The 72,089-nt window shown below is 37.3% G+C and overlaps 3 protein-coding genes and 2 long non-coding RNA genes across 6 annotated transcripts; 3 read left to right on the forward strand and 2 right to left on the reverse strand.

The window, feature by feature from the left end:
• The first annotated feature begins 13,362 nt into the window (after positions 1–13,362).
• On the forward strand, positions 13,363–15,597 carry LOC113274173. Its single transcript, XR_003322844.1, has 5 exons — positions 13,363–13,507; positions 14,269–14,342; positions 14,731–14,848; positions 15,114–15,254; positions 15,546–15,597. It is a non-coding gene; the product is annotated as an uncharacterized LOC113274173 (long non-coding RNA).
• A 2-nt stretch (positions 15,598–15,599) lies between these two features.
• On the forward strand, positions 15,600–16,810 carry LOC113274175. Of its 2 annotated transcripts, none has more exons than XR_003322846.1 (3): positions 15,600–15,624; positions 16,102–16,276; positions 16,749–16,810. It is a non-coding gene; the product is annotated as an uncharacterized LOC113274175 (long non-coding RNA). The 2 variants fall into 2 exon arrangements; XR_003322845.1 differs by lacking the exon at positions 15,600–15,624 and adding an exon at positions 15,753–15,778.
• A 1,915-nt stretch (positions 16,811–18,725) lies between these two features.
• LOC113272979 lies at positions 18,726–19,993 on the forward strand. The gene is made up of 3 exons (XM_026522757.1): positions 18,726–18,922; positions 19,030–19,085; positions 19,347–19,993. The coding sequence occupies exons 1-3, from the start codon at positions 18,726–18,728 to the stop codon at positions 19,991–19,993; spliced, it is 900 nt and encodes a 299-aa protein (XP_026378542.1).
• A 3,195-nt stretch (positions 19,994–23,188) lies between these two features.
• On the reverse strand, positions 23,189–25,213 carry LOC113272980 (high mobility group nucleosome-binding domain-containing protein 5-like). Its single transcript, XM_026522758.1, has 7 exons — positions 25,148–25,213; positions 24,629–24,726; positions 24,472–24,541; positions 24,198–24,384; positions 23,807–24,155; positions 23,610–23,696; positions 23,189–23,528 (listed from the first exon to the last, which is right to left on the reverse strand). Exons 1-7 carry the CDS (start codon positions 25,211–25,213, stop codon positions 23,189–23,191), a joined length of 1,197 nt encoding a protein of 398 aa, XP_026378543.1.
• Positions 25,214–34,286: 9,073 nt separating this feature from the next.
• Positions 34,287–36,252, reverse strand: LOC113274176. Its single transcript, XM_026523645.1, has 4 exons — positions 36,163–36,252; positions 35,410–35,527; positions 35,238–35,321; positions 34,287–35,116 (listed from the first exon to the last, which is right to left on the reverse strand). The coding sequence occupies exons 2-4, from the start codon at positions 35,516–35,518 to the stop codon at positions 34,386–34,388; spliced, it is 924 nt and encodes a 307-aa protein (XP_026379430.1). The 5' UTR covers positions 35,519–35,527; positions 36,163–36,252; the 3' UTR covers positions 34,287–34,385.
• Between the last annotated feature and the right edge of the window lie 35,837 nt (positions 36,253–72,089).

The raw sequence follows: 72,089 nt of genomic DNA on the forward strand, positions 1-72,089 counted from the left end.
AGTAAGGGTTCTGAGCAACAACAGTTTTATGGACTACTTTCTAAAAGTATTATTTGTTGTCCTTGTTGATAAGCTTCTCGCAAAGAATTTTTTCTCTATATTTTTCTTCCTGTACTCTTGCCCCTACCTAAACTATCGCTCCAGCTCCTGAACTAGCAGCAGTAGCCCCAATTCTCTTGGGAAACTTCCTAACAACACTATTAACACATCAATGCCATAGAGAAGAGACATAAATACCTAATATACATGGGAAATTGGAATGCATATTCGAATAGGCAGACAAAAGAATCAAAATTAACAGCAAACCCATAAGAAACACAAAGGAAATTAAATTAAACATAAATCATTATCTAAGATTAAGTTGATAATTAGCCTAATCCAAGACAAACACTCCAATATTAGAAGACGTCTTTGGACATGCTAGAAGCTTGGAACAAAATTTCTTTAGGCTTTTACTATATCCGTCGTAGGGATCATAGGCTTTATAAAGAACCACTTCTTTCAAGTTTGAAGCATTACTCAACAGAAACTCCACCAAATAGAATTCACTGTCAGATCCCCCAAGAACCTATAATCTTCACAGACTTGAGTTGAGATAACATGCATGGGAACAAAAAAGTAACCTCCCAATCTTCGGTGGGATCATGATACCACCGCCAATAGTCCTATACAAGAGAAACAAAACGATAGTTAATAGATCTTTAAAAATGATATCGGAAGCATTTGAGCTCGAGAATAGGACATAGGACTGTAGAGTAACAAAGCAAACACTAAAATTTTGACTGCATAATTATTACCGGTGTCCTGAGCCGATTCAGTATTTCCACCGTAAGAGATTCTATGCTCGGTAAAATCTTCATCAGGTATGATATTGCTTGAAAACAGGTTCTCACATAACAACTTACCAGCTTCAAACATCTTACACTACCAAATTGATACGCGGGGCGTCCGTCTAATAAGTTAGGAATTCCTGATACAATCTTGACAGAAAAAGAGATTTGATGAGTTACATAACGTTATGAACAATTATACATAGTGTGATACCGTAATGCACATGTATACTTGAAGGAGAAATGGATGCATGAATTTAGGTTGCCGAAACAAAAAGAGGATGCAAAAATACCTCGAGGATCCCAGGTGATAACTGAAGTTCATTGACAGTATCAAGTGCTTTTAGAAAATCCATCGCCCGTGTGGCACTCAATTCTTTCTCATGCTCAGGAAGTTTTAAATAATGTTCCCCGTCTCCCTGACTACTGAAATCCAGCATTTCAATGCGAGCACAGACTAGAGAAGAAATGTTCTCCACAGAATATTCATGCCATGTATAATCTTCGCAAACGAGAGTTTGGAGACTCGGAACATTTAACTTGATTTTCTTAGGCATAATACAATTATTAAGTTCTAAATACTTCAAAGTAACAGACTCGATATTGAACCACCCCATATCACCATAGTTATCAATTGATAGTTTACAATCTTTTATGCTCAAGTATTCAACAACTGGCGGACAGTTGCTTCCTAAGAAGAGATTATTTGCATTATCTATATCAAGTGATTCCAAATTCAGAACTCTAAGACAAGGTAAACCCATTGATTTAGGAAAAGTTATCTTTGAGTAATAGTCCTTACAAAAAACCACAGCATCTTCCGTTTCCTTACGGATTTCTATATCTACCTTCAACTTTAACTTTGTCAGGTTCCCACGATTGAATAATAGATTACAAGGAAAGTGATGTCTAACAATATCCTCCTCAGCAGACTCTTGAGAATTAAACCTTCCATTAATAACAACCGATAGTTCTATAATATTAGGGTTTAGACCAGCAGTAATCCATGTATTAAGATGATTGACTATTGTATCTGTATCAAAGTAACTAAGGTTCCAGTAAAGATGAAACTCTTCTATATGAGATTTTTGGTCGCGAAGAATCAATGCACTATCTACAAACTCTTCGAACAGCTGTGTTCTGCTAATTTTTTTGGATATCCATGAGAAACGTGTTCTTGAAATTCATAAGATTTTAAATGGAGGGTAGGGAGAGAAGTCCAGATGTGTCTCCATCTTTTTGACAAAATACTGGTTTGAACTGCAAGTTTCATGCTACAGAAAGAAAAGATGTGATGAATGAGTTTATCTGATAACTTACTGAGTTTATCTTCCTTCTCCTTCTCATCTTTATCAGATGAATTCGGGCGCATGTTTTGTAGACCTATCAGAGAGTGAGAGATGGAAAGAGATGGGGAAGGAATAAGCGAATTTTTATATCTAACTCCTTTAAAATCTTAAGCTCGTAAGGCCCCATGTTGAACGGTGACCCTCATCCACTCATAGAATTGCTTCGTTTCACTTTTCCTCAAATAAGAGAAAAAAAAAAAGGCGTTTTATAGATAAAAAAATATTTTATATTTTTTATAGTTATCAATCCCGGAAACCAAAAGAGAAAAAAATACGCTAGGAGTAGAAGGCTTTATTTTTTCCTCGAACTGATGTTCATCGACCAACCATCTCTCGCTTCTTTCCTTTTCTGCTCCTCTTTGGTCTCAATCTATCTCACAATTTGTTTGATCTTATTTTGCTCATTTTTTTTCTCCCTCCGATTGTTATATATTTACAGGAACTGATGTTGTAGAGGGACGTGATCTTCTACCCATCCTATCTCATTTTGGTAACCTAACGGAGCACATAACCAACTTTCATCAGGTAAATTAGGGTTTACTCATGCGTTAATTGAAGGTCTCTTGATCTTTTCAGCTCATTCCGGTGTTCATTCACTTCTCTAATTCTATCTTATGATTTCGATTCTTTTATTTGATCAATGATCTGTTTGTTTGTGTTTGATTTATCATTAGAAAAATTCTCCACTAAATGAAGCTAATTCTCCTAACCCTAATTGCATCTCTTAAAACCAAAACTAACTCCGCCTGCTCCTGATATTTTTACATGCTGGTAATAGCGGTTTTGTATTCCTCTAATCCCACGGTTTAAACGATGCAGATGGAGATTGGTGTTTGTTCATACCATCATGCACAATAAATGGTATTAGCTTGGTATCAATGTTCCAAATATGATCAGGCAACAATCTAGATTTTACTCACAAAGTCAGTGAGTGTTCCAAATAGACCATTTACCTATGTATTTAGAGTGTGCGAAAGGGGTACGTAAGACGCTTGATAAAACATCTATTATATGTCAAGAGTTGTTTTATTTTTTGGAAAACAGGGCCATCTTTGTTTATCTGTAATTGTTCATCTGTTCATCTAACAAATGTGATTTAACAAGTTTTGGTATTAAATGCTTTTCAATGGCTAGGGTTTTAGTATAAAATCTATTTTACAACTCTAACTGTAGACTGATGTTCATCTTAAGAGAACTTTTGTCAAAGCATCATTTGTGCTCGATGATTGTTTATCGTTGTCTATGAGTTTTTACCTTTATCTATATTTATCTATCTATACTTGAATCTCTGCCCCTAATCTTTGCTGCATAACCTGTGGATGTCATAGTGCACTATGTAAGCATTCCTATTCGTGCCAAAACAGAACAAAGCCTTTACTTATTTGATGTGGCTTATTTGTGATTTATTGTGTTAACTTTACAATGGGGTTTTATTTTCATGATTACAGGAAAGGGCAGATAAGGCTCAACCCCCAAACCTACGAATATGTTAGCCTTACTAGGTTAACTGCGTAGAAATTTGCCAATGATTTTCTCCCAAACGATGCAGGAGCGTAAGAGTGAAAGTTACCCTTTGAGAGACGTCTTACTGCGTGCAGACTATAGTTAAAGAGTATGTGAATATCCCTTGGGCCGACGTAGTAGCAGTTGACTTGGCCTTTGGGATATAGACATTATGTTTAAGTGTTTAACCTTGCCCATATCTTATATTTTGACTACTCTGAGGCATTTCAAGTCTTTCTTAATAGAATCCTTTTGAGTATTTATGAATAATTTACCTTGAAACAGGTTGATCGAGTGTATTTGAGCACGCCTACAAAGATTGCCATCATAGACCATGAGAAGAGAAGAACCTTTGTACTGAGAAAAGAAAGCATGCCTGATGCAGGTTCATTTAATCTGATTGGTTGGCACCATTATATCTTTTCTGAGTTTAGGGTCTAAATGGTGATTGGTCCATTCTCCGCTTTTTTAAATCTTTGGCATTGCAGTTTCTGTAACTAAGACGCCCTGTCAATGGGTTTGGACAACGATTTATTTTTTGATTTTTTCTGCTACTTTATTCTTATACTTTTGGTTTTCATGAACTTGGTACCATTGGTTCACTAGAAGAGAAAACAAGGTTTGCTGTTGATGTTGGTTTGATTTGGTGGTTGTGAAATTTGAGCTGTAGTGGCGACTGAAGCTGATTATGGTTGTCCCAGGAAGTGGTGCAGATGGTTTGGTGATGTGTCTGCTGCTACGGTGAAGGTTACCGAGGCTGACAATGAAAATAGAAGAATGCTTTGGATTACTTCAATCGAAGAATGAAGTTGCTACCGTGATTAGGATGGTTTGATTGATGTTTGGTTATTTCTTTGGATTTCTACAGTGGTTATAGGATGGTTTGATTAATGTTTTGGATTTTCGAACACCAAAATATTGTTTTTCCTCTAAAAATTTTGCTGTCTTTGATTACTTCACTGATGTATTTCCCTTTGATGATTGCAAATAGTTCTTCTCTTTGTATTACTAATTTTGTGAGTGCTTTTTGGTATGAAGCCATGTGTATCAATATATATAAATGTATGGCAAGGAAACAGATGTACAGCGTGGACTGTAAGATGACTTCGACAAGAATAGGTATTTTCCTACTTGGAGCTACAAAAATGATGTTTATTCTTCTCTGGTGTCGAATTTTCTGGGACACCAGGTTAGTAAAATCTAATGGCGCTGTAAAATCTCTCACAATTTTGATTCCAGATATAAATTTCTTAGCGGTTAGCACTGTGTTCATTTTTGGATTTATTTGGATTTTCTTAGCAGTTTGCACTGTGTTCATTTTTGTTTTTAGGAGTCAACTTATCGAGCTTTAATTGTTTCTGGAAATGCCAAGCATCAAATCATCACAAATTGTCACTTTGTGCTACCATCGATTACTGAGGTTAAGATTCAGGTAACTAATCATCTTTTTTTATTTTATTTTTTTCTTTTCCTTTTAGTTTTTAGTTTTGAATTTGTGATTTTCGGTTGCAGGGGTTGACTTTGTCATTTTATTTTCTATGATGGTAAGTCTTAGGTTATCTACTACAAGTCTGCGACCTAAAATAGACGACAGGTGACCTGGAGCATGCTCCACAACCTACTTAACAATGCTTCAGCTCATTACCCAGGTCACCAGCTGATGTTTTCTTTTCAGGATACAAATGCATGCAGAGTAATTTAGTTTACAGCCTTAGTTATTGATGATCTTATTTTTGTTCGCTCTGTTCCTTCTTAAAAACCAATCTTAAGCAACTTTCATAAGTTTGAAGTCTTATGCTAAATGGTCTTTTTCCGTTACTTTGTTTTGCGACAAATCTCTTACAGCGATGATATACCAAAAATTTTAGATTACGCCAAAGGTGTTTATTCTCAGTAATTTTGCAGCTTTTTTGGTTCCCATTCATGGTGTTTATTCTTATCTCTCATTCGGAATTGTGGATATTGTTATTATAGTGATGTGATATAGCATCAGATTGGCGTGGTCTTTATCTAATTTGTATTTTGTTGTGCAGGCTGTAGGACTTACATGCATCTTTCATCCTGATATTTAAATGGAATCTCTTCTCGCCGATTTGAAGTGGTTTTGACTCTCCTATACGGAACGCTTTGACATCCTAAAAGTACTCGCAACTAGGAGTTGGAGAAAAAACCTCTGGATGATGTGAAAGTTCATAGATCTGATCTAGATTTTGTCGACCTATATGTTTGCTTGACATATTTTGTCGATCCAGATTTGATATATCAGCTACGGCCTTAAAGGTTCCAGGTATACCGGCTGTTAGAACCCCTTTGACACCCATAGTAATTATTAGATAGCAATTGGTACATTAAGTTTTTTTTTTTTTTTAGTTTTACAAAAATATTAAAAGATTACTATATAACTCATCATACAAAGATTATGTGAGAACAGTTCAATGCACAGTCTTTGTTTTTGTATGCTAGTATCGTACATTTGGCTTCTCCTCTTAATTCGTTAACGAAGACTTGACATTCTTGCGAGGAAAACACCGATTCTTCAAGAGTTTGACACATTAATTTGATTCACCATAGTGAAGGGGTTATACAGTTTCATGTTTTACTCAAGTAATGATGTCTCTAGCTTCCGCAGCCTAATTAACCATAACTATTGATGCAGTTATTTTAATGTCCATTTTCTTAGTTAATATGTAAAAGATCAGGTGAAGTTGAACAAGATCTGAGTTGGTACTGGTGTTTGAAGTGCGACTTACCTCACTTCTTGGTTGCTGGTGTTTGCCGATCCTTAAGATTTCAACCATTTGCAGTGTTTATAAAAGCAATAGCTTTGCAAAGTATGGTGACGCAGGATGGATTTCCTGCAAATTGTGGAAAACTTATGTGCGTAAAAGTTTTTTACCACGTTTTTTTTGCCGTCACATTTGAATTTGGTTAGCGGAGAGAATGCTTCTTTTTTTAAATATCATGAGCTTTATGAGATTATCTGTTAGATGATTGAAAGATGTAAACTTTTTTGAAATGGGATCCTCGGTACTTTGAACGGTGAAACTTTCCTTCTTCCTGGACATGTAGAATGAATCTTCCTAAAGACGCTCATCATTCTACACCCTTCATTGAGAAGGGGGCCATTCAAAAATTCCAACTTCATGTCTTTGGTACAGTTTCTGATTTTCTTGGGTATTTTGATGCATTTTTAGGTATGTAAAGATTCAAAGCATGCATCGCAGCAAGGCGAAACCGAGTCACACCAACGACGGGGCGAGGAGAAGCGAAATCACAATAAATCAAAAATATGGTTAAAATAAAAAAAATGATGACGAATGGTTTTCCGGTTCGACCAGTAGGGCACAAAATCTAGCCTGCTACTAAACTTCCTCATTTATGTTTCACCGTTTATCTTTACTCCACCAGTTTAAAAAAGTCATGGCTTTACCTGATTCTTATGTTAGTACTCTACCCATTTTTAAGTATTAAGATGCACAAAGGCTATGAGTATTAACTTGCATATACGGAGGCACACCCAGTGACTGGCTGAATTCACAAAAAATCTTTACCAAATCATATCGGGACTGGGGAAAGGCGAAGCCGAGCTTTACCAAATCATATCGGGACTGGAACGAGGCGAAGCCGAGCTTTACTAAATCATATCGGGACTGGGGCGAGGCGAAGCCGAGCTTTACCAAATACAAAATATGGTTCAAAGAAAGAGGCATTTATGCATTGTATTTGTAGTTGTAGATTGAATTGGTGAACCAAGTTTGAGAAGCTGCTCGGGCGTAGCACGGGCACAAAATCTGGTTACCGTAAAGGAGGAATCAATTTACAAAGATCTTAGCAGAGAAGAAGAGATATCTGGTGTATCTTTCTAGGTTCTCTCATGGGAAATTTATATATATCTATCCAGGTTGGACACAGGCTCTTTGCTATACTTTCGAAACAAGTAAGAGCTTTCCTAAACTCACCAAGTTTCCTAACTTAACCTAACTAATCACAAATAATTTATTAGCACTAATACAGTAGTTCTTTGCAAATACCCGTGTTGGACGGACATGATCAGGTATACCCTAAATATGATAGTATCCATAAATCCTTAGTAGTGGTTGTACTTTTTAATAATAATAAGAGCCACAGACCAAAGGTCGTTGTGTTTTTCTTTTTTGCATATGAACAATGGGCATTTGTAAATGTACAGGCAATTCTACCAGGGGTAGATGAAACAAAGAAGAAAAAAAAGAAAAACTAACAAAGAATTACAGAAAAATTGCCTGCCAATTGGACATTACAGTATTGGAGAAGTTTAGGTGAACTCTGTGACCTGCAGCCGCTGCCCAAGTAAGAACCGAAGACTTGGCTTCAAAGATGAGATCATCATCTGTTTTGAATAGATAGTTTTCTTCAAATCTCTAACAAGTTGCTGTCCTTGCTGATAAGAAAAGAAAAGGTTAAAATGAAATTAAACGTAATTTATCATCTTAACATTATCATTAAAGCATTGATAAGAGAAACACAGAAGAAAACTTTGGACATGCCAGTAGCTTTGAACAAAGTTTCTTGGCTCTATTATAATGTTCATATTTGTTACCAGAAATTTTGTAAAGAACCACTTCTTTAAAGTTGGAAGCATTTTCCAACAGAAATTCCACCAAATTGAAACACCTCCGAGACCAACAATTTCTTAAGCCCGTGTTTCACTATATATCAAAACCTCCAAGACCTTTCACAACCTTAAGGCTTGAGCTGAGATAAGATGCATGGAAACAACTCCGAATCATTGGTTGGATCTTGCGGAGAGCCCTATATAAGAAGAGAAACAAATCGATAGTTCCCCCAAAAACGATTAACAAAGAATGACACTGGAAACAATTGAGCTTCCGAGTGGAACATAGCACTATAGTTTATAGAGTAACAAAGAAAATACAAAGTTTTGGCTGCTTAATAATTCACTACCCGTTCCAAGTGGAAAATAATTGCAAGTACGCCCTGGTGTGTCAATGACAGTAACAACCTGACCATTATCGAGCATAGTTGTCTTCATTTTGCATTCAGTTGTTACTCCAGAAGCACAAGGCGTTTAATCAAATTCCTTATTTCCAAAGAAGCTATTACCAAGAGCACTTTTCCCATCTCCAACTCTTCCAAACAGAACTAAGGTTTTTACTTTTCTAGGTGAGGCAACGGGAACTTTCCAATCTTGTTGATAAGCTTATCGCAAAGATATTCTTTTTCTCTATACTTTTCTTCCTGTACTCTTGCCCCTATCTATACTATAGGTCCAGCTTCTGAACTTGTAGCAGCAGTCATAATTCTCCGAGGAAATTTTATAACAATACCTTAACCCATGATCAATACCATAGAGAAAACCAAAGAAAATCAAAGCCTTGCTGCTTCTATAATGAACTTCGACAGTTCAACCTCAGTTGCTTTCAGAGCCTTGATTCCAAGTCTCCGAGTAAGCAGACAAAACAATAAAAAAGAATCCAAATTAATAGGAAACCCAAAAGAAACTAAATAAAATTAAACATAAACCATCCTCTAATGTTAAATTCATCATTAGCTTAATCCAAGACAAATATTGCAATATTAGAAGAAGACCTGTGACATGCCAGTAGCTTGGAACAAAATTTATTTACTCTCTTATTATATTCCCAGTTGGTATCATGAGGTTTATGAGAACCACTTCTTTCAAGTTTGAAGCATTACTCAACAGAAACTCCACCAAATTAAATTCACTATCAAATCCTCCAACACCATTAATCTTCACAGACTTGAGTAGCGACAGCATGCATGGTACCGAAAAAGTAACCTCCCAATCTTCGTTGGGATCATGATAGGCAAGCCAATACATCTATACAAGAGAAACAAAACAATAGTTAATAGATCTTAAAATACGATTAAGAAATTCAATAAACGACACCGGAAGCATTTGAGCCCGAGAATGGAACATAGGAATGTAGAGTAACAAAGCAAATACAAATATTTTGGCTGCTTAGTTATTACCGGTGTCATGTACACACTTGGTATTTCCACTGTAAGAGATTCTATGCTTGGTAAGATCTTCATCAGGTATAGTATTCCTTGAAAACAGGTTCTCACAGGATAAGCCACCAGCTTCAAACATCGTACACTACGAAATTGAAATGCGGGGCGACTGTCTAATAAGTCGGGAATTCCTGAGAAAATCTTGACATAAAGAGATATTTGATAAGATTAATAACTTTATGCACGTTTATGCTAAAAGGAGAATTGCATGCATGAATTTAGATTGCTAAAACGAAGAGCGGATGCAGAATACCTCGAGGATCCCAGGTGATAACTGAAGTTCATTAACAATCTCAAGTGCTTTTAGAAAATCCATCCCTCGTGTGGCACACAGTTCTTTCTCATGCTCAGGTAGCTTAATATACTGTTCACTGTCCCCTTGACTAGTGAAATCTAACATTTCAATATGAGCACAAACTAGAGAAGAAATGTTCACCATGGAATATTCATGCCATGTATAATCCTGGCAAACGAAATTTTGAGATTCGGAACAGTTAACTTGATTTTCTTGGGCATAATACAATTATTCTTCAGTTTTAAATACTTCAAAGTAAGAGACTCGATATTGAACCAATCCATACCACTGCAGTTATCTATTTGATATTTTACAACCTTTTATGCTCAAATATCCAAGAACCGGCGGACAGTTGCTTCCTAAGAAGAGACTATTCGCGTTATCTATAACAAGTGATTTCAATTTCAAAACTCTTAGACAGGTCAAATCCATTGATTTAGGAAAAGTAATCTTTGAGATATAGTCCTTGCTATATTCTTCAAATTCTCCAATTTCCCTGTTACTGAGTTTTACATTCACTTTCAACTCTAACTCTGTCAAAGTCGGGCAATTGAATAGCTTAGAAGGAAACTGATGTCTAACAATCTCCGACTTGGAATCAAACATTCCACTTTGTTGGGTTATGGTAATTTGTAATCTAGAGTAACTTTTACTGTTTAGTAAATCCTGTAATGGAATTAATGTGAACAAGAGAAAATCTGTTGTAATATGCTGTTTACAAAAGAAATATCCAGAAAGATTTAGAGTGTCCTAGGGTCGGTTGTTCTAGTGTGAACTAGACAACTTAGTCAGATCTAAAGAAAAGAAAACTCTAGAGAAAACTAGAGTGATTGTAGTCGTCAGTTTAAGCCTATAAAATAAGCAGTTCATGTATCCTTGTAAACCTGAGCAAGAATATCAATATAAACGAGAGTTTCAGAGTCTAAAGCTTTGCTCCAAATACTAATATACTAGGAGCTCTGTGTGGGCAGTTCTAACTATGCGCTCATACATCTCCATGATCATCAAACATCCAAGAAACCATCATGGTATCAGAGCTCGTTCGATCTTTGTTGGGATGTTCATAAAAACCCTACAGAAGAGAAACAAAACAATATTTAATATATCTTCAAAAAAGATTAACAAATTCAACAAAGTAACACTAGAAGCATTTGAGCTCGAGAGTGAAATATAAGACTACAGAGTAACAAAGCAAATACAAATATTTTGGGTGCTAAACTATTACCCATTCCGCGATATCAATATTCTCGTCATTCAGTATCTCCACCGAAAGAGAATCTATGTTTGGTAAGATCGTCAATAAGTATGGTATTGCTTGAAAACAGGTTCTCACATTAGGGCCTGTTTGGTACGGTTTTGAAAAACAGTTTTCAAAAATAGTTTTCCACTGTTTTAAAAACATACCCTTTTTTCCTTGTTTTCATTTTCTAAAAATTATTTGGTAAACTGTTTTTGAAAACAAGGAAAACCAACTAAATTGGATCAAATGTAAAGATTCGTCTAAGAGATAGTGACATTAGCCATGACTCACTTGCAGTCATTCCCCCATCTCTTACTTTGTTCTGAAAAGAAGAAAAGAAAAAAGAAAAGAAAAAAAGAGAAAACACAGAAAACAATAATTTGTTGTTTTCATTTTTTTGTTTTTAAAAACAGAAAACAGATAGAAAACATTTTCTGAAAATGTCCCTACCAAACGCGTTTTCTCCTGTTTTTTGTTTTCTCTGTTTTTAAAAACAGAAAACTGTTTTTGAAATCTATACCAAACATGACCTAAGTTTCCAGCTTCAAACTTCTTACATTACCAAATTGTAATGTGGAGCGTGTGCCTAATAAGTCTGGAATTCCTGAGACAATCTTGACACAAAACAGAAATTCGATCAGATACATAACGCTATGCACATCTAGATAATTATACATAATTTTATGCACATGTATACTTTTAGGAGAATTGGATGGATGAATGTAGATTGCCGGAACAAAGAGAGAATGCAAAAATACCTCGAGGATCCCAGGGGATGGCTGAAGTTGACTTTTAAAATCTAGCATTTCAACATGAGCACAGACTAGGAAGAAATGTTCACCATGGAAAATTTACGCCATTGATAATCTTCGCAAACGAAATTTTGGAGATTCGGAACATTTAACTTGATTTTCTTGGGCATATAACAATTCTTCAGTTCTAAATACTTCAAAGTAAGAGACTCGATGCCGAACCAATCCATATCACTGCAGTTATCCACTGATATTCTACAGTCTTTTATGCTCAAGTATTCGAGAAGCGGCGGACAGTTACTTCTTAAGAAGAGACTATTGGCATTATCTATATCAAGTGATTCCAATTCCAAAACTTTGAGACAATGTAAATTGATTGATCTGGGAAAAGTAATCTTGGAGAAATAGTCCTTACAAGAGTATTCAGCTTCATTATACCAGATGTTTATATCCTCCTTCAACTTTAACTTTCTCAACGTTCCGCAATTGAATAGATTAGAAAGAAACTGATGTCTTATAATCTCCGAGTCAGACTGGTTATAAAACATTGCACGTATATAGACAGATAGTTCAATAACATTGCGATCTAGAGCAGCAGTAATCCATGTATTAAGATGATTATTTATTATATTTGTTTCTCCGTAATCATTATCCTCTTCTAAATACCACTCAAGACCAAACTTGTTTATATCAAATTTGTGGTTGCGAAGAATGAGTGCATTGTTTACGAAATCTTCAAACATAACCGGTTGTATCCACTTATTTAATTCCAGAGAGTAGAACGGACAGTCTTTGAATCCAGAAGAGTTAAAAGATAGCGTGGGGAGAGAAGTCCAGATATATCTCCATCTTTAGACAAAATACTGGTTTGAACTGCAAATCTCATGTTACAGAAAGAAAGGATGTGATGAATGAGTTCATCTGGTAACTTACTGATTTTATCCTCTTTCTCTCCCTCATCTTTATCTTTTTCACTCACCCAAGAATCCTCCCAATCCCAAGATCGTGAATACGGCCTTGGGCGCATGGTTTGTAGATCGATCAGAGACACGGAGAGCTAGAGACGAATAGAGATCTGAAATAGGCGAAAGCGCCGAAAGCTAATACCCTTATGGAAAATGATAGAATCCGACGCCCAACTTCTAATGCTAGAAATTAATAAATGTGAAAAATACTATAACCCCCTACTATATGGGTTCAACACATAGAAACCCAACAAAATGGATCCTTCATTGTCAACTCCATTCTTTCACATTTTGATATTTTTAGGCCCAGAACTTTAATTTTTAGGGCTTGATAATAAAGTGACATTTTCATAATGTCAAATTTACCCTTTCCAATATATACAAGAGAAAAATCATAAGATCCATTCATTTCTTCATTTTCTTTCTCTCTCATCTCTCTCGCTCGGTTGCAGGTTGCAGAGAAAAAAGTTTCAGGGTTTGCTCTCTCTCTCAGACGAAGAAACAGGCCGAGAACACGATTTCTAATCGAAATTTCCAGTGAGTAATTATTTTATAACTTAGATCCGACCTTTACAAAAAAAGATCCTGATTATCTAAACATAAATTCGAAATCAACATCAATTATTCTTCGGAGATTCAATGAAAATTCATCAGCAGGAACTGAATATGAAGATTCTCGTAGAAAATCAAATCGAACATGAAAAATTTCAATTCAATCGGTTGATTTCGTAATCTGATTTCATTTTTTCTGCAGAGATTTCGTTCGAATTTAGTTTTCTGTTTGAAGATTCATATAAAGTTTCTAGGTTTATATTTCTTTCATTGATTTCATTTGCTTTTTTAGATCTGGAAGAATGATAGTAAATCATCTGCGTGTTTGTTATTAGAAGAAGAAGATCTGTTAGAAACGATGATAAATCGAAATTTTATTCTCGGTGTTTTGGAATTTTGGTGCATTTTTGGAGTTCATCCTGGTTATGATGTAGTTATTTAGAGATTTGAATGGATTTGATTCAATAGATAAAATAGTTGAGCATCAAATAATCTATGAATTCGAATCAGTCAAATATTATTTCAATTTTATTTTGAATCTGAAATTAAAGCTTGTGAATCTCAAGTTAAGGTTTCATCATCTCTTCTCAGTCTCCATTCAAGTCAGAAGTCTTCTATAATCTAATTAGTTATTGTTTCATCTCTTTCATTTTTTTCAAGGTTTTTTTAAGTTGGGATTTCCTCTTCTTTGTTGTTTTTCATGTATGTAATGATGTTTTAAACCTTAGGACTTACTTATTGTGCAGGTTCAACAATGGAACTATGAAGATCTTCAACAACAACAGAAATAAAGAAGATAACAACTAATCGTCATTCACAGGTGATTCAAAATCTGATTCTTCTTTTGCTTTGGAAACAACTAATGAAGAAGCTGTTAATAGTAGTAATTTTCATCTGGAGATTCGGTATCACCATCTGAAAATTCTGTTTTTGAGTTCTAAATGTTTGATGAATTGCTTCGGTTGTTTGGTTTTATTGATGTTGTTTAATTTTTGTAATTTAAGGATACGAAATGTAGATGAAGTATTTGGATCTGGCATTTAGTATGTTTATTTACATATTCTCAGTTTTTACTAAACAAAATTGTTACAAAATGTGAAGAAGGACACACAAAACCTTTTTTGAGATCTTTACTTCTTTCAATTGCTAATAAACCCAGTATGTCCATCCTTCCATGTAATGAAGTTTTCTACACTTCCTTGATGCAGAACAACTTTGGGTACTGGAATCTGTACCTGGAGATGTAAATCCTGAAGAGAGTGATGGAGAAGTTGAGAAGGTTTTCCAGACCTTGCAAAGTTTACCCTCAGAAATCCCATCAAGAAAGTAAGAGTTATTCTCCTTCATTTTGTTGTACTTATGTATACTACAGTTTTCATTTGTGCAATTGGGAAGTTGATATATACATTCATCTACACTACCATATATATGGATCCACTGTAAAGGTGGACGACTTTTGGAGTTCATGAACTGCCAGTGAACAACACATTTGGAAGTGTTTTCTTCTTTCATGGAAAATCATACCTTCGTAAGAGAATTGACGTTAGTAGATCAACTATCTAACATGTCATATTATGTTTCTAAAACTCAGGTGGCTTGTAGATTACATGATGGAGCTTGGGTTCTTCAAATCACTTTCCCAGTGGGTTGGCAATAACCTTATGAAATCTGGGGACCATGAAACATGGGCTTTTGATCTCCAAGGTGCTGTTGATATGTTCAATTCATACAGGTATGCCCGATTATCCTCATTAATCTGCTGGTATTAGCTCCTGTTTGTGCTTTATTATGGATGTGTAACTCTCAGTTACACAAGCTAAGTGGATGTGTAACTCCTAGTTACACAAGCTAAATATATGTGTAACTTCTAGTTACACATGCTAATTAGATGTGTAACTTTTACTTACACATACTGATTGAATACAACAGCTGAAGGTTTTTAATGCTTGGAAACAACTTATTCATGATTAAACCTAGGTAGTACTTGTCATCTTGTATAAGAACTCCAATTTGAATGATTCAGGTTTCAGTTGGTGATATTGTGGTGACTCCAATTTGAATCAATCAATTTATTCAAATTTGTTCTTTTGAAGCTACTTCAGGTAACGTTTTTGTTTTGATTCAATATGATTGACTCATTTAGTAGTTCTATTTTCTTATTTAGTTTGATTAGGTTTTGATTCTTATTTTGGTTGTTCTATTCAGGTCAGAGCAGAAAAATATAATTTTTCTGGAATCAATGAATTTTGAATCTAGGTACGTTTAGATTGTTGTTATTACTGTTGATGTTGTTGTTTTAGGTTCAATTTCTTGGTAATACTAGTTGAATCCAATCATCTAAAAACGATGAACTCTCATGATTACAATGGATTCAGTTATTGACTTGTATCTGTAGATGATAAGATGAAATCTGATTGTTAAAACATCTGTAGATGTTGGGACTTACACATGCTTGTTTAGTTAGTTGATTATACATGCTTGTTTTATGACTTTTGGAGGCTGGCAGTATTGCTTTTGCATCTAGACTAGTTTGTGTATACATGATTAGTTTGGCTGATATTTTTATGTTTCTTTTACAGGAAAATCAACACTTGTGGTGGTGTTGATGGTGGAGGTGCAGGTTTTGGAGGAGGATGAGGAGGCAGTGGTGGTACTGGATCAGATTTGGAAGATAATTTGTATTTGGAGTTAGTGGTGGTGTTTTGGTATGAAGCTGAGAGGTTTGGTATGGATGTTAGAGCTGTGTTAGACATTGTAAGTTGGATCTACTTTACATTCTGCTTGTCTTAGTGGTGGTGTTTTGGTATGGATGTGTAATTTTTAGTTACACAAGCTAAATAGATGTGTAAATTTCAGTTACACATGCTAATTATATGTGTAACTTCTAGTTACACAAGCTAAATAGATGTGTAATTTCTAGTTACACATGCTAATTAGATGTGTAACCTTTACTTACACATACTTTGCTTTAGGTAACTTAGGCTTGCAAGTTCATGATAAATGGCATATTCCATATGCAGGTGTAACTCCTAGTTACATAAGCCATATGCATGTGTATCTCCTAGTTACACATGTTATATGCATGTGTAACTCTCAGTTACACAATTCAGATGCATGTGTAACTACTAGTTACTCTAGTCAGATGCTTGTGAAACTGAATATACATTGTTGTATGTACTGTTCATTTTGATCTTATAAATACTGATTGCTTGTTGTTATATTTCAGGTTTCAGATAACTTCATAAAAGCTAATTGCTTAAACGTGGTAATGATCTCGCTGGAACTGGAGTTGACGTTGAATACACAAGTCAGATGCATGTATAACTCTCAATTATACTAGATAGACACATATGTAACTCTCAATTACACTAGACAGATGTGTGTAAATTCTAGTTACACATGCTAAAAAATTGTTGTAAATGAATATTAAAGTAATACATGTATTTTTTTTTTGTGTTTTCTTTTTGATGTCTATTTTCTGCGTATATATACAAGTGTAACTTTGCATTACACATGTCACAAGGATGTGTAACTTTTGGTTACACTTGCCATATGCATGTGTAACTTCTATTTACACATTCTCAATGTACTTTAATAATTTCGGGCCTAGATTTAATAATTTCGGGCCTATATTTAAATTTTATTTAATAATGGACTTGACAATATACATAAGGGTATCAAGATCTTTTAATAATTCGGGACCTAGATTTAAACTTCTTTTAATTAAGGGTCTCATATTATGTGTTACCCATGGATGGGGCCTGAGCATAATTTTCCCTTAATAAATTGATCTTTTGATTGGTCCCAAAATTACTGGGCTTAGGACGTTTTAGTCCATCCATCTGAAGCCCAGTACAGTTTAGTCCAAAAAAATCCCGCTCAAAACAGATTAGTCCAAACATGGACGAGTTAGTCCAAAACCACGGACGAGTCCTGATTTTGCGAGTTTCCCATATACCATAATTACCCTTGAACGATTCCTGTTATATAAAGCCTGATTTTGAAATCGAAAATTTTGGATCTGAAACTTGAATTCAAAACAGGATGCAGCTTTGAGATGATTTGGGAGGCGATTTAACAGTTTCAGAGAGGATTTGATCGTTTCTTCATCATATCTCAACTCAGGTTACGTTCGAGTGTGTTCTAGAGTCGAAAATTCTTAATCTCAGATTTGAAGAAACCATAGAGTGAGAGATAGATCGTTCCAGGTTTTAATTCGGAGGTGATTTAACAGATTCTAGGAGCTTAGATTGGATTTGATTGCTAATGGAGCAGAGTTCAGCCTCAGGTTAGTTTACTTTTAGTTGTAATTTAATCTAATTTTCAGTTTCCTGATTTTATGAGTTGATGATATCAATTCGTATGATCGCGAGTTGATATTTTGTTATATACTAGATTTTGATTCTCGTGATGATGATGATTTACTGTTAATACTAGATAAATTCGATTTTTGTTTACTGTTGTTTGATGTTGATTTTTTAGTTTTATGATGCATGATATGAAATCGAACTGATACTAGATCCTAGTCTTCTATTTTATTCAATTATGTGTTCCAGTAAGATTCTGGAGCGTAATTGATGGAGTATTTTTATCTAGGTTTACTGTTACTTGACGTTTTTGGCTTTGATTAAATGTGTACTTTCAAGTACACTGTTTACTTTTTAGGTTGTATGAAATTGAAGCTTCATATGATTTTAATCATTTATTTTGTAATATGTAGGGATACTAAAGAAGCCTGACAAGTTTATTAATGTTGTTTTGAATCATGGTGAGCATTCTGCGGTTTTTCGTGTTAGTACTAAAATAACCGTAGAAGAATTGAAGCATTTAGCATGCAAGAAGTGGAGGTCTTTATCCCCTGGGAGTATATGTTTCAGCTATATGGACAATGATCAAGTAGTTTTTTGTGACAGGTGATACACAAATACAAAGCTTAATTGGTTTCATGATTCTTATTGATAATGAAGATGTGTATTTGCGTGTGGGTATGATTCCGAATCATACTTCTCGTTCTAAGTCTGGTTGTAGCATAAGTTCTAGTTCTAAGTCTGGTTGCAGCAGTAGTTCTGGTTCTTGTTATAAGTCTGCTTGTGAAACTGAAAGTCCTAATATGGTAAGGGTGTTAGATCATGATGCAGACAAGGGGAAGCCTCTTATTATCGATGAATGAAATTATGTATTTGACGAGATTGGTAGAGAATTCATGGGTGGTGTTAAAGCTGTTAGGATTGCTCTCGATAAGTACAAGATGGCTACTGGTCACAAGATTGTTATTCTTAAAAATGACACAACTCGTTTTACTGCAAAATGCGAAGAAGATGGTTGTGCTTGGAGGATTCACTTTGGGCCTGTGAATGGTGATACTTCTCGGTTCGTGCTGAAAGATTCTAACGCTCACATGTTAGTGGTTTTCATACTAGTCCACATTACTTATGTTTAGGCTTTTTGTTTTTATGTCCATATTGGTGGACATAGTTGTGCATCTCATATATGTAGATTTGTTTTAGGTGTACATTTGGGTGCACTGTACTTGTTGTACTCTTAAAATACATGTTCTTGCTTGGTTTGTGTGTATGTTCATAGTGTTGGTTTTGAGATCTTTATTAGGTGTAAATTGTGGTGCACATTACTTATTCCAGTTTTTTTTTTTTTTGTAGTTGTGGTGTTGGTTTGAGGTTGAAGAGTCCTACGGTGACAACCAAGTTAATCAAGCATTTGATCGATGAGAATATACAGGGTGATCCTAGCTTAAAACCCAGACATATCATTTCACTTTTCAAGAAAACTTATGAGTCCAATATTAAGTATCACCATGCCCGTAGAGGGAAAGAAACTGTATTTGAAGAACAGTATGGCGATGATGAGAAGTCGTATAGTGATTTTACTTGGTATGTCAAAGCAATTGAAGAAACTAATCCCGATAGCTATGTGAGGTTTGAAGTTGAGGATGGAACCAATAGATTTCAGAGGATATTCGTTTGTTACGGTGCTTGCAAGCATAGGTATAGGTATCTCAGGCCCATGATTTACTTGGACGATATTTTCCTTACTGGTAGATACAGGGGTACTCTGATGGCTGCAACATGTATCGACGGAAACAATGAGTTTTACCCATTTGATTTTGCTATTGTTTCTTCTGAAAACAAAGATAATTGGTTTTTGTTTCTGAAGAATCTTCAAAAACTTGTCGATGGTCGTCCGATTGTTTTCCTTAGTGATCGTGGAGAAGGATTTTTGCAGGACATTCCAAAATATTTTCCTAATTCACATCACAGCTATTGCTTTTACCACATCAAATGCAATCTCCCCATTGGATCAGGTGATGCGAATTCGAAGCACGTTCTTGATTTGTTTTACAAAGCTGCGTACTCTTACACACCAGTGAACTTTGAAGAAGCTTTGCGGGGCATGCATGCAATTGGATGTGGGCATGTTGCTAACTATATCAAGATTATTCCAAAGGAGAAATGAGCAAATGCATTTTTCCCTGTATGCATATATGGTGCTCACTCTTCAACTCTTGCTGAGTCCTTCAACAACTGGGTTCTTCCTTTCAAAAAGTTGCCTGCTTTTGTTCTTCTCAATGCGATATGGTGAGTTTTATGTTTAGTTTTTTTATTTATGTAAGTCTGTCTACATTGTTTGCATACATGGATTTGCTTTGAACTGTAGATACTTGTACACATGTTTTATCTGTGAATCTGCAACTGTGTGTACATTGTTGTACACATGGATTTCCTTAATGTGTACCTTGTTGTACACATGTTTTATCTGTATTCTTTTTTGGATCATGTTTTTGATTTTATGTTTTGTGTTTTTATTATGTTAGTTTGAAGGCTATGGAGAAGATGTCTGAGAGAAGGATACTAGGTCTAGAAACTTTCAACACTAGTCTCACTCCTGAATATGAGGCTTTACTAAAGGAAAACATTGACATTGGTCGTACTTGGACTGTTGTTCAATCTATGGAAAGATTGTATGAAGTCAGGTCTACCCGGACTCATTCTGTAGATCTATTGCAGAAAACTTGTACATGTCACAGGTGGCGAGTTAATGGTTAACCTTGTGCCCATGCTTGTACTGCCATTCAAGCTATGAGAGATGACATCTATTCATTTGTTGAGCCATAATTCACCACCGAATGGTACAACAGGACATACCAGCACATCATCTTGCCAATCCCCAATTATGACAAGCCGAAGTCTTATGATCCTAGTGATAGGGTTATTGTTCCTATTCCTGTTCCTCCACTGGGTAGACGAAGAACACATCGCATCAAGAACTCATATGAGAAGCAAAAGAGGGCTATGATGTGCACAAAGTGCTTCACTCTTGGTCACCACAACAGAACTACCTGCCCCATGATTTGATGATTTTTACTATGTTTCATTTGTTCAAAAGATTCTATGACTTTTGGTAATGTCTTTTCAATTTTCTTTTGGCGTGGATAATTAGTGCCAGGACATGTGTACCATTATGTACACCTTCCTGTAAACTTCAGTTTTTCTTACTTGTCTTTTTACAGGTGTACCTCTATGTACACCTTGGTGTACAATGGATGCTTCTAGTCTATTTTTGCTTAGTAGTATTATATGTTTTCAGATATGTATAATTAGTAATTACTTTTGCTATTTAGAACCATTATATACACCTTCTAAACATTTTATGCTCTGTCAGTAACTGTGTGCCATTATGTACACCTTCTAAACATTTTCAATTTTTATACTTTTGATCAAGTATAAAAATCTGTCAGTACATGTGTACCATTATGTACACCTTCTAAACATTTTCTGCTCTGTCCGTAACTGTGCACAGTCAACTACACCTTAATATTTCAAAACCTGGAGAATGAGATAAGTCAAAAACTTGTAACATTAATGTTGAAACTAATAAAAATATATTAATTCAAGGTCTTTATAGTAGTGATAAGTCATAAACAAATTGATAAAAAAACTGAAATTTGAAAAAAGATAATTCATAAACAAAGTGACAAGTCATAAACAAAGTAATAAAAACTGAAATTTAAAGAGTTGTCTGAAAGATAGAAAACTTTTAGAAAAGACTCTTCTTCTTCATCAACGTATTCTTTTCCATAATCAGGCGCCACTGCTTGTGCTCTTCATCCGTTGCCACATCCCACACCTTTTCAAACAATCCAACTTTTTTCATCATCTTTGCCACCAATTTCGCTCTCATATCCTGACAAATTTTTCCGGCCCTCTGCTGATCTCTTTCCATACTCTTTATCTTCTTCATACCTCGTTTCATAAAGTAACAAGTGTACAGGAGGCAATCTGGATTGATTCCTTGTATAGGGCATTGCATGATGTTTATTTCGTGCGGTTCTATAGGTGCATCACCATTTAGCGCTCTCTTCTTGTTGAGTTCCAACTGCACCACATTTGCCAGTTGATGTGCATCTTTTTTATAGTCCTCATTTGAGTGCAGCGAGTTGTACCACTTCCACTCTTCATCTATGAAATCAAACTTCAAAAGCGACCAGTGAAGTCCTACTGCCAATTGTACTGTAGAGTGATTGAGGGGGATAAGAAGAACTTCCAGATTGTCAGGCATGTCCCGTATGAAATCTACCACAAGCCTTTGTACCTCGCTGATGTTGTTGTTCTTCACATAGTACTAAAATCAATAATTTGTTGGAAAATAAAATTAATTAGGTATACCTAAATCAGACCTATATAAAATCTAACAATCAAGCATTCATGCAAACACTTAACATAGCATTCGTCAATCATATGGCATACTGGTGTATATCTATGTCAATCAGGTGTACTAGTATGTACACATCATTAAATTATCTATATGTGACATTTTTTATTTGTTTTTTGAGAAACTTACACATGCAATAGGACTCATAATTTCGCATCTCATGTACTTCTGAACATCAGGATGATGGATGTTGTCTCTGACCATTGCATTGCAACGTCGATGGATGTAGAACTGCAGTACCGCTTGATCCAGATACTTGTTGAACATCAGTTCAGCAAGTACTTTTCCCATAATCATAACATCTTCCCTGACTCTCGGATCTTCGAGCCTTTTTAGTTCCCAAGCTACAGAGCTGCGGAATCATAAAGGAAATGTTAACATGGTGTACATAGTGGTGCACATAACTTTTTTTCCAATAAGATTCAATCATTCATATAGTGCGAGGTATTGTTTTGTGAACTTACGTCAGGCTTGCGTAGTCAAAGAATTTCTGTACCCTTTTTTTGTCCTGTCCTGGGTCCATGGCACTGTAAAGTGATGATTGACGGATATCTGGCAGTGGGCGATAAGGATGATACTCATTGTCCTTTCTCCTTTTAGGTGCGGGATACAGTTGTTGTTCTTCCTCTTTTTGGACCCCTTGCCTTTTTGATCCACTTTCGTCCTAACTTGTCTGTTTTTACCCTCGGCAGTGAAATCAGCAGGAAGTTTTTTCTTTGCATTTCTCTTTGGTGGTGTCTTGGACACCCTGCCAGCATCTATTGTCTTCAACATCTCTGCTTTCTTCATCTTCCCAACTCTTGTCTTTGATGGTGGTGTCTTCTGCTCTTCTACTTCTTGACTGCTAAAAAATGCATCTCCATGTTGTTGGATGAACTGCACTGCTTCAGCAACGATCCTTTCTCGTACATCATCATTGGATAACGATCTTTGCGATGACTATTCTTGAGGATCTTCTTTGCTCAACAACTGAAAGCTTGGACATTCATGGATCACGGTTGCCATCTTTTCCTTCACGTCAGATGCTGCCATTCTGTAACAACTTTTTTCAAGCTTTATGAAAACACTTTCAGACAAGTTGTCTAGGAGGTCCTCAATTGATGCATAATGATCATTCTGGCGATCTTCTCCCTGTGTGAGTAAAATCAGATCTTCTTCAACCGGCAACATGCCTTTAAGGTCCAGCTGAGATACGGCTTCAGCTGCGATTATAGTAGCCTCATCAATTTCAGCTGTTTTAGTGGCATCCTGGTATGCAGCTGTCTCTGGCAGAGAAGTTCTGAAAAAAATGCATTTTTTGTTAGGTTTACACCTTGGTACACATATAAAGAAAATGAAAAGAAATGAGATCATTTCATACCTAGGCTTCTTAGCAGTTTCAAACTCAACACCTTGCCTTGTTTCATCTTTGCCATCCTTCTCTTCATTTGTCTTTGACAGAGGAGTGCTAAAAGATTCAAATTTATAGAAAGAGTATGAGTTATAGCATACTAGTGTACAACTATCTACACACATAAATATAAATGACTGCCACATTTAATAAGAGTGATTTTATACCTTCGCTTTTCAGATTTGTCACCCTCGTCATCACTACCTTTTCTACCCTCTTTGTCAGTGTCATCACCGCGCATATCACCACCTTTGCCACCTTGCAGATCATCATCATGAATATCACCACCTTTGCCACCACCCTCCTCCTCATCCTGCTGATCATCAACACCTTTTCCACCACCATCCTCCTCATCCTGCTCCTCATCACCACCTTTGGCACCACCATCCTCCTCATCCTGCTCCTCATCACCACCTTTGGCACCACCATCCTCTTCATCCTCATCACCCTCCTCCTCATGATCCTCATCACCACCTTTGGCACCACCATCCTCCTCATCTTGCTCCTCATCACCACCTTTGCCACCACCATCCTCCTCATCCTGCTACTCATCACCACCTTTGGCACCACCATCCTCCCCATCCTCATCACCCTCCTCCTCCTGATCCTTATCACTGTCATCCACATCATAAGCTTTGCCACTTCTATTGCCTTCCTGTCCTTCCTCATCATCATCATCACTATCATCATCATCATTGTCATCCACATCACCAGCTTTGCCACTTGTCTCACCTTGCTCCTCCTCCTGCTCATCATCATCACGCTCATCCTCATTTTGTAATTATTTGTTTAATTAAATGATTTCTTGCAAGGTTTCAACAAATAAATCAACAGCATCCTTATCATTTTGCACATTCCTCAGACCAACTTCATAAATTTTCTTGGCTTTTTCTTCAATGAAGCTAACAAGCTTTTGATGTTTAACCTGCAAGTCTGAAAGCTCTTCCAATGCTTTATCTCTTTGTTGTTGTGCTTCGTACAGCTTTTACTTCAGTGCATCTGTACTATGTTGTTGCATGTTCTTCCTGTACTCTTCTGTAACTTGTTTCTTCTCATCACTCCAAGGTTTTACCCATCCAGGTTGCATCTGAAGACATGCCAAAGTATCAACATGGATAATAGGTGTACATCTTTTTACATCTATGTTACATGTGTATATTGTTCTACACATGACTAAATTTTGTCACCATTTTGTAAACCTTATCAAGGTGTATATCTAATGTACACATCTAGGAAGAAATCACTATCGTAAGAAAGTTATCGAGTTACCTTTTGCATAGCTTCATTAATGTCTTTCTCTATTGTCACTTATCACCCACCTTAGAAACCTAGGAAAACCTTGTTAATTGCTTGGCGTCATGCTGTTGTTGTGTTCAGCAAACCAATACTGCATTGACAAATAGGTAAAAGAGTTAGAAATGTTAAGACCCAACAAATACAGTGAACAAAAGCATGTAAATTGGTACAACTTAAAACTTGTGTAAAACAATGTACACATGTAAACTTACCAACAGGTAAACCATACAACCATTAACTTTAAGTGGTTCCTCAACATTTTTCCTTATGCTATCCATTAAATATTTATGTATATGTACTGGCCAGTTGGTTTTTTTCATTCTTTCGAACGATTCAAAGTAGGGAGCAAATTTTCTCTTGGTAATCCGGCTTCCATTTGCTGTGGTAAAAAAAACAGTGATGCACAGATACATCGCAAAAAACACTACCAAGTCCTCAGCATTCCTCTCAATCTTGATATCCAACTTTGGTTATTATACGCAAGATTTGATTCTCGACATCTAGTTTCCCAAACTTAGATTTTTCCTTCAATTTCAATCGGTTTAATAGTGAACCGAATCTCTGCTCAGCTCTAGTTTTGGTACATTCTCCTTCAAAAGGTTCTGATCCCACCATTTGTAATTCAAAAATGAAGAACAAATCTTCTAGCATTTCTTTAATTGAAATTCTGTGAACCATACTTTGTCACGTCTCTTTTTACGCACTTCTCCATCCTTTTCAAAGTTCTTGTTCACAAACTCGTTGATTGCATTAAAACCTGATCTATAAGGTTTGTTTGTATCTACGAAAATAGACAAATGGGAATAAGAAAAGAGAAGCATAACACATGATACTGATACAAAAATGCTGGTGTACAGACCAGTACACTGGTACAGATAGTGAGTAAAAAAAACAGACAGAACATACAAAAATGCTGGTGTACAAACCAGTACACTGGTACAGATAGTGAGTACAAACCAGTACACTGATACAGATAGTGAGTACACTAGGAAAGATATGAGTAAAAAACACATAACATGCCATGAATCACATTCACTAGTGGAAAATAGCAGTTTCGCGAACGTCATGGTAAGTCATATATACAAGTTAAATTACTTGTTTTAACGGTCTCAGAAATGGTTGCTGTTTGAGCGTCTTTTTCATCTATGACGTGGCTGTGCAGGTCGCGGAACAACCTATGTCAGCGACCGATTTTAACAGTCAAGGTGTTAGAACTGACCACCATCGGTCGTAGATATACATTTCAATATATATAAAAAATAGATTCAGAACTGGCTGAATGGCTACAGCCGTTCTGAATGGGCTGAAATGAAATAATTATACTGAACTAAAATAAAATAATTATACTGAACTAAAATGAAATAATTATACTGGATTAACAACTTCAGAATAACATTACGTTAAAACATCATATTCATTGCAAAATTCATAATCTGAGTTCATGGATTCTTAAACAAAAGCTCAAACCAGCACCATAAAATAGTACAATTCTGTACAGCAACTGAAGTTCATAAAAATTCAAGATCTAATAAATAAAATAACTCAAACTAAAAAAAATTCAACCAAAAAATATACAAGGACTAATGTTTTTACTAGCTAAAGAAGCAAAAAAATGAAAGCAAAAGTGGAACCTTCTCAGTTAGCAAGAAGATGAAGCACTTTTGTAGTTCCAGGACCTGAAAATACTTAATTTCATATTTTTGTTGAATATAGTCTCGGAGAATACTATAGATTGGTAGTACATAAATGATCGAACGACCAAAAATTTGAGCTTGAATGGGGGTGGTGGTGGCAGTGAATGTTCATGCCACCAAAAATGTGGTGGCATGAACCACCAACAGTCACCAAGACCAACACCACCATTAAATTGAACTATGCAATGAAAGAAATGAAAATTTACAATTTACATAGGCATACCAGTAGATATAGTGTTTACCCTAACTTTATAGTACTTTCCATACCTGCGAACTGCTGCACAACCTCAATACCTGAAGAATATGAATAGATCATACGATCCAACTAGCATCCAAAGTGCCCATTAGTACTCATATAGCAGAACAAGTTCAATTAACCAACCTAGAAGAGCACCAAATTGCTTTTCTCTGAGTCGAGTGGTCTGGTTTGCATCAATTAACCTTAATGTAGTTTTCTTGCACCGTTTAGATGCAAATAATGTTAAAGTTGCGCAGTTGCTATTAGCCGTTGATATGATGTTGACATCAAGATAATGAGACAAGTATTAGATTTGCGAAAACTGTTAAACATCGTAAAATCACAGAGACTGTGTTTCCTTACACTGCTAAGTTATGGTAAAGTTCCTTGAAATTCACTTTAAGTTCATTGTTTGTGTTTTCAAAATCAAAGAATGACTGCAAAAGAAACATGGATCAGAGTATATCGTTAAGGAAAGCCAGCCGACGACAATCAATACAGGCAGATTAAGAACAAATACTCAATTGTGACTTTCATTACTGCGAAATTATTACATGCCGACTGGACAGCAATTTCAGTAATAATCGAGGGCCAATGTTTCCTAGATCCTAGTAGCATCGAAAAGGTCACATAGAATTATCAGGAAGAAAATTTATAATGTTTCTTCAAGAAACTAAAATTCTTGTACCTAACTCAACTTTAGTAATCATGTTGCTTAATCCTTCGTACGGTTGATTTCCGAGTCCTAACATTTGGAAGAAAGCCTGCACGAGGAATTATTAACTGCCTCAATTAATACATGCATTCATGAGAAAAATAAATTGCAGAAACTACAAACTGGAATAGCAATCCATGTACAAGAATAAATATCTTAATCAGTCCAAGTAAATAAATGAGTAGAATTTTTAACGAAGCTACACATGTGACAAACAAATTAGTGTCAAACATTAGATAAGAATTCTCGCCCTATATCAAAATCAGGCGTGTCGTATAAATATTCAGTAATAATGGCATGTTAAGACAAAATTATGTTAATGCTAATACATACAGCTAGATAGATGTTTAGAAGCAACTGATAAAATCTTCTTTACCATGCCATCCTTCCAGTCGATCTTAACAACACTTAACAATTCGTCAAACACTAACAATACTTCATCAAAATCAAATCAAATTCTCTAATTCGGTCAAACCAGTAATCAAAAAATCAAAACCAAAAAACCAGACCTAAAAAACCACTCACATTGACCCTAAGCTACTAATCATACCGACATTGATAACTGAAAATCGAGAAAAACCCAAAAACATGCAAAATTAGCCGAAAGTTAACAAAAATGGTGTAAATGGAGATATAGATAGAAGGAGAAGGAGAAGAAATATCCTCACCAGGATCGCACTGCGAGAAAATTTCTTCCACATCTACAACCACATAAAATACAAACAGATTAGAACCAAAAACCCATAAACCCTAAAATCAAAAATAAAATAAAATCAACATCAAAATTAATTAGGAATTGGAGATTATTAACCATAAGTAAGAACTTTAATCTTTAATTATGGAATTCAAAGTCATCAATCTTCATCATCTGCATCAGGTTCTTCCATCTCCATTTTTGAAAATCAACAATCATCCTTTCAAATCTGATTCAGCAAGAGCGCACTATTTCCCATCATGAAGAAATAACATGAAACATTCACACCCATCCAAACAATCGACCCCTAAAAATTGAAAAATCTAAACCCTAACCCTCAAATTAAAATACAAGAGAAAACCAAAATAAAAGAACTTACCATGTTTCATATTCCTTAAAACAAGATACTGCGAACCTCTAATCAACAACAACACTTTCAGATTCACTGGTCTCAGATTGTTTCAGATTCAATGTATTCTTCTACTTCTTGATTAACCACCTTCACTTTTATTTCTAATAGAGCATAAATTCACTTGTATTTCTAATAGAACATAAAACCAAATTCTAGTATGCATGATTATCAAACCCTAAGAGAAATGAGTTAGAGAAGGGTTTGAGGTGCGGCTGTGAGAGGATGAAAGAGAAATAAGTTCCGTTCGCTTTTGATAGGGAAGAGAAGATAAGATATGGGAATAGATATGGGTGAGGTGGTCAAAAAGAAGAAATAGGGTTAGCTTAATCCAGCCGTTCACTTCGGTTTGGTTAATCTTGACCACCAAAATGGTGGGGCCCCGAAAATCCAAACTATAGAATAATCTAGGATTATCGGTCATAGTGTGGGTTAAAGAATGAGAATAAAATAATAATAAAAAGATCTTATACAATGACTGTTTTTGACGCTCCTAGTTGTGCTCCTCATTTTTATTAGATCTAGGACCGTCTTGACCGGTCCACGGTCAATTGACCGCCATTGAGGGTCGGGGATGTGGGTCAGAAAAACCCCCTTTTCCACTAGTGATTTAACATGCTATTAACCATAACATCACTAACACTTAGATTTGGATACTGTTTAACATGCCATTAACCATAACATCACATTTAACATGCCATGAAGCACTGCAACAGCATGGCGGTGTACCAGTATTTACACACAAACAACAATTCTTACAAAAATCGCTAAAAAACAGACAGAGCATGAAATGAAGCACTGCAACAGTATGATGGTGTACCAATATTTACACACAAACAACAATTCTTACAAAAATTGGTCTAAAACACACAGAACATGAAATGAAGCACTGCAACAGCATTTTGGTGTACCAGTATTTACACACAAACAACAATTCTTACAAAAATTGGTCTAAAACACACATAACATGAAATGAAGCACTGCAACAGCATGGTGGTGTACTAGTATTTACACACAAACAACATTTTTTACAAAAATTGGTCTGAAACACACAGAACTGGACATGAAACAGTACAACAACATGGCGGTGTAAAAATCTGTACACACCAACAACAAAAATCATAAAATTGCTCAAAAATATGCTGAACTGGACATGAAACTCTGCAACAACATGGCGGTGTACAGATCTGTACACATATACAAGAAATATCATAAAAATTACTCAAAAACAGACAGAACTGGACTTGAATTGTTACCTTTTTTTTCTGTTAACAGTTGTTGAAGTCTTTGAAGTCTTTGATTTCTTCTTATCTGGTGATGTTTCTGGTACTAAAATTGATTTTGAAGGCTTTGTTGTCTTTGATTTCTTCTTAACTGGTGATGTTTTTGAAGTTTCTGCTACTGATTTTGATGTTGAAACTTCTAATCCTCTCTTAGATCTAGTTTTCGGACCTGTTGATTTTTCGAATTTCTTCTGCAGTTAGGGATGAAATTTATTTTGAATCCTTCAATGCTTACTTCGATCTCGTTGTTGGTGAAGTTGATTTCTAGATTTCTGCTGCTTCAACTGTTGGATTTTCTTCTTCTGTTTCTTCTTCTGTTGATGTTGAAAATTCAACTGTTGGTGTGTTTGTCTTTGAAACTACTTTGTTGCCTTTCGCCATTATTTTTCAGATTGTTTAACAATCTAGTTGTTTTGATTAGGGTTTTAGTCTGTAATTTTTCTAGGGTATGGACGCAAAATTTCTTCTGAATTTTTTTTTCTTCTGAAGTTTCTGATAAAGCAAAAATGGTGCAGTTAAAGATTTGTCCGTTACGCCGGTTTTAATCAGTTTTTAATGAATGCTAACATGTCGCACCCACGTTGATTGTTTCAGTTAGAAAACTGAATCATTTCATTGCACGTGTGCTTTAATAAAAGCGTGCGAGGGGTAGCATAGACTTAATACAATTTTTGGATTAAATTGTACCTAGTCAACTAGGTCTGGACTAATCTGTTTCTTTTGGGGAGGTTTTGGACTGAACCGTTTTTTTCCCAATGCAAAACTAATAACTAAAATTCGTGTTGGTATCCCAACAGAATACGAATAACACAAGAAAAAGATGTCGATTTCTACCGAGCAAAAAACATCAAGATATATCGGGTCAATATATTTAATGCTCATTGTCCGGCCGATTATTTGGCCACTGAACAATGACATGGCATGTCAAGAATCTGCTTAGGCATACCCCATTAGACAAAGTTCGCGATGACCATATGTAGAATGCACTAGAATAACCGGACGGAGATGACCCAATAAGCCTTGCGCCTCCACGCTAATTTCTTCCTTACGATCCCTGGGTTTTTTCCAATATCACTGGTTGTGGAAAGGTACCCAGTCGAGTCGGTCCGCATCATTCACCTACTGTCTTCGCGATCCAAAAGCCTAGATTTTATCAATTCTGATAAGGACTCCTCACGTGTAGCCTTGTTGGGTCTAACACGTGGACAATTAAATTGGGTGACGCGGAGTAAAAGCGCGGTCAATGACTCGTCGCAAATAGCCTTCTCTGATACCATGTTAAAGTCTGCGGGCATCCAACTCAAAACCAATTGGCAATAAGTGGAGAGATCCTAAGAAATTATAAACCGCAGGATTTTAAATTGCCCAGCAATGTGGGACTAATAATCTTAACACTCTTTAAACGCAAAAAGGTGGAGACGTGTATATATGCCCTTGGTTGATCATCTCTCGCAAATACACGTTTCAGTTATAAATTTGCTGCAAGCAGTACCATTGATGAGGACCGAAAATGAGAATTTGCGAATGCAAACCATTAAACCATTTCCTCCAATTGAAGCCAAAACCTTCAACACTTATTCCATAAAGGACCATTTAACTCCCAGAAATTTGGACTTGATTCTCGAGTCGAAGCATTCGTTGGCTATAAGGATGCTATCAAGAATTTGACGACCCTTCACGAAGGCCGATTGGTGGTTGGATCTAAGCTTTGGGAAGAAAATTTTCATGATATCGGCGAGAACTTTAACAATTACCTTGTAATCATTTCTCTCGAATTCACGGACCACATTGATAACATCAGTCTTCATGAAATCCCACAACTCAATAAACATGCTAACGTGAAAAATCCATCTGGTTCCGAGGCCTTATCTTGACCCAAGTTGGTAAGTGCAAGTAACACTTCATCGTCCTATATTTTTCTTTCTAATCAGGAAGCATCAGAGCGCAAGCTTTCTGAAATTCATACCGGCAGAGAGATGTTCAAGTTCAAAGAATATTGAAATCTTGACTTGAAATGCCCTACAATGTGGTCTTTAATCTCTGCCTTATCCTCCACCAAGTGTCATTGATGTGAAGTCTCGCCACATTGTTCCTTCTTCTATCTTTAGCCAACTTGTGAAAGTACTTAGTATTACAATAGCCATGCTGGAACCATTGAGCTCGAGACTTGTTAAGCCAATGTAAGTAAATCATATCTGTCACCTGCCGATATTGAAACCTAAGATGGGACCGAGTAGTTAGGTGAAAAGGAGTTACAGTTCTATCATCATCCAGTTGATCTGAAACAAAGTAAACATTATGGCTCAAGTATGCGAAGAAACTCCTGACAAATCTTTAAGGGGGAAGGAGTTTAACATGCCTTAAATCTAATCTCGATGACATTTCAGGAAAAGAATATATATGGATTTTATAACCAGAAGCATGTGTACGCGATCTTAAGTACTACTTATTATGGTACATATGAAAAATTATCAGTAGTTCAGTGGACTGGATATTATGGTACATATGCAAAATTATCACCAAGTGGACTGAAAGCGAGTAAATAAGTTGTATTTCAGGTGTCTGAATCTCTGTATGCACAGTTTTTAAAATACTTGGGTTAGATGTTTAAGTTTAACATGATTCATAACTATCGTAGGTGGTGGTAGTTGGCCCAATAAGTACTTGGGTTAGATGTTTAAGTTTAACATGATTCATAACTATCGTAGGTGGTGGTGGTTCTAGTGGTGGAGGCGAAGGAGGTGATGTTGTGCTGGAACCAGCGGTAGTGATGGCGGGGGAGATGGTTGTTCTGGCGGCACCACTAGTAGTGAAGATGGTGGTAGGTAGCGTTGGTTGTTATGGGACAATTTCATGGAGGGGCAGTCACGTCAGTTCAAATGGGACACCAAATTTTGGTTACCAACACCAAACAAAATCTAATCTTTGTGCTTCAAATTGGAAAAAAAGAAGAAAAAAATCAATTGTCACGTTGACACAAAATCACCATATATAGAATGATGAATGAGCTTCGCTCGGTCGGCCTAATGAATTGGTCCGTAATATTATAGGTGTTGGTATTACATTCAGGTCTGTGCTTCTTCTACTGATTCTCTCAACTGTAGTAGTCCAAGCACATGTGAAGTTTGTGTTGGTATTTTGTCATACTCGCTTGTCATGTTTGGTATGTCCACCAACAAGTGACCATCTCCAGTTTGGGTTATATGGAAGAAAGCAGGTAATACAACTCTTACATACTGTAATGCACACTCTAGCTGTGTCCAAGTCAGTGGCCTATGCAAGTACGGTTCTGTGGTTCACACTGAATTGCACATCCGATGTGCTGGCTAGTTTCCACCTTCAGATTCTAGAGCAGTTGGATGATCTCAGAGGAAATGGCTACTACAAGCTCAAGCAACTTGCACCAATTGCTAGTGGTCAGCTCGAGGGGAAACTTGTGCGCACAGTCAGGTTGGGACTTTAGTGAGCAGGCTACCAGATCGATTCACACCACAACTGCTCCAGCCCTTGTCATCATCTGCCCATTATCGTATGCGAGAAACTGCTCAACGGTGGTCAGAAAGCTACATCAGTCTTTGTACACACATACAAGCCTGGCGGCTGAAATTCTCGTCAGATATTAGAGTTGTTCTGTGTTACCTTCATCCTTGAGGACAAGGATGGTTTCAAGGGGAGTGGAATGTCATGTGACAGGGGTGCCCATTATAGTATGTGTGTAGGTACTTAGTCAGTTGTAATGAGGGGCTTGGATTAGCCCACGTGGATAGTTAGTGATCGTCGGATATTGAGAGATAGAGAAAGAGAGAGAGAATGAGAATGAGATATATACTCTCATATCATGTAATGAAACTCTAATGAGAAGATTTATGAATAGAATAGTTTAGTTTAGCAACTAGGCTTGGTTCACTATGAATCAAGAGGTTATTTACTCAAATGATGATCCAAACCCCGTAGTTGTACATCCAGGTACAATACAGTTATCAATAGTGGGGGATAAGGATTTCAAGCACGCTGAAATGAATAAATGATTTTCTGTCATCCCAGATGACTCACCCTTCCCCAAGTTCAAAAACATTTCCATTTTCCATTTCCGTCCATCCCTCGGCAAAGATGATAGAGCATTTTAGACCCTAAAAACACACTAGATATATATATCAAAACAAGTTCTAGTGTCTATATGATCATGACAGTGATTCTAATCAAAATGCCAATCTCTGCACCGCGGACCACCATAGTCAAATCCTATAAATTCTGTAGGGGTTCGTAACCAACGAGTAAAAGTAAAGCTGAAAGTTGTGATTGTTATGAGAACACGAGGAAGAAAATCAAACACTAATAACCCATAATCATCGAATTTTCAACAAATGGTAAAGTTAATACTAATAATCCATAATCATCATCAATTGGATCAAAAGGTCTAATGCCTAATAATAACAAGCCAGAGAACCAACACAGGTAAGAATAAAGACTGAGTATTCTTCTCCACACCAGAAGGTACCGAAGGAGGAGTATCCATAGAGGGAGGGGGAGTATCAATGGACCTTGAGTTGGTCTGGGTTTTGTTGTATGTAGTGGTGGTAGTAGTAGTGTTGCACTCTGCTACATTTCCAACTTTTGTACAGTTCTTTTCTATCACCTCCCTGGATGAATTTGTCTGGGCTGGAGGTGGGGGTGCTGCATAGTAGGTGTTTGTAAGGTAGAATTGTTTTGCCAAAGACTTGTTGTTGGGGTATACTGATTCATGGTATGCTGAGGGATGGGATGACTTATGCAAGTAAGGAGAAGGTACTGGAGATGGTGGGAAAGGAGAAGAATATGGATAACTGGTTGTTGAAACGTTCTGTGAGCATTCATAGATTGAAATTTTTGAAGCATATGCAAACGGTTTAGCTTGGAGAGCAACCACATGGTTGTCCTTGGCCTTGACTTGAAGCAGCGCACCATTCTTTCCACCATTCAGATCAGCAGAAACGTTGCAGGCTGAACCCTTTGGTGCTGCATGAAGCTTGGCCTTGCAAACCGCTCCTCCATATTTGGCATCGTTGAAACTTTCAATTCTGACACTGTAATTACCATGAATTCCTGTCTTTCCATAGCTAACAAATTGTTTGCCTCCTCCTGCTTGACAGGTGACTTGTACAACAGCACCTGTTTCCATCAAAACACATTAAAATGCTAAACAGTTGGACATCGTGCATAATTAGCACCGTAATTAGGAACCATGAATCAGAATTAGCAAAATCTAAGATGAATTATGTATTCTGAGTACCTTCAAGATGATTCCTTTTCGAATTGATTCCATAGCATGGGTAACAGTAAATCATTCCATCAGATGTAATTTGAAGAGGTGAATCTGAAAATGTTACAATCAGAAAACATTAGTATCTTCTTATATAGTTTGAAATAAGATTTGAGTAGAGTACTAGTAATCTTTAATTTACCTTCAAATTCTGAGTTTGCATATGATGCATAATTGATCTTAGATTCTACACCTAATCCTAATGCAGCAATCACTACCATCCATATTAGTAGAACTCTGCAGTTCTCCATTGCAAATTCCTGAAAAGAAGAAGACATTAAGAAGATGAGATACAACTTAAACATGAGATAACATAATTATTATTATATATATGCAAAGATAACAAAAACTTACAGTATAAAAAAGAAAAATGTTAAACCTAAAAGTAGTATAAGATAATGAATTGACACAAAAAATTTGTTGAATGCAGCAAGATGGAGATGAAGAAAATTTTAAGAGTACTAGCAAGATTGATTGAAGTACTATTCTGTTGTTTGCTACTATTTTGCAAATTTTCAACCGAGAGCATAATCTCTACCAAAGTATAATTGATCTTGAAGTAGAACAAATTGAAACCAAAGTAGAACAAATTTGCAAACAAACTACTATAAACTCATCATAAATTTTACGTCGAAACTCTAATCCTAAATTTTCCAGTTAGAATAGAGAACAAAATTCATAACGTACCACGAATTTCTACCAAAGTGTTCTATTGTAACCCATCATGCATAGAATATACAAATTTGGGTTTAACTTACTTTGTTTACATGCATTCTTTAACATCAATCACTGACCCACAACACAATGAGATACTAACAACTACCACAGAAACATGATTTTAACTAGAATGCAAAGATAACAAAAAAATTTAAGAAGACCAAAGAGAAATTTATACCTAAGTAATATAAAAGCCACTAAGATGGAGGAGATGAAGATAATTTGAAAGTAGTAGCAAGACTGATTGCCGGTGTTTGTTTATATAGAGGTTGGTGTTAGTGAGATAGAGCAAGAAATGAAATTCATTTCACAATTCACTCGAATTTGAATTTGAATTTGCACAACTCTGATTTTAGTTTCAGTGTTAGCTTTTTCTTAGAATAGGTTTACTCTCTTTTTGTTGATTGTTACCGGAAATGATGCTAGTGAGACTGACGGTGTTATGACTCATAACCTTTTACTATTTCGGCTCATCACTTCTCTTCTTGGTTAAGTTTGAAGTATTGTAGCTTTTCTTTTCTCTGATCTTCATTTATTTAAGCCATTACATTGAACCTAACACACTACCTTCCAAGACTGAATTCCTTAAACAGAAACCAAAACTGATTTTTGGCCAGATGAAAATGCTAAACAGCAGCTCTTGATGAGGCCATTCTTTTCATTTTATTACTTTTTTCTCTCTTACTTTTTCGCCACTTGAAAACCTTTCTCTTCTTGGTCAAGTGTTAAGTTTACTATCTTTTCTTTTCTCTGATCTTCAATTACGCCATTACATTCAACCTAACATATTACCTACCAACAATTACCTCCATGGAGTAATTGAGCAATGAAGATAATTTTGTAGAAATAATTGTATCCACGTATTTTCAACCTCCGAGACCCAGAGTAAACACGCACAGACAGCTTAAATTACTTTGCTGGTCTTTGTTGGTGAACGTTACCATTAAATTTCATTTCACCAATTGAATTTCATGTCACAATTTCTTAGTTTAGGGTTTCTCTTTGTTGGTGATTGTTACTTGAAATGGTGTTAGTGTGTGTACACTTCCAAGAAGTTTCTACTTAAACCTTCGCTCAGGCCATGAAATGGTACTTCTACACGCCACCCACTTTCGCAGAAACAACAAAACTGAGCCAGAATTGATTTTTACCAGCTGAGAATGCTAAATATATAGCTCTTTGATATGGGGCAAATCAAATGTCACGTCTATTTATTACTTTATTATCATTTTTGTTTTACTTTTTGACTTTTAAACCGCCCTGACTAAGCAGTGCAGTACCCTCAAAGTTTTACCTCTTTACTTTTTATCTCATCACTTGCCAACAGTTTGTTGGATTAACTTCAACATAGAAGTCACTAACAAGCTCGTTAGGACAAAATTAGGAAATTGATGTAATCCTAAGGGAATTAGAAGTCATCTAGTTCTAAGAAAAGGAAAGACATGTAATAAGGTAATAGGACTAGGAAAAGGAATTCATAGTTCTATATATATATGATCACCAAAGTTGTGGTTGATCATATGAGCAAGATTAGAGCTTGTGTTTAGTTTTGAGAGATTTTCTAAACATCAATAAAGAGAGTTGTCTTTATATAAGCTAAGTTTCATCTTGCAGTTGCCATTAATTGGTATCAGAGCTTGTTTCTGAGCCATGGAAAACGAAACCACCATTGTGGGTGTAAAACAATTCACGCCACCATCAATACAAGTTACAATCCTCAACGCCACAAAATACACAGTATGGGCCATGAGAATGAAGGTACTGATGAAAATCTACAAAGTTTGGGAAACAATTGATCCTGGTACATTGGACCCAGACAAAAACAATGTTGCCATTGGATTACTCTTTCAAGCAATACCAGAATGTCTTGTTCTACAAGTTGGTGAACAGGAAACTTCAAAGAAAATTTGGGAAGCAATAAAGGCACATAATCTCGGAGCTGATCGAGTTAAAGATGCCCGTATGCAAACCTTAATGTCTGAATTTTAAAGAGTGAAGATGAAAGACACTGATACTATTGATAGCTTAGCAGGAAAGCTATCAGATATAGCCTCAAAACCTGCGTCACTTGGACAATACATTGATGAAGATAAACTGGTAAAGAAATTTCTCAATAGTTTACCAAGATCCAAGTATATTCAAATCATAGCTTCTCTCGAACAATTCTTAGATTTAAAGAAGACTAGCTATGAAGATATAATTGGAAGATTGAAAGCATATGAAGAGAGAATCCTTGATGAAGAAAACAATGGAGAAACTCAAGGAAAACTCTTGTACACAAACTCTTACCAACAAAATTCTGCGACAAGAGGAAGAGGTCGTGGAAGAGGTGGTAGAGTAAACAGAGGCCGAGAAAGGGGAGGAAGGTTTAGCTCACAAGATAGAACAACAAGTCAGAATGATCAAAACCAAGGGAAAGAAAAGAAGGATAGATCAAACATTATTTGTTACAAATGTGATAAACCGGGACACTTCTCCTCTGTATGCCCTAAAAGAATACAAAAGATGGAAGAAGCAAACAAGAATGAAACAAGGGAAGCAGATACAGCTCTTTTCATGCACGAAGTTGTATTCTTAAACCAAGGGAAAGTAATACAAAAGAACTACGAATCAAAGGATGGAGAAGAAGGAATCTGGTATTTAGATAATGGAGCCAGCAATCACATGACTGGTAAGAGACACTACTTTTCTGAACTCAATGAGAAAATCAAAGGACAAGTGAAGTTTGGGGATGGATCTTCTGTAGAAATTGAAGGGAAAGGATCGATTATGTTTCAGAGCAAGACCGGAGAACAGAAGATTGTCACAAACATCTACTTCATCCCAAACTTACAAAGCAACATTCTAAGTTTAGGACAAGCTACAGAAGTTGGATGTGATGTTAGAATGCGACAAGATTATCTAACAGTTCATGACCCAAGTGGAAGACTTTTAGTTAGAGTCTCACGCTCACATAATAGACTCTACAAGATAAGTCTCATGATTGGAAGGCTATTGTGTCTGAATATGAGACTGGAAGATCAGACATGGAAGTGGCACGCAAGGTTAGGACACATAAGTTTCAGAACCTTAAAAATTATGTCTCAGAACAAGATGGTTCGAGGGCTACCACAGATAAACGATGAATCAAGGATCTGTGAATCATGTTTAGTTGGGAAACAAACGCGTCAAGGTTTTCCAAAAGCAACAACATTCAGAGTGGTAGTAAGTCGCGGCGTGGTGTTCGATGAAAAAGCAAACTGGAACTGGAAAGAAACTAATGATGGACCAAGTAGGGATCCAGGAATGTTTCACATGAGATGGGGTCAAGTAATTGATGAAGGCGAAGGACCCATAATCATCAATACCAATGGAGACAATGATGTTAATCAAGAAGAAGAAGAGAATAATGAAAACACTGAGAATAACGAAGAAGTAGAAGAAGAAGAAGAAGAAGAAGAAGAAGAAGAAGAGATCGATGAAATAACTCAACCCATTCCACTGCGAAATTAACAAGACAGATACAAAAGCCACAGTACCTGGAGGATTATGTTCTTCAAGATGCAGAAGAATGTGAGATTATGCTACTTTCTGTTAATGATGAACCAAGGAATTTTCAGGAAGCAAAGGTCTCGACTAAATGGACACAAGCATGTAGAGAAGAAATTATTTCAATCAACAGAAACAAGACTTGGTTTCTAGTTGATAAGCCAGGTGGGGTAAAAGTGATTGGTCTTAAGTGGATCTTCAAAATAAAACAGAATGCTGATGGTACTGTCAATAAATACAAAGCAAGGCTTGTAGCTAAAGGATATGTACAAGAATCAGGCATAGATTTTTATGAAGTTTTTGCACCAGTTGCTAGAATTGAAATAATACGCTTATTAATTGCAGAGGCAGCATCAAACTCATGGGAAATTCACCACTTAGACGTTAAGACAGCATTCTTACATGGTGAATTGCGAGAAGATGTGTATGTTGAACAACCAGAAGGTTTTGAAGTAAAAGGACAAGAGCATAAGGTTTATAAGTTATCAAAATCTCTATATGGTCTAAGACAAGCTCCTCGAGCCTGGAATACAAAGTTAGATCAAATCTTAAGAGAAATCAGATTTGTTAAGTGCTCTAAAGAAACATCAGTATACAGAAGAGAAGAAAAGGGAACGCTTCTTGTGATTGCAGTCTATGTAGATGATCTATTTTTGACTGGCAACTCCCTTAAGGTGATCAATGAGTTCAAGAGAGAAATGTCATCAAAGTTTGAGATGTCAGACCTCGGAAAACTCACTCATTACCTTGGCATAGAAGTCCATCAAGGAGTAGATGGGATTCAGATTAAACAAGAAGATTATGTAAGGAGAATTCTGAAAGAAGCAGGACTTGAAACTTGTAATCCAACTAAGATACCAATGGAGTTTGGACTTAAAGTTTCAAAGGCACAAGAAGAAGCAGAGATTGATTCAACGTGTTATAGAAGAAATGTTGGGTGTCTTAGGTACTTGTTACACACAAGACCAGACTTGGCTTTCTCAGTGGGAGTAGATAGTCGTTATATGCAAAGTCCACGCAAGTCCCATGGTGACATCATGAAGCAAATATTAAGATACTTAAAAGGAACAATCACGTATGGATTGAAGTATGGTCGAGGAGGATCAAAAGGAATTGTTGGGTATAGTGACAACAGTCATAATATTGACCAAGATGATGGAAAAGGTACAACTGGTCATATATTTTATCTAGGAGAAGCACCTATTACATGGTGTTCACAGAAGCAAGACACAGTAGCTCTGTCATCATGTGAAGCTGAGTTCATGGCCGCAACAGAAGCAGCTAAACAATCAATATGGCTTCAAGAATTGTTGGGTGAAATCAAAGGAAGAGAACCTGAAAAAGTTCTCATCAAGATTGATAATAAGTCTGCAATTGCATTCACTAAAAATCCAGTGTTTCATGGGAAGACGAAACACATTCATAAAAGGTATCATTTCATACGAGAATGTATCGACAAGGAGATCATCAACATTGAACACATACCAGGAACTGAGCAGAAAGCAGATATATTGACAAAGGCATTAGCTTGGATCAAGTTTGAAGAAATGAGACAACTGATTGGAGTACAAGATATGTCACGGGTAAGGTTGAAGCTTAACGGGGAGAATGTTGGATTAACTTCAACATAGAAGTCACTAACAAGCTGGTTAGGACAAGATTAGGAAATTGATGTAATCCTAAGGGAATTAGAAGTCATCTAGTTCTGAGAAAAGGAAAGACATGTAATAAGGTAATAGGACTAGGAAAAGGAATTCATAGTTCTATATATATATGATCACCAAAGTTATGGTTGATCATATGAGCAAGATTAGAGCTTGTGTTTAGTTTTGAGAAATTTTCTAAACATCAATAAAGAGAGTTGTCTTTATATAAACTAAGTTTTATCTTGCAGTTGCCATTACAGTTCATAGAGAAAGCTAAAATTATAATGTTTGTGGCGTCTCACGACGTTTGGTTTAGACTCGCACTTTTAACTGAACAACCAAGTTTAGGATCAAACAAATAAGTTTAGCGAGCTAATCTAACTGAACAAAAAACGTTAACGATCAACAGAAGAGGAATATCAAACTTCTTAGTATTAAATAGTCATTTAATGCCTTTGTTAGCTCGTAATTCTAGCTCCATAGGTACAACCTATATTTCTATAAACATTTAAAGGCTATTAAAATCTACTAACCTCCATTTGGATTAGTAACTAGTTGAAGGGGGGGAAAATAAAGTGCATGTACATTACATAGTCAGTTCCTTCAAGACTGATACAAGTAAAAAATCGCAATAATTCCCATCAAAATCAGTAAAGTACATGCAAATGTTATGGTTTTTGCTAAAGTACCATGCTTTTTCCTTTTCCTTGAATGCAGACACTCCCCATATCATATTGAAGCGCGAAAAGGAATCACAACAAGAAAAACACTTGATCCGGCAAGAATTTGATCCCAGTGTCCAAGAGTTTAAACCCACTTGAACATTGAAATCGATCTGTATATAGGTAGGTAGGTTGATATTGATGCATAAATCCAGTCGTTTCTAGGGTCTTTGAATTTACTCCTTTCCTAGAAACGGTAATAAATAAATGAAGGGTTTGAAAAATGTTACTAGTTGTCCGTCTCTGTATAGACTTTAAATCAACCAGGCACTAATTTTAGAGGTGGACACTATCTTCACCATTATCTCCCACCACCAAGTGGCATGATTTAGGCCCTTGAATTTTATCAATTCCCGTTCCATAAAGATAGCAGGAGGTCTATTTAAAGAAATTAAATCAATAACTATCTGCCATCCAATGGTGGAAAATAGTGGGGTTAGGAGGCATTTTCGGGGCCAGGCGGTGGTCTTTTCTTTTCATCATCTTCTAAGGTAGTGGCACACGTAAAGTCCGAGGAAGAAATTACTTCTGCGGGAACTACGAACACAATCCAACTAAAAGGTTTACAAAAATTCTTTACGTACAGGGCATACAAACAACCTAAAAACAACATACTCATGTGATTTTCTTTCAGCTGGATACCATGGCATTCATCGTGGGCCAATTGCTCTCAACGGATTAATCACATCCCTTCATAGGATTTATTGTTTAGATGTTGTCTTTTAAGTTGTCTATAGAATTACTCAAAAGTTTAATGTAACAAACTTTAATGTAACATTCCATATGTGATCACATCATACTTGTCTTCTGTGCGGTGAATGTACATTTCGTGGACAACACCGAGCGAGAGAATAAGATAGGACCCACACTAAATCCATTTCCCGGTTAACCACCGGGTTGGGAAGGATCCCTCCGGTGAATGAGATGTATAGCACTTCCCGAGCGTAGGTGTAAATAATCCATGAGTCCAGGTGGAGCAATTCTAGGTAGTGAAGCGTCGACAACAGATGGACCGCGAAGCACCAAATCATATTATCTGGTCTTGGCGCGAGAAAATAGATATCAAGGGAACCCGTGAAGGCAATACGTGTAAAAGTCGGAGGTGACTGAAGAGATGACTATCGAGTACAAGAGCAATAAATGCACTGACAAAGTGGTTGAAGAGAGAAGAAGAATCTGGTCAAAGTAAGACTCGGCTAAATATATCAAGGGTGATATCGGCACTATTCATTAAGCAGACAATGTCGGGCAAGGGAACATCGGGAGGAAGTATTGCTAGGCTCGGCTCAGAACCTCGGGCTAAACCCTAGTCCTAACCCGAGAAGAACATCAGGATAGATGCACCGCAGCTTACGCTGTAACTTAGATGTATCATCACTCACGGTTATAAATAGAGGGCCATGTAGAGAGTTGAGAGGTAAGTAATCAGTGAGGGAAGAGAGAACACCAAGAGCTTAAGAGTGAGACTTGAGAGTTTGTAAGAAGAGACGTCCTTTGTAACCTTGAATCAAGTAATAAGATCATCCCTTTACCCCCGTGGACGTAGGTAATCATACCGAACCACGTATATCTTGTGTTCTTGTGCTTCTCTTATTTGTTTACTTCATTAGGAGTGTGTATGCTTATCTTCGGATGTAGTTGTAGGGTTTTCCGCATCTACATTCTGGCGCCGATTAAGGGGAACGTGTAACATCTTTTGATACCTTGCATCAAAGCCATTAAAGAGAGATTCAAAATCTCATAAAAACATCTTTTGATGTTAGTTGACGCTAAGTGAAAAACTCTTATGGTTGAGAAATATGAGTTGATAAATGAGTCTTTAAAAGCTTTTTTTCTTGTTTTTCTTTCTTTTTCGAGACTCGGTTTTGTTACTTTCATTTTCATCTAACTTTCATCGAGTTTGTAAAGTTCTGATTTAGACTCACAAAATACCGTCAACAGTCAGAGTTGTTTTGCTCTTGTAAAACAAGATTCTCGTTGCATATTAATCAAACTTTTCTTTATCTTACGATTTCGAGTCAAAAAAGCTTGTGATGTATGTTTTTTGAAAACTTTCTCTTTACGTTAAAACCCTTGAAGTAGTTTTGATTAAGAGATCAGATTTAAGTTTTGATCGGTTGTGTTTTCTTTTTTGACTAAAGCAAGTGGTTAGAAAGATTTGAAACTCCCAAAAGAATCATCTTCAACGCTTGGTAGAAGCTATAAAAAAACTCCATCTCGCTGGTCATGTTACGTCATGGGTTACTTCATCATAACAGTAGCAGCGGCAAAATTAGCTCGAAATCATTGAGTTGGGGTTTTCCAAAGCTATGGCTATAAGGGGTACGATGAGCACTTTGACAATAGTCTCATCTTAACCCTGTCACAACAGCCCTACAACATCATCACAAACCCAAAAGGAAGAGAACTCGTTTGGACAACTTGTGTTGTTGAGACACCGACAGATCGATTGACGGAGGTCATCACCACAAATCTTAGTCAAGAAAGATATTTTCCGACCGAACACGGATAATTAATGATTTCTGGCATAAAGAATGCTAGGACAAATGATGATTAATGCATACTAAAAGTACCGAAAGGGACGTAACAAAACAATATTTCAAAAGATTGTCTTATTTGTCAAAACAACCTTTTTTGGTGAGTTCATCAAGTTGAAGTAAAAAGGAATCGTACTTGGGTGAACGTTTTCCTTTTCTGAAATTCAGAGCTGCTGTACTTCGTCCTTAACTTTTTCAAAAACTGTCCAAAGTGAGGCGTTATCTATTTTTCTGGCGTAGGTAGGGAAGGGAGAGCCAAAGAATATCAATCATACCCGAGCCGATGGCGAGTACTTACGGAACGGGCAGGATCTTGAGGAATCGAACTGTAACAGGAACTAGAGCGCGGGAAGGAGTAACAAACTCTCGACAACAGAACAGTCGACAACATCAACAAGAAGAGTCTCGGGCACCAGGTGGAGGTATGGTAACTGTTGATGAGGAACGACTTAGTCCAAGACGATGATCTTACCCCGAGAGAACTAAGGATCGACTCGAGTCAACTGAGGCGAGGGGAGATGATAGATGGAATGACTGCATCGGACACTGAGGAAGATGAGGAAGCACGAATGATGCGAGAGGACCGTAGACGAGCTAGGCAACGTGCAGAATATCAGATGGCTTTGGAACAAGAAGGCGAGAGGCTTAGCGAGTGCACCTAGAATTGGATAACACCACCCGAGACATCCCACCAATCACAACCGCTCCCCCGTAGCTCCTCCAATGGAACCACCAGTCCCACCACCCAATATGGTAGGGAACCAAGAAATGGACATTCCAGTCACGAGAGCATCGACCCGACACTGCTGGCAATTCTGGCCAATCAGAGGAGACAGGAAGATATGATGAGGGAATTACAGAGAAAGAACCTAGCGCTGAAGCAAAAAAACTATCAACTTCGGAATCAGAGATCTGGGTCACGAGGGTCATCGAGTCGAGGAGCTTCTAGCAGCCACACCCGATCATGAAGAACTCACACTCCTCCCCTGGCCCGAGGACGTGTACCCGACTCTAACCGAACTAGAAGCGGGTACGGTCCACCCGAGAATTCTTCGACCGATGTAGAAGTGCATACTGGGAGACCCGAGGGGGCGACTGATGCTAAGCTTAAGCAACTTGAGGAGATGGTTAAGAAATTGGTTGGAAGTCGCGAGGACGATAAGTTGGCAGAGGTGATTAGTGAAGCACAGAAAACTCCCTTCACTAAGGAACTTGAAAGAGCACTGTTCCCTCCAAAGTGTACACTCGCAACCTTCCCATCCAGGTTTGACGGCACCGGCGACGCAGGAGAGCACATCAAGATGTATAGCATGTCCCTATTACAATGGAAGAACTACGACGTAGTTATGTGTAAGTTCTTCCCAGCCATTTTGGAAGGCGAGGCGAAAATTTGGTTTTATACTTTTCCCGATGAGTCTATTAGGAGTTATGGCGTTCTAGTGGAAACATTCCTCGAAACATACATAACAGTATTTCTCGCCCAAGAGTGAACAAACTGTTTACACTGGCACGAAGGTTCAGGCAACCCTTAAGATCTCTAACGGACATATGGAGGAAGTTGTGCACCGATATCGGGAAAGTACCAGTCGACCAACAGATTTTCAGTTTCGAAAATTATTCAGGAAAATCTGACCCTATTTGGATAGCAATGTATACTGAGAAGTCGCAGGCATTAAGGGAGATGAGGAAGATGCAAGAACATTACATTTCCTTGGAAGAGATGCAAGAAGGAGCGCAGGATAGAGGAGTACAAGAAGCCAGTGCGTCGGTGGAACCTGCTCCTCGAGAAGACCCAAAACGATCGGAAAAAAGGACGATGGCACCACAGCCAGGCTCGGGCAAGAAAAAATGGGTCGAGAAAGGAAAAAAAAACTCGTCACGAACCAAAGACGTACACGCCCCTGAATGCACCATTGGAAGAAATATTCAAGGAAGTGGAAAAGCGAAACGTACACGCCCCTGAGTTCTGTCATTACTACCAATATCGAGGCCACTCGACTAATAACTGCCGAGAGGTAAAAGACATTGTCCAGCATTTGATCTGAGATGGCTACTTACGATATTTTGTCAAGACAACGCCGACATCGAACCAGCAGCCTGATGCTCTCGTGCATCAAGTGAGGATCGACCGAGGAACTCAGTTCACCTGCAACACCATTTCACACTCGGCGACCCAAGGATTCGACTTAGGGGGCAGTATCACTTCTGTAATCCACAAGAGAGATCGGACGGGAAAAGAGATTCTTACTGTAGCTAAAACCTTGCCTATGGAACCCTGGATGATGCAGCCGATCACCTTCTCGGCCAAAGACGTCCCATCGAATGGCCAAGTACATGGAGATCCCTTAGTAGTTACCTTACTCATCGAGGAGTGGGGAGTGAAAAGGATACTAATGGACAGTGGGAGCTCAGTCGAGGTCATATTTTACGTCACGTTCAAGAGGATGGAGCTTTAAGATGATATTTTGATACCCTCAACATATCAGATCTACGGCTTCAACGGTACAGTGACCGTGCCAAAGGGGGAGATCACTCTCAGAGTCTCGGACGGATAGGGATACTTGGATACGCTTACCACCTTCTGCGTAGTGGATGTCATATCGCCTTATGAGGATATCCTTGGCAGGCCTTGGATCGCGGGTATCAAAGGTGTGGCGTCGGTATACCATCAGAAATTAAGGTTCTCATCTTACTGAGGGGTTGTGAAGATACTAGGCGACCCACATGCTACAAGGAAGTACATGCAGCTGGATATTCAACAAAATGAGGAAAGACGGTCAAAAAAACGCCGAGAAAAGAACAAATCCAAAGAGAATAAAGCAGCGGAAGAGTTGGAGAAGGTGCTCTCACAGGCCATTGCGACCTACGAAAAAGACAAGCAAGAAATTTTGTAGCAATCAAAGGAAGCGACTTCGGTCGAAGAATCAAAGCCCAACTTCTCGGCCTTAGAGACTACCCGACAAATCAACCTAGGGACCGAGGAGGAACCTAAGGTAGTAAAAATTGGAACCTTACTATCAGACGAACAAACAGAACAACTAATAGCTTTGTTAAAAGAACACCTGGATGTGTTTGCCTGGAAAATGCATGACATGGAGGGTATTGATCCGGAAGTATGCTCACACCACCTAAGGATAGATCCTAAATTCAGGACGATGCGACAAAAAATGCGGAGAATAGCACCAGAGTTGCAGGCAGCGGTAGAGGCCGAGTCAAAGAAGCTACATATAGCAGGGATCATTCGGAAGGCTCAATACCCCCAGTGGATATATAATATGGTGATAGTCCCTAAAAGAAACGGAGGGGTCAGAATACGCATCGACTTCAGCGACTTGAACAAGGCCTGCCCGAAAGACAATTTTCCCCTCCCTAGCATCGATCAACTGGTAGAGTCCATAGTCGGGTACAAGGCGATAAAACTGATGGATGGATACTCGGGGTATAATCAAATTCCCTTAGCACCCGAGGATCAAGAACACACGTCTTTCTTCACACCTAGGGGGCTATATTTTTACACCAAAATGCCATTCGGATTGAGGAACGCCAGCGCCATTTATCAAACGTTGATGGAGGACATGTTTTAGGAAAAAATACATGACACCATCGAAGTGTATGTGGACTATATGTTAGTAAAAAGCAAGGTAGCAGACAATCATATTGACGATCTTAGGGCCATATTTCGAACCATGAGAAAATATAAGATGTGAGTGAACCCGGCCAAATGCACCTTTTGGGTTACATTGAGTAAGTTTATGGGATACATAATCATTGATAAAGGTATAGAGGTCGATCCAGAAAAGATTAGGGTTGTGTTGGAGATGTCGTCCCCGGTAACAATCAAAGATGTACAACGGCTGAACGGAAACTTGGCGGCAATAGGGAGATTCATCTCACGATCCTCAGACAAATGTAAGGATTTCTTAGGGACGTTAAATAAGGGAGAAAAATTCAAATGGAGCGAGGAATGTGAGGATGCATTTCAAAAGATTAAGCTACACCTCGCGGGCCTACCAGTTTTACAAAGACCCGAGCCCGATGAATTGCTTACCCTATATCTCGGGGTAACAGGTTATGCCATAAGCGCAGTTTTAGTCAAGAGTGTGGGGACCGAGGAGAAGCCTGTGTACTTAATAAGCAAAACCATGAAACCGGCGGAGAGAAATTACACCAGAATTGAGCAGCTAATACTAGCCCTGGTATTTGCAACACAAAAACTTCGAACGTACTTCCAGACCCACAAAATTTGAGTGCTTACTAAGTATTCCATAGAATCATTGATCGACAATGCAGCAAGGTCAGGACGGATTTCTAAATGGAGTGCTCAAATCAAGAAGTTCGACATCTTCTATGAGATGAGAACAACAGTAAAGGCACAGGCAGTGGCCGACTTTCTCGCATACTTCCCCTTAGACGATGAGGAAGAAGTTGAAGATATCCCGGGCATGGAAGAAGACCGAGAAGACCCCTCCGACCTCCTTGAAACCTGCAGCACGACACGATGGGAAATCTTCGTCGGCGGGTCGTCCAATAAAGATGGGTCAGGCCTAGGGTTAGTCTTCACCACACCAAAGGGGAAGAAGGTGGTTCATTCTTTCAGGGTGGAGTTTAAGGCAACAAACAATGTCACCGAGTACGAAGCCGTGATACATGCTTTACGAATGATAGTGGAAATGGGGATCCACGACGTGAGACTAACCAGTGACTCTCAGCTAGTCATTAGGAAGATCAACGGGAAGTATGTTATACATGATCCAGTGTTATAGAAGTATTGGGAGCTCGCCCAATTCTATATCAGCCAAATACCAAACATCAAATTCCGACATATTTGTAGTAAAGACAATCGATATTCAGATGCACTGGCATATATCTCCTCCATGCTAACGGACTCAAGCATTGAGGGCATCAGATTCATGAGAATCATGATGCCATCCGTACCTGAGCCAGTAGATGCAAGAGCATATGTAGTGGTAACTACAGTTGATAAATACGAGAGCGGCGATTGGCATAAACCCATTCACCAATATTTGAAAACGGGAGAATTGCCTAAAGGACGGCCCGAGATCAACAAAATTAAAAGTAAAGCAGCGGCATACGAACTACGAGACGGTGTTCTGTATAGGAAATCCTACCTAGGACCACTATTGAGGTGCCTAAGCAAAGAAGAAGGACACTCAATCCTGAATGAACTACATTATGGGGCGGCGGGCAATTACAGCTCGGGTCGAAGTCTGGCAGCCCGAGCTAAGACCATGGGATATTTCTGGCCATACATGAATGATGACGCAAAACACATGGCATTAATCTGCGATGAATGCCAAAAATTTGGAAAAAATATACATGCACCTGCAGTAACTTTGAACTCGGTAATCAGCCTCTGGCCCTTTGCCAAGTGGGGGATCGATATCGTGGGACCCTTACACGTCGGGTCGGGGCAGAGAAAATACTTGATCATGGCTACTGACTACTTCACCAAATGGGTGGAAGCGGCACCTCTAAGGCACAGTCGAGATAAAGATGTCTTTCGCTTCATCTGGGAGCACATTATCTGTCGTTCTGGTGTGCCTGCCACAATTGTCTCGGACAATGGAAAACAACTCCAAGAAAAAAACATCGACCTGTTGTTTAACACCTATAGCATCCGCAAAAGCAAGGCTACGCCAATTTACCCGCAAAGTAATGGGCAAGCCGAGATCACAAACAAAACCATAGCCGACAACCTAAAAAAGAAGTTGGATGGAGAATATGGCGAGTGTTGCGAGTAACTCTACAATGTTTTACGGGCATATAGGACCACCCGCAGGGATGCAACCGGCTTATCACCCTTCATGCTAACATATGGAACCGAAGTTATCCTCCCAACTGAGGCAATGATACGTACTACAAGGATTAAGGCGTGGAGAAGGAACATCTCGGTAGACCTCATTTTGGCTAAGCTGGATGATTTAGAAGAAACTAGAGAAATGGCCCTACAAAAAATGGAGAACTACCAAAGGAGGTTACAACGTGAATAATACAAACGGGTTCGACCGAGAGAATTTCAACCTATACAATTGGTATTGAAGGAGCTACCCAGTTACGAACGTGATAAGAAGGGTGGGAAGTTGGCGGCAAGATGGTGCGGACCCTACACTATAGTGGAAAAAGTTGGCGAAGGAGCATATAGGATATTGAAACCAGACGGAACACCCGAGACGAGACCGTGGAACACCCAACATCTGAATCTATATCACCCATGAGAGGTGTATCAACAGGTATGATATTCTGTCATTTATTTCCTTAAAAATCCACGTGGGGTAGGGAATGTGACAATTGCGTCTAATGGTCATTCGTACTCGGGGCGACGGCAGTGTGCAAGTGCCGAGGTGACTTACACTCGAATGGACATTCGTACTCGGGGCGATAGCAGTGTAAAAGTGCCGAGGTGTCTTACACTCGACGGGCTATTCTAACTCGGGGAAGTGGCAGTGTGCAAGTGTCTAGGTAGTCTAAGGGCCCTGGTGGTTGGAAACCAGTGGCCGATTATCGGGGCATGAGTACCCGATAGTCGAGCATACAACATTTTTCCTATCGCAAGTGGCCGAAATCACTTGCCCAAGCTAGTTAATTTATAACTTCTTGGGGTATCGAGCCAATAAAACCTAGGAATGACCGAATACCCTACCACTAGATCTAAATGAAGGTGATGAGATACCTCAATCGAGACATGGCATTGGGCCCGATGACTCTCCCTGTTGAGTGTGTTCGACAGAAATGGACTTTATACTAACTAGTTCAACCACTTTCATGCAGGAAAGCGTCGACATGCTTTGACAAAACAACGAAAGATAATCGTAACAACAAGCATGAAAATGTCAAAAGTTCAGTAAACAAACTGGTTGGCGACGCAGCACCCCTTAAAAATAAAATGTTAGAGAAAATAAGGATGTTTAAACGATTTACAGCCCAACATAAGGAGCATAATTGTGGCGCAGCACTACAAAAGATCTACTCGGGACTTTGGCGGAACTGATCCCGAACCAGCCTTCTTAGCAGCAGCATCGACTCGCTTCTTATCCATGACTGCCTTCACACCTTCTTTGACCTTGACGATAAGCTCAGTATTGAACTTCTCTTTCTCGACCGCAAGATCCTGAGTCAATTGAGGAGATGTCGCCTCGGCAATGGCTACATGCCCGAGTAGCTAGGTCTCTCTCACCTGTAGCTGGGTCTCTCTCGCCTTTAACAGAGCAGCTTCCTCCTCCAACTACTTCACTTTTCCTTGTTCAACTACGAATAAGAAAGACGATTAGTAACAGGGGCACCAACATCATAACACCAAAACACGAGCAAACACACCACAATATGGGATACAACACCTTCTAGCAAAGGAAAAACTACTTTAACGGTCTCCCCGGACTTAATTAGACTACACTCAAGGTATGAAATCTTGGAAGTTAACTCATGATAACGTTGTTCATTAAACTCATTTGTGGGGAAATATTTCTTATGGTCACTCCAATCGTCCTTCTGTCGATCATGTGCCTTCTGCAGACCTAACAACTAAGCCCGAACCCATTCTAACTCTTCGGATACTTGGCCCAAATTTTGAAGCCTTCCTTGTAATTCCTGATTGGACCTATCAGCAACGTCTTTTTCCTCTAAAATGTGCTGACGATCAGCATGCAAATCCACGTTCTGACGCCTTAAAGGTTCACACTGGCCCTCCAAACTATCGACCAACAGAGCTCTATCGGCGGCAACACCTTGAGTACGGGAAAGACTTGCACGCATATTATCTATCTCCTCGGGCATATATTCGAAGGTTTCATAGCGGTATAGTTTGTCTCGGTGCTCCTCAAGTTCGGTTTCTTGACGATCAATTTTTTCATCCTTGTTAACGATTCTTTGGCGGAGATTCTCAACATAGCTCAACTCAATATCCAGTTTTCTTTTTAACAAACGATATTCAGAAGCTGCATCGGCATCTATACTAGACATCTCGGCTAACAAGATAATACTAAGTTCAGGATATTGGCACTACGTACGGAATCAATCATAGCTACTTAAGTTCTAAACAAATACCTTGGGTCTCGGCCAATCGTTTCTCTAACTCTCGGGCTCGGTCCTTCTCTTTCTTTTATTGGAGACGAAGACTCTCCTTATCTTCTAGTTCATTTCGCCGAAGAGAAGCCTCCAACAACTCCTTATTGGAAACATGAAAACACTATGAATGCCAGCAACCACTCCACGTTATAAATGTATGAATAAATAAACACAACTCACCATTTGATCAAAAGTGCCTTTCAGACCGGCAAAGTACAAAGATACAACACTGATCATCTGATCATCAGACAATGAGGCAAAGTCGGGAGAAGTGAGAGCCCCGAGAAAATTGCACATCGGACCCGAGATAGTAAAGAAGGTAGCCCCACCCGAGCTCGGGGCAGGAATAACATGAGAGACATTTTTCCAACAACACACCCTCAGGGGTAACATTTTATTCACCAGCACCAGACTCATCCTCTTTCTCGCCCACACCACCAGTACTATCCTCCTCTTCAAAAAGATCGTCATCATCCTCACCATCAGAAACAAGGAGAACAACACCATCGACAAGAGTGACACTTCTACTAACAGACTGTTGCGCCATAACTTCCCCTGGGGCAGATTCATCGACCTTCGATTCTTTTTCCCCTCCACTAGGCTTACCACCTACAATGGTAGAAGAAACATCATAATATTTCTGAGACAACTTCCTCATAAAATGAGACAAGGGAAGCCGATCGTCGGGGTCCTCACCCTAAATCGCTGCAGCATTCTCCACATCTCTCCCATCAGCTTTCGATTTCTGCACATGAGTCTTATTTAGATCTATTCAAGGAAACAAATAGAGGGAAGTACATGTATTGTAGGAAGAGCAGTATATTTGTTACCTTTCCTTCCTATCCCTCGACTGCTGTGCTAGGACCCCTATCCCTCTTCTTAGAAACCGAAGCTTTAAACTGACTACTTTGTGACTGAGACTGCAAAACAACAATGAATCAAAACATGGCCCATCTGGATACCCGGGCCGACAAAGTTAAAACAGACGAAGCGACTTACTCGATCAACATTGACTAACCAGAACGGGTAGGACTCGGATGGAGGAGGAAATTGGCCATTAAGAAGAGGACCGTAGATAGCAAGTGGAACTCGGTCCCAAGCCACATCACTGGTATGTCGGGCATGCTTGTTAGTCGTCTTCCCCTCAGGGTCCTCGTACAGGAGAAGCTTCTTGAAACCATCAGGGATATTCTTATTACGGTGAGGACTAGCAGCAAAACCGGCGTGGTCATCATTAGTGGAAGTCCCACTCCGATAATTGGCAGCAAAACTGGCGGGGGTATAGTCGCCTTCTTCGGACGGATCATAGGTTGACCAGGTCGTAGGAGTGCAACTGCCCCGACTTCGTCTCTCCCACTCGTTTATGAGACGAAAAGTATTACCATTCCACTGAGCTAAGGCACGATGAGGACGAAGCTTTGAAAGAGCCTCATATATGAATGGACGGCTAGGGTTGTACATAAGGAAGCGTAGCCCAAGCTCCAATTGACCTTTGGTGATGACGCTCGCCTCGGACGAGTGAGGGAAATTCCCAACATCACTTCTCTTCAGAACGCCCCTTTGGCCCGACAAGAGTCTGATAACCATGAAGATCAAAATCACTCTTCAACTGCTTGATGAACTGTTCATCAGTCAAGTCTTTGGCAACTTTCTTGTCCTTCCTACATACAAATGAAGGAGAACCATCAGAGAGGATAGAATTAAGGGCACGGGAATCATGGTTAGAAGGACTGTCAATAAGAAACAAAGAATCAAGAGGAGTGCCATCATCATCAGAAAAGGTATAACTCACACACCTCTTTTCTGTCATGGAAGGGGTTGAAGAAGCCATTGAAGAACAGAAATAGTAAAACTCGAACCAAAAGGTATGAAGACAATCAGCGAATACACAAGGGAAGCAACAAGGGGAATCACGAAATAAACGAAGGATGATTCACTTTCTCAAGAAAATCATAAGATGAAGAAACAATGGAGCAGAAGTTGAGGGAAGAAGGAGAAGGTTGATCTCTGAAAAAGACGAAGTGGAAAACTAAGAGTTTAAGGGACGAATTTATACCTTCAGAAGTTGTAACCCATGGAGAAGGTCAAACAAGTCATAAAGACAATCGTAGTGGGGAACAACATGGCGTGAAACACGGCATGGAAGAGGACGTGGTAGACGAAGTAGTTTATTCCCCTCGGGTCGGTCACACGAGTGAAAGAAGGGGCATTAATGTAGGTGTAAATAATCCACGAGTCCAGGTGGAGCAATCCTAGGTAGTGAAGCATCGATAGCAGATGGACCGCGAAGCACAAAATCATATTACCTGGCCTTGGCGCGAGAAAATAGATACCAAGAGAACCTGTGAAGGAAATACATGTAAAGGTCGGAGGTGACTGAAGAGATGACCATCGAGTACAAGAGAAATAAATGCACTGACAAAGTGGTTGAAGAGAGAAGAAGAATCTGGTCAAAGTAAGACTCGGCTAAATATATTAAGGGAGATATCGGCACTATTCATTAAGTAGACAATGTCGGGCAAGGGAACATCGAGAGGAAGTATTGCTAGGCTCGGCTCAGAACCTCGGGATAAACCCTATTCCTAACCCGAGAAGAACATCAAGATGGATGCACCACAGCTTACACTATAACTTAGATGTATCAGCACTCACGGTTATAAATAGAGGGTCATGTAGAGAGTTGAGAGGTAAGTAATCAGTGAAGGAAGAGAGAACACCAAGAGCTTAAGAGCGAGACTTGAGAGTTTGTAAGAAGAGACGTCCTTTGTAACCTTGAATCAATAACATCATCCCTTTACCCCCGTGGACGTAGTTAATCATACTGAACCACGTATATCTTGTGTTCTTGTGCTTCTCTTATTTGTTTACTTCATTAGGAGTGTGTATGCTTATCTTCGGATGTAGTCGTAGGGTTTTCCGCATCTACACGGAGTTTGAATCGTTTGTTTATTAGAGTTCGATCTATTTACCTGACAGGTCAACTCATGTTTATCAGTAGCTTTATTTATTTCACAAGTGATGTTGGTCGACTATTATTGTTAGAGCATCTCCAATGCTAGGGGTGAAGGTCTTAAAAAGACATGACACATAGGATTTAACACTTTCTTAACCAAAAATTAATCTCCAATGCGAAGGTCAAGGTTAATGAAAATCATGACAAGGATGCCATCTCATAAGAAGGGGTAAAGGAGAAAGTCATATCTTCACCTTCTTCATGACCCTGGGTCTATTGACACATCATCAATATTTTATTCCAAATTAATTTCTTTTAATTAGAAAATATTGTTATTGGGTGATAACTTCAAAGACGTTTTTCCCCATAATTTTAACCTTTTTCCAAAATTGATTTTAGGGTAAGAAGACTTTAGCATTGGAGATCAAAGTTGAGGCAAAATGTCAAATTTTCATTTATTTTAGTCACATAAGAATCATTCTCAATAAAAAAATATTAATAACACCCCCACATAGGATGACTTCCACCCTTAACATTGGAGATGCTCTTACTAGACTAATACTGTCTGAGCAGTACGGGAACAAAATATTGAGCAAAAGTTTTCTAACATGGTCGACGCGTCAACATTAAGAGTGAAAGATGATAGCCCAAGCTTCTGGAGCCATAAGACTTTGGTCTCTCAAGATTTTCTTGAACCTTGGATTGGAAGACCAGATAACTTCCTTACTAATTACTACGGGTTTGCAATCTAAATTTAGAAGAACCGAACCTGTGGACGACACTCATCTTAAATAGATTGCGATCATAATATTAACAGCCAAGAATAATAAGGACAACGTAATGTTATTTTACCTGGTAGATTGGGGTGTTAACATGGGCGGAAGCAAAGGGGGATAATCCTGGCTGTAGCCCCCTTTTCTAATAAAACCATAACAAGTAGAGCAATTCTAGACATACAACATTCTAGACAACTCTAAAACAACCCTCTAACATTGAGTTAGCAGGGGTCCATTTTTGGGCCTCACAATTAAAAGTTATGTGAGAGGATTGTTTTAGTGTTGTCTCAAATGTTGTTTGTCTAGAATTTGAAATCTATTTTGAGGCACACTAGATTTTTTTGAGGCATACTAGATAATGCCAAAATAGGGTCACTAAATAAAAAACAACATCACCTCTCATCCACCATTTTTGATAATGGCATAACTATCCTTATATAATTTGTGTAAATGACTATGATTAGAATTGATTAATTATGAATTTTAAGGATTGATTAAACATTAAATTATTAGTGGTGAATTAGTAGAAAAATCAAATTTATGTGAGAGAGTTGGGATTTTTGAGAGGAAGAAGAAGAAGTGAAGAAAAAAACTTGGGTTTTGACTTTTGAGATTTAAGTGATTAAAGTGACCAAAATGTGCGATTCAAATCAGAGGTAAACTTCTATCGAGGTTTAATTTCCTTTTATAAGTTGAATTTGCCAAAAAATTGAATTTTTAAAACCCAGATCTGCTGACTAGATGAACAGTTCGGCTGATAACTTTTGAGCTTGTCAGCCGAACCTAGGTATAATTTCAAAAAAACAGAGGTACGGCTCAAAAGTTATCATCCGAACTTCACTCAGAAACTGAATCATCCACTAGGTTCGGCTTGAAAAATTGAGGTTCGGCTAAAAATATTGTAAAGTCGCATTAGCCGAACATAGTGTTTCTCTAAATCATACACTAAGTTCGGCTCAAAATTGATACTGCAAGATCAGCCGAACTGATCTTCTGAAAACCCTAATTTCATCTTTGAAATCATATTCTACCGATCAAACAAAATAAAATCAATCAAAAACAAGATGAGTTTGTTACGCATACATTCTAAAATACATCTAAGAGCAATTGAGATTTGGATTTCGCATTCCAACATCGCTCACTTCGATTCGTGTTTCCTTTGTTTGATTAATTTCTTTATTGAATTGGAGTCCTAGATGTTTAAGTTTAAAATTTATTTTGATTTTTAATTTTAGGTTTTTGAGGATAAGTGAACTATGACAAATTGAAATTATTTAGGGATATATAGGTAATTACATTACTTTTAGAAACCCCTTATAAACACACCCTAGATAATATAATGGATGAGTATGCCTCGAAAAAAATGAGTATGCCTCAGAATAGGTTTCTAGAATTTTTGTAACAAGTATGTCAAATTGTCAATGTACACTTTTGTCTAGAATTTGTTTTTATTTTGTCCCCGGCCCAACCAATTAGGTCCATCCTCTCAATCAATTTTGCCCACCAAGTCTTTCAAGAGACCATCGGCCAACTGTCCAAGCCCAACTATGTGTGTAACTATTCTTCCATATTCCAATTTTTTAAGCATACGGGTGGTGCTTGTTAGTGATACAACACTAAACAGAGAAATCAAGGTGAGTCTGTGGGTGAAATGTTTACTAACTAGTCATTAAGGGAAGTATAATTGCAGTATTTGGTAACCAAAGTAACTATTTATTCGTTAATTGTCTATTCAGTATTTGGTAACCGAAAGAGGAAAGATTTTGTTTCCCAGATGCTAAATCGCCTAAAAAAAATGTGCGACCTACAACCACAACTAACTCATTGTCCGGCACTGATATTTTGGCCCCCTCATTTTCAATTTCCTGACTCCGCCAATGGGGTACACCCAGATTAATTGGGGTATATCTAATGCCACAAACTCCGGGTCATTATAAAGTAAAACACAAGACCCCTTAACCAATTATTTTAAAATGGTTGATCTACCTTTACTTGATTAACACTAAAAAAATTGATTAGGCTAATTAATTTAGTTAGTTAACTGGATAATTAAATTTCTGAAATTAGGTTTTGTTTAAATTGAATTCATGAAATATGGGTTATGACTTTGGAGGAATTCTTTTTTTTTTTTGAGAATTTTTTTTAATTGAAATGAAAGCACACAAGCCAGACACTTCTAAAAAGGGGATTGCAAAGTTACTGAGTGATTTCATACTCAAAATTAAAGAAGAAATCAATACTTTCAGTTATGAAAATATGAAAAGTCGGCAGGGTCGAAAAATTAGGAAGATAACGACTATACACCAGCCGGTATACTTGTAATAAATATCAATGCCGACTTTAATATTTTTGACACACGGGAGATGTGTTGTAAATGCTTCACTAGTCGGCATCTTATTAATTTCTCACCATGTCGGCTAATGTATAGTCGGCATAAAAGTAATCTCGGAACAAAACGACCATGGCCTCGCCGGCACGCTGTGCAGTTTAGTACCTTGTCGACATTTAGTTATACTCAATATAAAACATAATTTAGAAAGATGTAATCCACTTTATGCATGCAATTTTGGTTACTACATTGATTGAAACATAAAATCTAACTCCTTGTTGTAGGAATGACGGATGCACTTAGCACGTGCATCAATCCTTTGAACCCTTAGGCGACCCTAATGGACGAGTTATAGTCTCGTGAGGGTTTACATAGAGATATACCCACAAAACCTACACAAAAACTTCTAAAACCATCAATATTCGTCGAAGGAATCCAAGTCCGATTCACCCACCATGAAGTCTGGAGCAAACTCTGGAATTTCAGATTCCATGATTCGATAGCTTGCATCGAATGTGAACGCTTCCCCTTTTCCTCCAAGTAGCGCGCTTTCATGACTTCGTGCTATAAAAACACGACACAAACTTACTTTGTTAGTGGTGTTTAATTGGAAGATCAAACAACATGGATTACGTAAAATAAACCACAAAAACACTTACAAATTGTTCAATGGACAAGCTAAAGTGGCTATCGTCCAAAATCCGAGGTTGGATAGCTAAATAAGCAAGTATGCATTTTCGATGACTAGGTGCCTATCATGGATTAGTTGAACACTTCTTTCATTCGAATTCCCAAAATATTGCCTATATTTGTTATATACCTTTTCCCAAAAGGTTTAGGCATCTACCCTTACGGAGGACTATTTTCTAATTCGTGTTTCAGCGTACCATTCTTTGGTGATCGCCAAATCTTCACTTGAATCAAATGATGCCATTGTTGTATCTGGAGGTATTCGGAGAGTTAGAATAGTAGATAATGATATGAGATTTAGAGAGTATATGTAAGTAGGTGTGTATTGATGGTGCCCAAATTTGGCCATTGGGGTAGTTAATCAATGTAATTATACTTGCAAAATTTGAATTCTGAACTCATCGGCTAGGATTTTGTTTCCTCAGTATGCCGACCAATTTTAATCGTAAGCGTCGTAATTTACTTATCTGCCGGCTAATAGAATTTTTACATACAGGAGAAGGTTATATTTTGTTGCATATTGTCGTCAAGGTATTTGTTTACCACAATGATGACTAATATATAGTCGGTTGGGTCATAACATTGTTAATACTGGAGATTTAACACACATGAAGAAGATATATTCAATGAATATTAGATGGTGCGATAGTGATGTAGTAAGATGACGACCAACACTAGGTTGTCTAGGTTGTAATTCTATTACCATGACTACTACTAACGTATTGACACACAGGAAAAGGTCAGTTTCAATTGCCTGTTAGTCTGCATGGTAATGGTTTAATATAACAACGACTAAATTTTAGTCAGTTAGGTCATAATATTCATAATATAATGACCCTGGTAACTGTATCATTTCTGCTGTCAGGGCCGAAAGTCTGTCAGTTCACAACCTTGTCGGCTTTGGTTTAGTCGGCATTGTAAGTCAACAAACTGTTCATTCAACACCCTGCCGACTAAATTATTTAAACTTGACATAACTAAAAAAACCATTCATTCAACATCTAGGATTCCAACATTTGTCCAAAAAAATAAAACACATGTCCCATAAACCTTAAAAAAAACATTTGTCCAACCATTAATCTTAACATACTGTCTTAAACATAAAGAAACAAACTAGATATTCATTCATTCAAAACCACCACCTCGACCCCATTTAGAGCTTTCGCCTCTTTGGCTACCACTTACACGACCACGAGTCTTCTTTAGTTCAGCATAAGATCGTTGGAACATTTCAGTGGCATCTTCATTCTCAACATTACTAGCATAGTTAACTCTAAAATAATATACTTATAAAATTCTTAAGACTTGGTGTTGGGTCTTTCATATTGTTCATCCTCTTACGAGAAGGTTGTTTAACAATTTCTTCCCTAATCACAGTAGGACGAGCAAAACCCAAGTACCCCATCATGTAATTATCATGTTCTTCATGACCTTCAGTCACCTCGTCCACAAGACTCGTATCGATTTTATGGTCACGTGTTTGGTCCCAATAATAAATATCTGGTGCTGGTTCGTAATTCGTAAACGACGTTAATGTTTTTTTGGGACGTGCTGCACTCCTCTCTTTTCAATTTATAGAATGGTTCACCACTAAGATGGGGAACTTCTTGGACATAACCCATTTGTCGCATTATCTGGTATGGATCGTACATTGAAAATCCTTGGGGGTAAAACAAGGGACCGTAGTAAAATGCAACATCATTTCTCCTTAAGATTATTCTATTTTTTCTATCATCTCGATGCGGATCGAATATTTCCTGATCTGCTGTCATTTTGTCCAAGGAAGCTCGCATTTTTATAAGCTGCTGAGGCATATCCTTCTTCTGAGCACCAGTAAAAGTGTAGCGGCGTCCTCTTGGCTTGTGCTTCGGAAGACTAGTGTTGGCTTTGATGTTGGGTTGGATTTCATCAAGGAAGGGAAGTGTTCATATATCTAAACCTATGCAAACACGAATTTTAGTAAAAATCTTATCTTATAAGCATTTTACAAATATAAACGATTTAGATAATAGAATTACCTGAAAGAGACATAGATTCTCGTTAACTTACTTAGTGAGTTCCCTTGAAGACTTTGTCAACTATGCATTCAAGAAGCCAACCACCGTAGTACCCCAAGAATACCTATGCATCTCATCAAGGGGATGTAATAGTTGAAGATACTTGTCGTCGACCAAGCTTCCAGAACTGTCCGAGAAGATATAGTTGGCCAGGACATATAACAAATAAACGGACGCAGTAGTATTGATCCACACTTCCTTCCCTGTCAAATTTTTCCTGGGTCCCAGAGTATATGTTCCTCAACCATTTCAGATTAATCGTCTTGCTTCTATAACCATCCTGAGAAAACGGGGTTACAACAACCACACCTAATAATTCGTTTAGACAATCTGTATGGACTAACTCCAATATAATTCCAAGAGATAGTCAGACTCAATCAATGGAAATATGTCCAAGAGTTATATCTTCTTTTCTCAAATCAATCTGCAATCGAACATATATAAATCCGTGAGCCAGATTAATATGAGAAACAACTTGAACGGTACCAAAGACCAATGTTCAAGTGTCAATAAATTTATATCAACAACCAAAGGTTGGATTATCTAATTGATTGAACAACGCACAACCTGTGATATTTCAATTATATAAAAAAATATAATGCGGAAAAGAAATAATACAGATACCGGAAGTTTTGTTAACGAGGAAACCGCAAATGCAGAAAAACCCCGGTACCTAGTCCATATTTGAACACCACACTATATTAAGCCGCTACAGACTCTAGCCTAATACAAATTAACTTCAGACTAGAATGTAGTTGAGCACTAATCAATCTCATACTGATCTAGGTACAATCGCGTTCCTTACACCTATGAATCTCAGCAGGACTCTGTGTACTTGATTCCCTTATCTAATCTCACCCACAACCAAGAGTTACTATGACCCAAAGTCGAAGACTTTAATAAACAAATTTGTCTCACACAGAAAAGTCTATTGAATAGATAAATCTGTTTCCCACAGATATACCTACAATTTTTGTTCTGTCTTTTGATAAATCAAGGTGAACAGGTATCAATTTAGACTTATATTCCCGAAGAACAACCTAATAATATTAATCGTAAGGTAACAAAACAAGATATTGTGAAATCCCAAACGATGAGACGAAGATGTTTGTGACTACTTTTTATCTTGCCTATTGTAGAATAAATCTCAAGCAAATCTTAGAGAAGATGGTACTAAATACGATACAATAAAGCAAGATCAGAACATGAAACTACAGAGAAAATAGTTGGGTTTGGCTTCACAATCCCGATTAAGTCTTTAAGTCGTTAATCTCAAGGATTTTAAGAAAAAACTAAGGTCAAAAGAGAATCGACTCTAGTCGCAACTAATATCACACAAGATGTGTGGTGATTAGGTTTCCCAATTTCTAGAGTTCTCCTTTATGTAGTTTTCAAATCATGGTTTGCAATCTAAGTTACCTTGGTTACCAAGAATTCAATATTCACTGTTAGATGAAAACCTTATTAGATTCAAGCTAATATCTTTCAACCGTTAGATCGAACTTAGCTTGTTATACACAAATGAAATGTGATTTCATTTAGATATGGGTAACCGTACCTATACATGTGCACACGATTGGTTCAACAATAGTTAACCGAAGTTAGTCATATGAATACTTTCTTATCAACCTTGTTCATCTCAATCACAACTAGTTCAAATGACTCAAATGAAATTAGTTATGTATTTTTCAATTATTTATATTCTCGTTGAAGTATACAAGACACAACCGAAGCAAAATCGATTTTGATTCACTTGAATCAATTCATGAATATTATAGCCACGGTTTGCAAAAGACTGCATTCCTTAATATATATAAATGTATTAGTTCATGAACAAACCGATTTTAGAACTTAACCTACTCAGGCATGCAAACGGGTACGCATACCTAAGTAGCTGGACTAAGTTTGGGTTTGCTAGTATGCGAACGGGTACGCATGCCTCCAAACTCAGTTGAAATTCCGTAACTTGAAACTCACTCCAGTATGTATACATGTATGCATACTAAGTTCTCGGACCTTCACAAAACCAATCAGGAAGCATACGAGTATGCATACCATGGTTCCTGGACTTCCACCAAACCAAGCAGTACATGCACGGGTATGCATACCATGGTTTTCGGATATAGACAACATATATGCAAGTACGCATACTATGCTATATCCAATCAAGTTATTGTTCTAAACTCAATTTCAATCATTGAAACATTCTCAGAAGACGGGAATAGCTGTCTCACACAAACTATTAGCTCCAAAGAAATTCTCAAGTGATCGAATGATCAATACGAAACATTCCGAGTCTACATCAAATGATTCTCTCGCACAAATCATGTAAGATGTTACAAGGAGATTTACACATAAATATATTTTGAATTTCATCAAACATAAGATGAACTTGGTTAAAGAAAAATATTACCAACACATATTTCGAGAAATATGTAAGAGAGTTAAACTCAGCTCGAAATCTCAAAAGTATATAATCTGAAAACGATAGAGTTATACGACTTTTGTATCAAGAAGGATATAGAGTAGAAATAGACTTTCTGAGTGATAGATGAGTTCAAGTCTTCACATACCTTTTGTTGATGAAGTTCCACAAGCTCTCCTTAGTAGTACTTCGTCTTCAATCGATGAACGTAGTGAAGTCTAAATCTCAACTACACAATCTATCCTAATCCGAGACTTAACTATAAGTAGACTAGAAATCAATACTTATAATTTTGGAAACTAAACTTGACAAACAAGCTTGAGATAGAAACTCTTGCGAGTTCAACCGAGCAATGCTCTAACAATCTCCCCCTTTGTCAATTTTAGTGACAAAACTATCAAAACATATGGGTTACAAAATAAATAAAATTTATAGCTTCTCATCCAAATGCTTGATCTCCTTGGTTATTCAACATTACTCGAAATCTTCGTCAATTCCAAGTACTCCAGTGATTCTGAACGTGTTCAACTCAGCATCATAGTTGTTGAAGATCCATAGCAATAACAAGGAGAAAACGGTAGTTCTCAACCATTGTTATACAGTATCATAGTATTATTACACAACATTAAAGTTCAATTGTATCACAACTTTGACAACAATACTATGGTGATATGTATCACTCCCCCTTAGTCAATACTTTATCTCACATGAAAACCACTCCCCCTTATATAATGATATGTAAACCATATATATTTGTAGTGTGAACTACACATTAATTCTCCCCTTTTTGTCAATAAAAATTGGCAAAGGTATGAAAACTAGTGGGATCCTAATGAAATTTTCATAGAAATACTTCATGACTAAATGAGAACATATCAACTTTGTTTAGATGCAATCATATAGCCGAAACTAAATGCTTTCATCAAGGAGTTTATAAAGATACAAGATAACCCCTATAATATTCTGCAGCCACACTCCCCATAAATATTTGGTAATTAAGCACAACTTCAATTAAGAACTCTCCCCCATAACATGTTATTCATGAAAGAACAACAAGAGCGACCTTACTTTTACGAGAAAAGAAGGATTTCTTTGGACATTAACAAATAACATGAAAACGTGAATTTGTATCCAAAATATTTAATTAAATTAACCACAAGAGAACCCATGATTAATTTAATCGCAAATGCTCAACAAAAGAGAACTTACAGAGCGACAAAATATATCACAATAAGATCAGGGAAGGACCAATACTATGGAATATTCAAAGATTCATCCTATCTTCTATCAATATTTGCATAAAGACACAATAGTCTCGACTTTTTGCATATATGGGACAATCATAGTTCACTGACGCAAACACACATATCCCATAACTATTTTTGCAATATATAAAACCAATAAAGATTAATATTGCAAAATCATCTTCCAAATAAACTTTAGAATTTAAATAAATAAATCTAAAAACGTTGCAAGATGAAAATCGTTGGCAATAGCTATGTGTAATCACAAAATTGTTATTCCAAACCCTAGTTATCCTTCTTAAAATTACAAGAATAAAATTCTCATAAGAAGTTTCCTAGACCTTAAGATCTCTAAAAAATTCTTTATCGTCCCTGAACTCCGTGTCGTCAACAGACATTGGAACATAAGGTTCATGAAGAAAGGAGTCAATGCCAACGAACCTCCTCGACTGATGACGAACCAGAGACTTCTGAATTTCAAGAATTCTAAAAACAATAGCCTTTATTTGTTGAATCTCCTTCCTTTTTTCCTTCAACTCTTCAAGAACATCAGAAAACTTCTGAAAATTAGAGGGGATAACCCTTGGTTTCTTCATATTCTTCCTTTTTCTTTTCAAAGTTGTAGAGGAACGAGATTTATCATTTTACTTCATGACTGATGGCTTAACAATCATATTAACATATTTTCCACCAGCAGACATGATGCTTGGAGTCTTCATACCAGTTATGAGATTGTGAGAATACACAAAAACAAACTCCACAAGCAGTCTTGTGACAAAAAATAGGTTTTAAGGAAGGAAGGAAAGATGTAGGGCTACCGAACCTTTAAGTACATGATTCACGTACGACCAATTCACATCCCTTAGAAGAGTTGAATTTTCGATTTTAACCCTCTCCCAATAATCAAAATCCTTTCCAATATCAATTTATGATATGAAAAAGAAAAAAAGAATTCCAGAAAAAAATTTAAAAGAAGAGAAAACAAAAAACTTCTTTCCTAAAGCCTGAAAAGTGCTCAACTCTTATCTCTTTGACCAGGCATAGGAAACAAGATGCACTTTTGACAGAATCAAGTTGTGTTGGGGTGAACAATGATTTTTGGACCATTCAATTCTTGTATGTAATTCTTAACAACCTTTTTTCAGAATGTTTAGACCTTGTTCTTTTCGTGAGAGGTCTAATCATATTTTTAGAAATTAACTTTTCCGGAGATAAATTGAGAATACTTACCTTAGATGAGTTAGTCTTATGAAAAAGTTTGAGCGTGTTGGCTAATCAATTTGCTCCGTTGAAGTTTGTTGACATATCTTACTTTATCCTTGTACTTGAAACAACTAGAGATTTCGTGACCCTTAATAGTACAGTAAGAGCATGGAAGATGGTTCAGACGCCATAGTTGTGCAAGCTGGTAGATAAAAGGTAGAACCTGAAAAATTAGAAATAGAATATCCAGAGGAGAAAGAAATCCATTTTATCCTCCAAAGTGGTTGAAGTTTCTCCCGAAAGAATATCGAGGTTGATGTACGTATTGCTACAATTATCAGAATTAATATTTTTGCAGAGGAGTGCAACACTTGATTTTTCGTCTTCATTAGAATCCTAGTGATCAGACATTTCATCAAGAGTTGCAGCAAGACCTTTGTTTCCAATGTATTTTCTACGATACAGACACTCATTTACAAAATGACCAAAACCTTTACACTTGAAGCATTGTGGATTATCCTCGTCATCAGTATCGTCAGTATCCCTGTTTTTAGGAGGAATACGATTATGAGGTTTAACTGATGGCTTAGGTTTATCTCTAGTGAACTGTTTACTTCTCTTCGAAAGAAGATCTCTAAACTATCTTGTGATAAGAGAGACTTTCTTGTCAAGATCTTCATCTGATGAATCAATCTCAGTAGGATCATCTTCAGAGACGCCAACTATTTTACTTTTATCAAGTAATTTAGTGTTCTTTTGTGCTTTGAAGGCAACATCCTTTCCATATTTGGATGATTGCTCGTGATCAAAGATCTTTAACTTCCCAACCAAAGTGTTTATGGAAAAAGTAGCAAGGTTATTTCCTTCAACGATGACATGTTTCTTAGAATCGTATTTGGATGGCAACGATCTGAGAATTTTCATCACAATGTCCTTTTGAGGAATAGTCTTAACCAATGCAAAAGATGCATTAACAATTTCAGACATTTTATGATTAAACTCATCAAATGAATTTTCATCAGCCATACGAAGGTTTTCCCAATCAAAATTTAGGTTTTGAAGCCTAGCTTCCTTATTAGAGGTAATCCCTTAAAATACAGTTTCTAAGATATCCCAAGCATATTTAGACCGAGTGCAAGTAGACACATGGTGTTGAAGATGTTGGGTAATGGCATCAATGATAGCATTTAAACCTTCAGAATTTTGCTTTGCAGCGAGAATCTCGATGGGCTCATATCTACCAATATCCTTTGCAATAGAGACACCGTCTACTGTAAACTTGGAGGATTGTAGCCATTAACAACATAAACCCATGATTTAAAATCACGCGCTTGAATAAAGGCACACATAGCAATTTCTCACCATAAGTAATTTGAGTCATTGAAGACTGGCAGTACGTTTATGGAGATAACGTTTCTGTCCATAGAGTCAGATTGCTACTAACACAGACTTATGAGGTCTTAAACGTGTTTTCCTGCTTTGATACCAATTGAAAAACCGGAGGTACAACAACCACAACCAATAATTCTTTTAGGCAACCACGAATTAGACTACGAAGTATAACGCTTATCTTTTGAACTTCGTAAATATAACATCGACATAATATTTTGAATGCTATTGTGATTATGTGTATGGGTAAAGGTGAAGATTTCATCCTTGGAAACAATGTTTACATTTTTTTTAAGGAAGTACGTTCATGAACTTTTTTTATGAATCGCAAGGAAAATCGCTAGGCTTATTGGTATTTTTATTCATTGCATATCTTTGGATTACCAATATGTATGAGTTAGTAGAACCCATCATAACTTGTTATTCATCTTGGTATAACTAATCACAATTCCTGACTTATGATTTGGTATGACTAGTTTGATTAATTAGTGTAACCGATCCTAAGTAATCACCTGCGATGGTATGATCAATTTTTGTAATTGGTGAAAATGCGGGGGTCTAACAACCTCACCCAATATTTCGATTAGAAATTTGTATGGACTAACTCCAATATACTTTCTAGAGAATCAACAAGACAGTCAGATTCAATCTAGATAAAAGTATATCAAAGAGTTAATATCTCAATCTCTCAATTTGATCTATACTCAAGCAAATGGAAATCTGTGAGTCTTTATCAAATACTAGAGAGATAACTTGGATGGTACCAAAGACCAATATCCAAGTGTCAATCAATTTAAATCAACAATCAAAGTTTGGATATTCTAATTGGTTGATCTTAACGCACAACCTGTGATATTTCAATTATATAACAAAATATAATGCAGAAAATAAATAACACAGACAAGAGAATTTTGTTAACGAGAAAACTGCAAATGCAGAAAAATCCCGGGACCTAGTCCAGATTGAACACCACACTGTATTAAGCCGCTATAGACTCTATCCTACTACAAATTAACTTAGGACTGGACTATAGTTGAACCCTAATAATATCACACTAATTCAAGGTATAGTTACGCTCCTTATGTCTCTAATCCCAGCAGGATACTACGCACTTGATTCCATTAGCTAATCTCACCCACAACCAAGAGTTGCTACGACCCAAAGACGAAGACTTTAATAAACAAATCTGTATCACACAGAAAAGTCTATGATAATAGATAAATCTTCTACCACAAATAAACCTATGATTTTTGTTCCATCTTATGATAAAATCAAGGTGAACAGGACTAATTTATAACCCGAACTTATATTCCCGAAAACAGCCTAAAATTATCAACCACCTCACAATAACGTAAATCGTATGGTACCGAAACTAGATATTGTGGAATCACAAACGATGAGACGAAGATGTTTGTGATTTCTTTTTATCTTTCCCTATCAGAGATATAATCTCAAGCCGATTATTCAATTGAACTCGTACGATAGAAAATGGCAAGATCAGAATGCTCAACTACAAGAGAAGTAGTTTCATATGGCTTCACAATCCCAATGAAGTCTTTCAGTCGTTAACCTACAGGGTCTCGAGAAGAAACCTAAGGTTAAAGGAGAATCAACTCTAGCAAAACCAACTAGTATCACAGGAGGTGTGGGGATTGGTTTTTCCAGTTGCTAGATGTCTCCTTTATATATTTTTCAAATCAGGATTTGCAATCCAAGTTACCTTGGTAACAAAGCATTCAAGATTCACCGTTAGATGAAAAACCTGATTTAACCAAGCTAATATCTTTCAACCGTTAGATCGAAACTTAGCTTGTCACACACAAATGAAATGTATTTCATTTAGGTTTGAGTAATCGTACCTAAACGTGTACACTCATCTGGTTCAAAAATAGTTAACCAATGTTTATCCATATGAGCACTTTCATATTAACTATATTCATCTTCTTCACAACTAGTTCAAATGACTCATAAGAACTAGTTGAAGAGTTTTTCAATTGCTTAGGTCTTTATTCATAGACATAATTGAAACAAAATCGGTTTGATTCATTTGAATCAATTTATGAACAATATATCCACGGTTTGCAAAGATTGCATTCCTTATTGATTTATTGTTTAAGTTCATGAAACTACCGATTTGAGGAATATAACCCGCTTGGGTACGCGTACGGGTACGTGTACCGTAGCTACCAGATTTGAGTTTACAAACTCAGCAGAAATTTTTGGTTCGAAAACTTCCGCGGGTACGCGCCTAAGGTGACTAGTTTAACAGTTTGCAAACTTACAAACTCAACAGAAATTTTCGGTTCGAAAACTTCCACAGGTACGCATACTCAACCTGTCTCCTTCACCAATACCGTATGCACACATATGCACACTTGGTTTCCGGCACATGGATTTATACACTAATATGCGAACACACTATATACGCTTATATCCATAGTTGGTTATGTAATCTCAACTCTACATTTCAACCATTGAAACATTCTTCTATAATGTTATAACATTCGTTATTCACAACTATCGTCATCAAAGCTATTTTCAAGATTGAAACATCATCATGACTTTCGTCATGGGTTAAGATGAAAAATGGTTAAAGCGAAAGCTTACTAACACATAGTTCGAGAAAAAGATAGGCGAGTAAACTCGGATCGAAATAACAAATGTGTATGTATGAAAACTATCATACTTATACGACTTTGTCTCAAGAGTAGGGGATAGAGTAGATAGACTTTTGAGTGATAGATAAGTTCAAGTCTCCACATATCTTTTAGTCGGATGAAGTTCCACTGGTTCCTTGAGTAGTTCTTCGTTTTCGTAAGATGATCGCCATGGAGTATGGAGCTCAACTACACTAAACTGTCCTAAACCGAGACTTAGCTATAAGTAGTCTAGAAATCAAGACATATAGTTTTGACAACTAAACTTGACAAACATGCTTGAGATAGCACCGCATGCGAGTTCGACCGAGCAATGCTCTAACAATTGGTGTAACCGATCCTAGTAATTGGTGTGACCGATCATAAAAGAGTTTTGTAATCAATCCTTGTAATTGGTGTAACCGGTCCCAGTAATTGGTGTAACAGATCTTGGTAATTGGTTCAACCAATCCCAGTGACTTGTGTAACCGATTACAAGCAATACCATGACTATATGGTAACCGGTCCTTGTAATTAACGTAATTGATCCTGGTAACTGATGTAACCGGTCCTGGTAACTTGTGTGACCGATTAAGGTATAAATGATCCTATGATTGGTAGAACCGATTGAACCCATAATTGTGATTTGATAATTGATCAATCACATAGTTGTCTTGGAATACATATGAACCAATTCTAAACTTGTTTGGAAGTGTGGTATAATCGATTCCAAGATTGTAAATATGAAAGAGGATTTACAAAGAAAAGATGTCAACATACTTTGAACACGATCAGCAACTCTTATCTTTTATTGTTCATAGATATTCCTTAACTACTCAAGGAGATTCCGGTCCGAAATAAATTAAGAATCTTTTAAATAAGGTTGTTAGTTTTATATGCTTTAATTACCAGCAATTAAATGCATGTCTCTAGAGAATAAAAATTAGTAATGTGCATTTACCAATTGGATATTCTTTATTGAGGAATTTCGGAAATATTGGACAAAGCATTTCCAGGAATTATGAAAACTGATTTGGGCATTTGGTGCATATCTTGAGAATATTTTCGGTTTTGGAAATTCCTTGGTGTCCAAACATCCTTGGTCTATAAATACCCAAGTTTTAATTTCTAGAAAAATATCATAAGATCCAGGCAAACTTCATCTTCTTGTTGTTTCTGGTGGAGCCGTATATCCGGAGAGGAAAGTACCCTAATTAGGTGAAATCTCTTACGACCGCTCGTTCAAAGACTTCTGTGGGATCAATAAGCTCTACGATTACCATTGGTGGGACACCAGATAATTGTAGTGTTATTAGTTTTCAATTTTGATTTGATTGACTAATGGTTGTTGAACTTTGATTGCACCTAGTTTGTTTATTCTTGAGAATTTTCTCTTCTGATATAAGATTCACTCAAACTAGATCGAAGTGTCAACGGGATCTTTAGAACTCTTTGTATATCTAATGACATCTTGTGATAATCCATTGTTAACAGACTCCATTCTGTGTGTGATTGATGACAATAAAATCAAGTGGTGTTGTGCAGGTTTAATTGAAGATTAAAGAAGATTTGAAGACGAAGAAGATTTCTTATTGGTTTCTCATATCTTTGTGTAACACAAACCTTGATCGGCTGGGATCCAACTAATATCGTATTTATTTGATTGATTAGTTGCATGAGATCGGTATCGCTTTATAGTTTCTTGTTGGATTATATATTGATTGATTGCAAATCTAAACTCTGCTACTTCGGTAGTTGTTGGATAGATTGATCTAACTAGGAAAAGGATTTTATTAAATTAAACGGAAGAGACTTTGCATATGCTTGAGATATGTTTATCTGGAAAGAATCAACAAAGTTGTTACCAAACAGATTTGTTGTTCATATG

Source organism: Papaver somniferum, chromosome 4 (genome assembly GCF_003573695.1).
Source record: "Papaver somniferum cultivar HN1 chromosome 4, ASM357369v1, whole genome shotgun sequence".
Lineage (NCBI taxonomy): Eukaryota > Viridiplantae > Streptophyta > Magnoliopsida > Ranunculales > Papaveraceae > Papaver > Papaver somniferum.

Coding starts and splice junctions, on each gene's coding strand:
- LOC113272979 (XM_026522757.1), top strand. CDS start 18,726: ATGGGTGGTGTTAAAGCTGTTAGGATTGCTCTCGATAAGTACAAGATG. Junction 18,923..19,029: donor AAAGATTCTAACGCTCACAT/GTTAGTGGTTTT, acceptor GATTTGTTTTAG/GTGTACATTTGGGTGCACTG. Junction 19,086..19,346: donor AAAATACATGTTCTTGCTTG/GTTTGTGTGTAT, acceptor ATGCCCGTAGAG/GGAAAGAAACTGTATTTGAA.
- LOC113272980 (XM_026522758.1), bottom strand. CDS start 25,213: ATGGATAGCATAAGGAAAAATGTTGAGGAACCACTTAAAGTTAATGGT. Junction 24,156..24,197: donor GGAGGATGGTGGTGCCAAAG/GTGGTGATGAGT, acceptor GTGGTGGCAAAG/GTGGTGATGAGGAGCAAGAT. Junction 23,529..23,609: donor GAAACTGCTAAGAAGCCTAG/GTATGAAATGAT, acceptor CATTTTTTTCAG/AACTTCTCTGCCAGAGACAG.
- LOC113274176 (XM_026523645.1), bottom strand. CDS start 35,518: ATGGAGAACTGCAGAGTTCTACTAATATGGATGGTAGTGATTGCTGCA. Junction 35,322..35,409: donor TGCAAACTCAGAATTTGAAG/GTAAATTAAAGA, acceptor TAACATTTTCAG/ATTCACCTCTTCAAATTACA. Junction 35,117..35,237: donor GAAAAGGAATCATCTTGAAG/GTACTCAGAATA, acceptor TGATGGAAACAG/GTGCTGTTGTACAAGTCACC.